The sequence below is a fragment of the Antennarius striatus genome, chromosome 10, assembly GCF_040054535.1.
Source record: "Antennarius striatus isolate MH-2024 chromosome 10, ASM4005453v1, whole genome shotgun sequence".
Lineage (NCBI taxonomy): Eukaryota > Metazoa > Chordata > Actinopteri > Lophiiformes > Antennariidae > Antennarius > Antennarius striatus.
This window is the reverse complement of record NC_090785.1, coordinates 3442002-3499796: the sequence shown is the minus strand read 5'-3', so window position 1 is coordinate 3499796 and position 57795 is coordinate 3442002. Positions and strand designations below refer to the sequence as shown.

Sequence of the window (57795 nt, the reverse complement as noted above, 5' to 3'; positions counted from 1 at the left end):
TTTTGGACTGTGGCTTCCTGGCAAAGCGCCAAGCCCAAGGAATCATAAGTGGACTATTTTCTTCTCATTTTATCCAAACATATTTTGAAGCCATCCAAATAGAACAGAAATGAGCCAAAGGGAAAACACATTTTAACACAGATTCTGTTGAGTTTTATTTTAACTAAGGAACTGATTTTATGGAAGAGTAAAGTGTTGAGGGACTAACTTTCAGTTGTATTCAGCTCTTGTAGGAATAAAAAAAAAAGAAAAGAAAAGGGGGCTTAATGAATTTTACTGAACTCCTCAGGCTTATCCAGATAAAACATTTACCAGCTGCACTCCACAAGGCTACATTTGGACTTTCACAGATCATAAGGTTTGCTTTCAGTTTCATTTAAACAGCCACTCAACGTGTTCCTCGCCATTGCAAACCATAAAGGAAATTGCAACTGATGTCATCACACTTTCAAACGTTAATGTAAATTTACAGTGAAATTTGAACAGTGTAATGAAATGCTGTAAACCTCAGAGCAGCATGAGAGAAATAACATGTGATTACAGCACTTTAGGGAGAAAAAGGCGCTGTAAATGTAGATAACAGTAGAGAATCATGGGCAGATGAAGAAAAGGGGGACAACAGTACTGGAGAATTAAGAGCAGATTAGTAGGGTGGGGATGTAACTCTAAACAGTGTTACTAATAATAATGAAAATAATAAGAAGAACAAAAATGATTATTTTACTTTATTCGCAATAGTAGTAGTAGTAGCTGGTCTCGAGTTATGTGAAGGTCAGTGGCTTGACCTGCAGTCAAAGTGTCCGTGATCAAGATACCGAGTCCAGGAATGGTCCAAATGCCTGTTCTGTTGGTTCCATTCCATTGGTTCTATTGGTGCGTGAGTGACTGCATGGCTGGTTATCACTCCTGATGAGGTGACACACAGGGCGCCACGTCTCTGCCACCACTGTGTAAATGTTAATGGGTGAATGGGTGAAAACTGACTTGTGCTGTGAAGACGGTCTGTTGAGAAAGTTTTTTCCTGCGGCATCACAATAAGATTCTTCAATTATAATTCTTCTGTAGCAAGGAACTATTTATCCATTTCTCTATAAATATACAGCAATTATTAAACATGTAAAAAAGCATTGTGCAGGTGAGTATCTTGCCAGTTTTTTAAATCTTTTTGTGTGTTATTGCAGCCATCATTCGGCCCATTGAGATAAAGTGTATTTGTCTCATCAGTACTGGACTAGAGTGGCCTAGAGTTCATCGGATTCCATTGACACTAATTATTCTTGAGCCCACTGTTTGTTCCATCACCGCCTCCGTCATTGAACTCCTTTCTGCACCAACCTTTTTATTTTTTTATTTTTACTCTAACAGCAAAGGTAGACGTCTCGTTACCATGCAATTACTGAAGACTTAGTCTAGTCACTGATTATCCAGCTCGGTAAATGTTCACACGTACAAACAAAACTTTCATCCGTAGAGATGCTTGCTCCCACATCCGGTGTTCCAATTAGCATTGACATCAGTAGCAGAAGCTCAGCATCATGTGCTTGATCTCCGTCAGTTTACTTTTGTAAGGAGTTCTGCCACACGTCGTCTGACTTACACGGGGTTTGTTGGTTTAAATTTGCGGTAAATGTTTGCAACACTAAAAGTGAACCTGATTTTTTGTTCTTATATCATCCATAGCAGCCGTACTGATTCTTTCAAATCTTCTTAGTCCTTCTAATTAGCTGCTGTGAGCATCTGACAAGAACAACAACATCTTTGTTGCTCTGTGGGGGGTAGAAAAGAGTCAGACGGCACCGCACTGGAAACAGCACAACACAACGGAAACACACCCCAGAGCAACAACAAATTTAGTTTAACTGCTAACTGCGAATCTGACAGACAACGGTATTTGTAATTTAAAAATGCACCTGCACCTCCCTGGTTTGGTGGAACCATAAGGCGCCTCCTGTTACTGGGACAGACACGCAGCAACCTAACTAGAATGTGTTGTTGAATAATGAAGAGTTGAAGACAATTTTGAATATAGAACAGTGGGGGGGGGGGGCGTGAGGCGTATTAGCCTTTTGATTCTTGCCCTGCTTTTGGGGGAAGAGATGTTCAAAGCTCTTTCATGGTAAAATGCAAACCCGATTTCAAAGACCCCCTGCTGTTCATGTCAGAGCACCAGTTCTCTCTGTGCTCCATAAATTAAAGTTACCCCAAATGTCTTGTGGCATAAATGGAAGCTTCAATCGTTTGCATGCTTTAATTAGACCTTTAACATCACCTTGCTGTGTACTCGTAAACAGTGAGTGGTTTCGCAACGACTTCGGTGTCCTTTTCTCAAAGAAAAATCACCGATGTATGTTCAAAGGTCTATTATTGTGTTAAAACCATACACTCAGTATCTCTGTCTGATATTCTTTATTGTTATTTTGCTCATTATTAATGGTAATAATTGTAAAAACCCACATAATTGGACAATTTTACAAATTCCCAAAAAAGTAAAAAAAGCAAATTTGAGCAACTTTTAAAATTGTAATCGCAAATATTTCCGTCGACAATAGAAATGTTTTGTGAAGTCTAATATGAATGGGAATGCCATCCCATGAGAATATACATTATTGCGTATTCCCAGTACAGAAACCCCAGAGGTGAGAGGATTGATTACATTTTCTTGTCTTCTCTCGCCCTAATTAAAGATCTAAAGGACGGACCCTTGAGGGAGGATGAACTCAACGGTTTTAACAGATTTATGAAACCTCATTCTGCTTAAACCACAATTGGCACGTCACCTCTTCCACCAGTGGAAATAATCAACTTCAGATTTCATCCTAGCATTCATTGAGGTTGTTGCACAGAGGGGTTAATGGACGAGTATTCCTGTTGTGTCTAAATGAATGGAGATTCAAAAATTTACATGAGAACCAGGAATGTCAAAGATGAACACAGTAAAATGTGTTCCATTAGTCTCCTGGAACTGTCAAGAAAAAAAAAAATGACAGGAGCAGGAAAATCTTTTTTTTTTTTTGTCCCTTCCTGCTCAATCATACTGCACGAAAATAAAACGTATGACCAGGAGTTAACGCTCAGTTCGATTGATTTGGCGACGGGTGCCAATCAAAGTCCTGTCACCGATGACTTTGATGATGACAGAACGTAGAGTTAACACGCTTCATTAGACTTCCTCATTATCTGGGAAGATGCGCGCCAGCGAGTTTCGACAAATGGACCTCTCGCTTCACAACAGCTTCATTTGAATCCAAATCAATAATTCTCTCTCCAACCTGAGAGAAAACAATGATCAAAACAGGGACTCTCAGCACTCCGGAGGACCTTTTATTCCTCTTGGCAAGAAATTGGCCTTAAATTAAATTTGGAAATCAGCACGACCAACAAAAATCTTTACTAAGCAAATGAGGGTACATTCTTTTCTTTTTTTTTCTTGGTGTCTGAAGTCAACAGGGAGAGAAGTGTCTAACTCTGATTGGAAGCTCCGTCGGCGACGAAACAATTCATTTGCTCTGCACAGATTAGTTATTTGTCTCAATCGTCCAAATACTTCCCCCTACATTCATTATAATTAACTTCAATTGAGCTGCTGCTGTTCAGGAAGTAGACGTAACAGTGGTCAATGCTCAGAAGACACTCAGGTTGGTTTGATTCCGTAAATTGCGACTGTTTTTTATGCACCTGGCGGTGTGAGAGTTGGCTCTGAAACACAGCAGCTGAGCCACAGTGTCATCTGTGGAGATAAAGACTCATCAGACACTCGTCAGGAAGAAGGAATTAAATTCAATACTTCAGTAGCATGTGCTTAAACGCTGAGATCTTTATTTTGTTCACTTATTATCCCGATTATAGCAATGTTCAGAGGAAATTTAGAGTCACCTGTTTTACAAGTTTTTGAACAGTCAGAGGTAACGGAAAAACAACTGCATGCAGAAACTGAAACTACAAGCTATCAGATATATCAGGAAGCAATTACAATCCCAACCTACTATGACAAAAATGTATGAAACCAGTTTATGAAAAGTTGTGAGCTGAAAGTTTTTAGATTTGAAAAACTGGAATCAGACAAAGTTTAGCATCTTTGACCTATAAATGAATCAAGAGATTGATTTAAAAAAGACAAAGTTGGATATTAAATGGTGTGTACCACACAGACACACACACATGCACACACACACCCCTCCAAAAAGAGAAATCTCCCTAGACGTCTATCGCTCGTGTTTCAGCTTAGAGCAAAACAATCTCACACCCACAGGACCTTCACAATGGGTCAGAAATTCGCTCCGTCTTCAGCACCGCATCTCCACTCATCTCGCCGCTTGTCTTCAGTAAAAAGCTTTGACTGACACTCACATTTCTCCGTTGCAGAATTTCGAATCTAAGTTGTCAGGACTCTTGACAAATTGCTTCATAACCAGACAGTCAAAAAACAGCTGTTGTCATAGCTGTTAGGCATCAGCATGAGCATCAGCAGAGGAGCTCCAGCTCCGGTTTAGAACCATCCACAGACAGACTGTCGCTTGTTTCCAGCCTTCCTGTTGAATCATCATCACTCCCCGTGTGTTGGTTAAATGTTGACAGGGTCACACACACAACACTTCCCGAGAAGACCTCGTCATGGTCGATCGAAAAACCCACGTCGGTTTCCTTTTTCTTGGCGTGAATATTTAAGCCTGGATGGTAATTCAGTTTGACACCAGAAAGAACTGAATGCCCAGTTATTCAGAAATTGTGTTTATCTAACCTGTCAAATTTAATGCTGAATGCATGTTGAAATATTCCTGAACTGGTAGGTGGTGTATTTTAAATTTCCTCATCATTTCAACATCTGAATTCCATTCAGGAGAAGAAAAGGTGTATGTAGCGGATGTAAAACCCACTGGTGATGCCTGCTTCGACCCTGAATCATGTTTTTTTGTTTACTGGACACTATTATCTGCATGCTGCACAGCATGAACGCATACTTATAAACTACTGTCAGCTGCAGTCAGGCACCAACAATAGAGAAATAAGTCCCTAACCCTTACAGAGCTGGAGAAGAGACCCAGAACTATTAAAGACGAGCATTTAGCTTTAGAGGACAAGGATAACATGGTTTAAGTCTGCCAGTGTGAGCATTGTTCTTGTTAATTAGCACATTTTGCAGCATAATTTCCTCTAAGTAGGTTATTTACAATCCCATTGACAGTCATTAGTTTTGTCAACCAAATGAAGTGCGGAATTTGTAAGGTGAGAGGATGATTGAAACAGATCCTCTCCCGATCATTTACAGGCTTTTTTTTTTTTTTTTTAACTTTATTTAGGTCTCATCATTAGTCAGAATTAGACAAATCAGTAAATTAGGCATATTTGACATCTTTATTTGTTTGTTAACTGGTGTTTGGTTACATCAGAATAATAACCCCACCCGCAGACATTATGCTTCATTACTCAAAATAACTGCTGCCATGAAAAATCTTACTTACCTGATAATAGGCTATTTTGTCCAATTTGATATTAATAATGTGATGATTATTCACTTATAGCGGCAATACTTAAATACATCAAGGCTAATGTGAGAAACGCGTTTTAGCTTTTGTTAAAAAAAAATAAAAAAAACTTTGCTAACTGAAACCGAGAGACCTCTTGGTGACCTCGGATTGCAAAAGCAATCCATGTCACCATGCAGTCAGTACGTTGCATAAAAATACTAACATGAAACAGTAATAAAGACACTGCACTGGTGCAGTACAGAGATATTAACTTCATAAAAACCCACATTGATCTGTAATGCATCAATCACATGTTGGCTATAGACTGAGACAGGTTATTGATTGTCAGCTGAGAGAGAAATGGCTTTTAGTTGCTTAGCAAAGGAAAAAAAAAGAAAAAGAAAAGAGTCACCAGAGCCTTTGCTATTATTTCTAAAGGAGGTAAAGTGAGTCGCTAGAATCACGTCTTTTTCTCTAATGCTTGTTTGTCTAATTCTACCTCAGGACTGATAAAATATATTTTTAACATTGTGACTCATTGTGATTTTCATTGTCATTACTGTTAGTTCGAGAAGAATTAAATGAATGCAAAATAATGAAGTACTCCACAGCGTCGGAGTTTGTGTGAACATTGGGTGCAGCGCAACGGCCAACAACTGAAAGGCAACCAAAGTTTTCATTTATCTGTTTGAACAAGTTGTGGAATGACATTAAAATTTTGACGTACTTTTCCAATTATTTGATAATAATCCCTTGTCAAACAGTCTTTCGACAATTCTTGTACTCCTTAAGGAATCAAATCAGAATTTATCTTATTTTGGAACCAATCCACCAAGATTTATGGCCCAAAGACGGATCTTTGGGCCAAATTCTTCCTGCTCCAAATTCTATTTGGCACTCCGAGGGTTGAAGAGTAATTTTAAGATAACTTCTCATATAATAAAAGACATGATGACATAAGACCCAAGAAGCAATTATTTACTCATTAAATGGGTTAGCAGGTTGGCCTAAAGCTGCAAAGGCTAATTAATAAGGTAGTTGGCTCAATCCCTAATGGGAGGCTGTATTCCCTCCGTGAGCCAGTGACTGAGGGCTGTCAGGTGTCCCTTCTTTAGGAAAGTGCTGATACAAAGTCATAGACTAAGGCCTTGACCCCAAATTCATTCAAACATAAAGTATAAAAATGGAAAGTAGTTTTACTGATTGTGCAAATTCAGCTATCAAGGTCAAGGTTTGCGCCATAAAACTTGGTAAAGTGAAGATTTCGATGGTACGTTCCCCGTTAGGCATTCAAAATTAAAAATTCCAACATCAAAAATGGTCCGATCCACGTGTGTTCATTTTCTTTCTTTTCTCAGGGTCTTGGGGGCATCAGTCTCAGCAGAGACGCTCAAAACCTCCTTCTTGCTATCCAGGCGTTCCCAAGGCAACAGAGCAATATAATCCCTCCGTGTAGCGTCCTGGGTCTACCCTGGGGTTGCCTCCCCAGTGGGACATGCCCAGAATACCTCCACAGGGAAGCGTGGACAAAGGCGTAGGTCTTTCCAGACCAAGCTTCAGCTGCCAAACCGATCTACCAGGCGTCCTTGCATGTGCCATAAAGTTCCAGAACTATTAAAGGCATCAATAATAAAAACTGGGCTGCCTTGGAGACACTCATGGACCATTGATTTTTATCCCACATACTCCGTTCTGGTGACTCAAATACAAACGCATCAAATTTTCCGAACAAATACACTGCTTGATAATCATTTGCCAGAAACTACGACGTGCGGCTGTTGATGATGTCAAACAATAAATGTACATATTTGACTGTTTCTCAATGCTTGCGCCTTCAGCGGGAACCGATGAGCGCGGGGCAGGCAAGAGAGAGGACAAGGAAGTGTTAGAAGATTGATGAACACATTGGCGGGTGGCACTTCTATGCAATATAACCAAATTGATTACTCCAGACTGCCAATAGGTGCAAATGCGAGTGTGAACGGTTGTTTGTCTCCGTTTGTGTCAGCCCTGTGTCAAACAGATGACCTGTCCACCCGGCGTGGGCGGCGGATAGATGAACACATTGTCGGATTTACTTTTTTTCAAAAGCTTCCCAGACAGCAAGAGAAATTCAGAACGCTGGAGACGGATTCCTTCAATTGAGATTGCAGGTTTTGTTGCTCGATTATGGTTTAAACCTTGGAGTTGAAAGATACTTACCTTCCATGGGTGTCCCATCCTCACATAAGCTCAAAGGTGAAGGTATCTAACTTTTGTCTATTCAGCTGCATCATGTACAATAACTGAATTCTATGGTCTTATTATGCTACTCAGCTCCTTTTGTTTCGATATATTTGTTCGTGAGTTGCTCGTTGTAGAAACAGTTCCTTCAAGTGCATTAGCATTCAGTCTTTTATTTAAAAATTTTCTCTCTAATGGAATCCCCCCCCCCCACTTCTAGCGCTGAGAATGAAATGAAAATGAGCACGTAAATTGTACTTAATGCCGTTTCATGTTTTTGCTACAGTCAAGTATTCTGGGTTGTAATCTTTATGCAGATATAAAATTCACAAATTCAAGTGGATTTTTTTAGCAACAGAAAGCCATTCAGAGGGTCATCGCTCTGCCACTACAGTCCGGGAAATGATCATACGGTAACTGTGCTTGAGAGCCAATTACATGTCCGCCGGTGATGCGATAACACACACACAACACACACATTTTACATTGGCACTGACGGCACTTCACATGCCAGTGTCCTGTAATGACACCAGGGAGATGAGAAATAAATAAACATTAATCAGCCTCTCCATCAAACAATTTCAATTCTACCTCACCTGAGATGACTCCTCTCTACTCACTGATGCATCTTATCAGGCCTTCTCAGGCGGCAGGAAATAGAGAGATAGAAATAGAGAGAGGTGAGGTAGGGAGGGGAGAGGAGCTCCTCTCTAGTTGCTGGAAAGACTCTGTCTTCTTCTTCTCTTATGCATGAAGAGGAATCGAAACCTCCAGAGTTATACCTGTGGCTTTTTTTTGCGATATATTTACCGAGATGCTTTTTGGCCTTAAGACATCCAAGAATCCCCTTAAAACATCTTTTGAAGATGTTCAGGGATCAGATTCTCACAACCCCGGAGTATTCCATGTGGCAAGACCATTTTCAGTCGATTACTCCAACATCCGCCACATATTGGTCATATTTTATCCATTTATAACGGCTCCGCTATTACTCATACAGTTCATTGACATCAGTAGACCTTAGCCACTTGGAAATCTGATTTAAAGTAACTGGAGCCTTGATGTGAGCTGCAATCCAATTTACAATCAGCCTTGTCATGCAATATATCAAACGCACCGTCATAAGAGGAGCAGAAGAGCACTGTGTGGTTGATGTTTCAGCCCCATCCTCTGGATCACAGGCACAATTACATTGTGATTGACTTCGATGGATCACTAAAGCGAGTGATAAGCAGTGTTTGGTCGCTTCCCTTTGTCTAAACAGCATTTCACCCTCTCCGCAGAGTGGGTTTAATAGACCCAGAGCATATGGAGTGCATCTAAATCCTTTCCAGAGTTGTTTGAATTGATGACTTGTGACAGCAGAAGCAGCGAGGAGGGATTCCAATAAATGGAAAAACCATTACAGAAATGTGTACACTAACATTGATGAATGTTGTCCAATGTTTAGTTTTACGGGGGGGGGGGGGGGGGGTTAATGTATTATCATATCTAATATTTTCTAAAATCTTATAAAGCGAATGTCGATGTCTGTTTCTGGCCATATTTGGTTGGCGGAGATGAACTTCCCTAAAGAGGAACAGTGAAGAAATAAAAATAATGCTTAATTTCCTGTTGCAATTTTTCACGTTCAGCAAACACGCTACGACATATTGCATCATTTATCAGCAAACGGCGGCACATGAAAAAGTCCATTATTTCCAACCACATATAGCAGAGAGCTCTGTGTAAAATGGACATACACATTGATTGGTAGAGATTACGCTTTTTTTTTTTTGCATTTGCCTTCAGACAGATTGTGCAAATATTTTGCTAAATAAATCGTGACTTGACACTTTTTGTACACAAATACAGTTCAGACAGTGAAAAATACTCTCCACCGTATGCCATTAAAGCAGGCCATTACTCAAACATGACCGATTATTGAAGACGTGATGCAAAAGAAAAACATCTGCTGATAGGTGTGCTGTAAAATGAGAAAAAGGAAGCAATCTAATAAGGAAAAATAATAAAAGCGCTAATTTATGATCAGGAATTTTTTAACATATTTCACTCTACTGTTATCTTCAATCAAAAGTAGAAGCAACAGAGAAGACTGTCGCAAAAACAGCTTCTTTATTTAGCAAGTATTCAGTTTTTGCAAAACAAGACTAAATGCACAGCGAGTTTTCAAAAAAACGATCATTCATCCACCCACAGACCAGACTGGATCAGTGTGATATGGTCCACACTGTACGGTGTTCCCTGAAATGAAACATGCCCATTTTCCCTCTGGTGCTGCAAGCGTACATGACATCTAACCGGTCACTGTCTTCCTTGCTTGTTAAAAGTACAACTGTTAGTGCAACATGTATGGATCGTCTGTAATCCAGTTTGTCTGACAGTCTGCTCAGCAGGCTTTGAGTAAATGAAAATGTAAACACCAAAATACCTCAAATCCTTGTTTGTAGGAGACTCAAACATTCAATCGCAAATAATGCAGCTGTATCTAAGCTCCTGAAGCCTCTATATATATGTCTGACTGAATGTATGCAGATTTGCTGACATGATCTGGATGTTTAGCAAAAAGAATTTATAGGTTTATATGTTGGATTCCCTCAAACGACATCTTACATTGTAGAACATTTGTATTTTGTCGCATATGTGCGTTGCATGTCGGCAAGTGGGGTTTTACATGCAATAAAATGCACATCTGTGACTTATTTCAAAGCCGACTGAAAGCACGCATGGACTGAAAAGCAACACTGCAGCTCTAAGCATCAACGGGGGGGATTCTTTCCCTCAACATATACCAGATCTATGGGAAATTACCTCAACCACGGAGACAATATTTTCACTGGTGTCCATTTATTTGCTTGCCTGCACAAAACCTGTTATTTATACAATATGTATATGTTCTGAAAAGTCTTTTTGTGGGTGCAGGATGGCTGAAGAGCCCAAGTCAAATTTCCTGCTCTGTGTGTACAATAAAGTTCATCTTGATCTCCATGGAACTTGGGGCACAGCTGGAAAGAACCCATTAAAATTTGTTGTGGATCCAGATAAAGGGACAGATCCAGGATGTTGTTGTTTTTTTGTTTTTCATTTTCTGTAACAATTTTTCATTCCCCAATGTTTTCCTTTTTATTACACAAAAAAAAACCCCAAACAAACTTCTGAAGCAACTGTGCTGATTTCTACAAAAGTTTTGCCGGTGTTGTTCAATCAAGATAAACAAATGTGTAGGATTTAGGGGTCATTTTAAAGGGATGCATTCCTGTAAATGTGCCAGAATACTTAATGGAAGGAAGTGTGATTACGATAGTACCAAAGTCACTGTACGACAAAAATGAATGTAATTAATACAAACAGTCCAAATCCAGATTGGAGCAGGGTAGTTTCTTCATTGGGGTGTATTTTTCCTCTCACAGTATGGTCTAGTTTCACTCCATCAAAATCATGCATGTAGAATAGGGATCTAGAATGGGTCTAACGCTCCCAGTGGGTTAAAAGCAGGTGTCATGTTTCACCGTTTGAATGTAAAACTACTTGACGAACATCATAATATATAATAATATCAACTTAAATAAATTCACTTACATAAAGTGTTTTCTCACTGACAAAATTTCAGTCATTCTAACAAGTGTTTAATGCATGAATATAGTGAAAAGAAGAAGTTGTGTAAAATAAAATAGCAATTAGCTCGGTAACTGGGACATCTTGGCTAAACTTTAAAGGAAAGAAATTAGATAATTTACTGGAACTTCATGATAAAAACAAACTTTGCAGGGGGGGGGGCACTTATTAACTAATGCCGTTTGATAGATTTAGATTATGTTTCCTCTGAACACAGATCTGTTCCACAGGAATGCTTCGTCCCGTGCCAGTCATCTCTGGCTGACAGCTGGTATCGCGCTTTACCTGGCGGACACCTTACCTCATTTTAATGCCTGTGGAACTTAACTTGCGTTCCAACAGTCCTGTCTTCGTTTTCAACTGTGTTACAAAGTCAAGTGTGTGGACAGACATTCCTACCATCTGTTTTGGACACCATGGAAAATGTGTCAAAACTTCTATCCAAGAAAACTTTAAATACCTATAGGAATTTCAGATCTTAAAAAAAAAAATCTGACTTCATTTCCTGTGCTCAGATATTGTAATTTAAAAAAACAAACCCTGTCACCTGTCATCCCCTCCCATCCCCCTCCACTGTAATTGTCTACTTGGTCTCACCTGTGTCTCATTATCTCTTCTCCACTGTGTATTTAATCGGGGTTTCCCATCCTTCTCTGCCAATCCATTGTTGAACCTTACTTCATGCTGCGCTAGCTTTTTTTCCCTCCCTCCGTAAATCACTGTCATAATTTTCTGAAACACTACACACTTCTTGGTAACTGGCTCTGGATTGGTTGTCTGTTCTCTCCTCATTCTGAACTCTGTCCATCACGTTGGATTGTTTGCTTGGTTTATTGACAAATGCTTCCCCTCTTTCTGGCATATGTTCAAGACATATCATGTGTCGACATTGTTTGTATGGACTCTTGTCAAGTATTGAGTGTTACTTGTTAGTTTGATTGAGAAATGATATTAAATCCCTGATCTGTGCATTCTGTTGGGTCCCTTTATGATTGGTCCCCTTACTCTGGGCTGCAAATAAATTAATACATAAGTAAAACCACAGCATGGCCAGGTTCTGTTGGATTTCTGTCAAAATACGGAACAAACCAATATTTTAACAATCCTTTCATTCGTGAAGGATTTAATTGCCTCTTTCATTTTTTCCCCAATACAGCTATTGATTCCATCAGGCTTGACAACTTGATATCTCTTGGTAACATCAGATACTCAAAAACCCCCCATGAATATCGAGCTGTCACCAGATAATGATGCATCACAAAGGGTAATGACCTCCATGCTGTTGTCAGATACTTCTACATATCTTCCAAATGTCACTGAAAACTCATGTTGACTTGCAATATTTTTGCAATTTTGGAATTCATCCATTTGTTAATCCTGTTAAAAACATCCCATGGAATCCCTTCCACCAAAATATATTTTTTTTATATATAGATGTCATGTAATGAGAAAAACTGTTTGGCTGACAAAAAAATTATCTCAATTTTTTTTTCATATACAATAAATCAGGGTCACTAAATTTCACATAACCTACTTATAATAACATTTTGTCAACCACAAGGCAGATAACAGTCCACATACAGTATACAGCAGTGCAGTAGATCGGATATTCACACATGCATTTTTCAGGACGCCTTTGCACTCACCTGAACTGACATTGCATGAAGGTCATTATGGAACAACTTGAAAGGACCCCCCCCAATAAGTTTTTATTAACATGCCGTTCCTTTACCAGCTGGTCTTTAATTCAATCAACAACACAGCGAAAGTAATAATACTCTTTCTCTTTTGTGCATTTTCTCTCCATCAGATATCCCTGTCAAAATCATGCCAAGACTTCCAATTGTTTAAGGAAAAGCCAATGAATAAAATATAAGTGAAAATTGCATTTTTTCACATGAATAATGTAAAAGAGGCAACGCTGTTGGCATCCACGTCTCAAGGTTAGACTATATTGTTAGTTTCTCAGCGCGGCCCATGCTTTGTTCTTGTTTGGTACAAAATGAGAGGATCCATTCCTGTCATGTTATCTGTTCTAAGGGACTCCTCTGTTAGAATATGTTACACTACAAAGTTGAAAGACAAATTCCACACCCAGCAGGAGGTGTACACTGTAGGTATGTGCCATATAATTGCCAAAACTTTTTACCACAGATTGTTTCCTGCACTCAACAATCGAGTGCCTCAAGTGAGGAGGTGTATTTGAAGGAAATGAGGAAAATAAAATGGAACACTGGGGGAAAGTTAGAAGTGCATAAACGATTTGATAATGCTTCTGGCTTTTTGTCTTAACATATCAATCAAAATGTTGATATTTGTCATTTGATCTTTCCTCGATAGACCAACAATCACTCCAATAAGCAGCAGATTAGATGTTCCTTTTGAAGTGAACGTTCCGATACAAGGGCTGTATGGTCAACATGTTGATATTTGCCTGTCACAACAACACTGACCTGAGCCAAGGCATTTTCTGAAGCACAAGGAAAATACTTACCTTGGTTTCCAAGCATCCCCACAGTGAATAAGCAAAGAGCATAGCTACTAAAAATTGGAGCATTTTTCATCTGCCTTAAAGAGGGCAAGAATGAGCACTCTGGTCTGAATATTAAGGGTAACATATCAGGATACTGTCCAGCTGACTTAAGAAATAAAAATAAAAATCCCTTCCATACTTTTATTTGCACACACTCAAGCCATAACATTACTATTAATGCATGTGCAAAATAATTGCACATGTTGAAAGTGTGATAATGCACTGTGAAGAGACATGCTTGTCACACATATAAACCTCATAGGATCGTCACCTGTAAGACCTGCATTGCTGACCTCAGCACTGGCAACCCAAAATTGGGACTCATGGGAAATGTGACATCATCATGACCGGTTTATACAGAATTTGTAATGGCGACAGTTTACGTTTCTTATTCATTAGATTTTAGTTGTAATGACATTGTCAGTGTTCACACTGCTCTTGAACTCCGATTCGGAGTTTCGTTTTCTCAGTCTGATGATTTCATATTTGTCTGTATTGTTCATATTGTCTATCAATATTTTAGGCTGAAGCCAAGGCAAGAACAGGATTTGATTGAAGCCTTTTTTTCCCCCCTACTACCTTTAAAATTTACTAGCTCTTGTTTTTGACTTGACTTGCCGTGTCAAAATATGGACATAAACGTGCTCTGTGTGAGAAAACCCACATCGTTCCCTTCCGTCTGGTCCCATTGTTGTACTGTCCCTTTAATGAAGGACACGCCCACAGAGCATGTGACACAACAAGGAAGTGCAGGAAGTGTTTAACAAGAAAGAACAAATTAAAGGCTGCAACAACCGTCTTGGCTTGTTAGTTTGTTGGAATTAATAAATATTTTTTCATGGCAGCGAACAGGAGGTGACGTCAGTCTCCCTCCTTGTTTTAAAGTTACTTCTTACTGTGTGTAAACATGACGCTGCTGTTCGTCTCTACCCTCATGCTGCTGTTCCCCCTGGTAGAGGCGGCCCGACCCGTCGTTATCAACACCTGGCCGTTCAAGAACGCGGCAGCTGTAGGTAGGTGACGTCATGCTGTCGTTCACTGAGAAAGTTCAGTCTGAGTACAGGTTGGGAATTCGCCAAAATCTTTAAACAAGCAAATAAAACCACCCCTGAAAGTAAAGGTCAGAGGAGATTTTAACGTTGGTCATAACATTTACTGCAAGTCCTGATTTCAAAATGTCATCATTATCAATAAAATTTATCAAAAATATTTGGATTGAACACTTGCGATTTCCAGGAAAATACTCCCTGGTCGTGTTTAAGGACTGTGAAGTATTTAGTTTATGGTTTGCTATAATAGAAACTTTTGTCAATTCTTAAACATGGAAAAATATACAGGATTTAAATGTATTTAATCTTAGCTAAAGAATTCTTTATCAAATAAGCCAAAGCAGAAGTGCAAAACAGCTACAAAATATCTGCAAAAGTTTAGAAATCACATTTTGTGGAGTATCAACAAAAGATATTTGTTAGCTGTGTGAATAATAATTTCTTTTATAAATATTCTTTTTTTAAACTTCCCTGAGTAATAGTTAAACTTCAGATCAGTCTATAACAAATGCAATAATACATAATAAACAGCAAGTAATATTGTCTGACAAATTTTTGAAAATTTCAAATCTTCACCTGAAAACAACATAATTGATCGTGTGAAGAGAGGCCGTAATCACCTGGCTGGTTTCTGATTGGATGGTTTCAAATTCACAGTCCTCAGGTTACATTACATGTGTCAGCTGCTGGAGCCTTACATCAGTAATGTAACGCACCACAACCACACGCTGACAGTCCCGCAGACAGTGTGCATTGCACTGAGGTTTTTTGCCACAGTTAATATATTTCTTAGTGATGTTCGTAATTATTATGATGTCCTTAAATCCATCGTTGGACGGGTTACAAGCAAGCCACAGATAAAATGCCATTAATCAATGATTTGTTTAAGTAAATCATGGATTGATTCATTCATTCATAGGTACTTTTATGTATTCTTTTGGCGATGCTGAAAACCTCGGGAAGAACACAGTACATAGAGCTGTTCATAAAGTCGCGGGGGCTACAATCACATGCCATAACGAAAAATGTGGTACACACATACATTTATGGAACACACAAATGTTACTGTAGTCAGATATACAAGTGGCAGTCATAGTAGGGAAGTAATATTATATCTGCATTGACACATTCGGCGATTTTGTGCCAGCGATCCTTGCGCCGTTTGGCAGCTGCAACTGTGTTGCTTTTTGCCTGGATTATTGATTTGTATTGCTCGTATTTATTAATTATTATTGTTTGCTCCTCCGTTGTGAAATATGCGGCTCGGGCCGGTTTGTTGCATGTTTGCGATTGGTCGCATGCAGCAACCTCTGCCCTTTTTATGTGAGCGCGCACAGATCTAGACTGGACAAGCCTGAATTGAATTAGTGAGTTTGGTAGCCGGCTTTATGGTACCGAAAATCCGGACGGTGGATGTCTCGGTAAGTGAAGCCAGATAAGTAAGAGGTTAATCAAGCTTTATGGTACAGGCCTCAAATCTCCTTTTTACTGACTGATGTGGTTTTTCGTTATGAAAAACTGTTCCTTGCACTTCACGCTATTTATTGGGGTAAGTAAATCAGGGAGTCATCCTTTGGGATAAATTCACACAATCAACCAAAGCTTCTATTTCGAGAAATATTACAAAAACCTGCCTTCTACATAAGTTGTACAAACAATTTATTATATATATATATATATATATATATATATATATATATATATATATATATATATATATATATATAAAAGATTTTCTTGCATTTCCTTTGAGCGTACATCCCATGTTTATTCTAGATTAGATATTTAAGTGTAGTCTGTGAGCGACTACTATTGATTCACCCGTGCGGATCTCTTCTCTTTAGGGGTTTACTGAAGCAGCTGCCAATGACAGACTAATCTCTTCTCCCATCCTGCTGCATTTTCTAAGTGACAAAGATCGTAATGCTGAGTCTGATATAAAAACACCATTACATCCGGAGACGAGCGTTTACAGAAGGTGGCAGACGAACATTTATAAATGGCTAAATCACAAATGGTAGGAGGAGGAATTTGTGGTAGCATCAGGCTGAACACAGTGCAATGGTCTGAGAATTTAGTGGCAAGCTGGTGACAGCGCTACCAGTTGGTGCATTGATCCCCCTTGGGTGCTTTGGGGGATCAGTGACCAAATGTTTATCGGCTCACACTCCCAGTTCAGGAGGAATCCATCACGTTGGTCATCTTCTGCCTCATCTGAACCTTTTGCTCATGTCCTCATGAGGTAAACTGGACAAATAGATTCAATTATTTACTTATTTGATACAGTCTGCGAGTAGGGAGATTGTTTAGCATTAATGGAAGAATGTAAGATTACAGTTTTAACCTTAATTGCGTCCAGATTTATTGCACATTACAAATTAAACTGACCTGAAACGATCTTGAAGCTTCAGAATGTTGTTGTGCTGTCGGATACTTTACATTTATAGTCAAAAATGTTAGACTCACAAGAGGCCGGGACACAAACTTTCTTTGTGTGGTTGTAAAGATTGGTAGAGACCTCCAGGATGAGGTGAAAAATGTAATATTATCTGACTCTTGCAGGATGTTCACTACCTATATCTGTTTTTTATTTTTTATTATTACATTCTACACTGAATGTTTGGCTGCTTTGTTTCCTACCATAGCGTGGGACACCCTGCAGTCGGGCGGCTCAGTATTGGATGCGGTTGAAAAAGGGTGCGCCCTCTGCGAGGTGGAGCAGTGCGGCGGCTCGGTCGGCTACGGTGGGAGCCCCGATGAGACCGGAGAGACCACGCTGGACGCCATGATAATGAACGGGTAGAGTAGCAAAATGGAAAATAAATTTGTCTCGGCTACTGGAACCGTACTGGACATTTTATTCCATTCCAGCTCCGATTCCTCCTTGAAGCATGTGTCAGGAAGAAAAAGTCCAGATGTATTTTAGCAAATGTTATTTTCCCGTGTTATTTTTGCAAAACCTTGAACATGAAATGATGCTCCTATTCAACATTCCTTAAGCTGAAGAAACTACATGCAAAATTTAGATGTAAATTTTTGCACAGTAATGACTTAAATTTCATTAGAAATGACCTAGATCTTTATGACTCTAATTAGGCACCTGTAGCTGTCAACAAATTGTTTGAATGCCTTACAGTTTAGTGTTGTAGTGCTGTATGTGCATCTTTAACATTTACAGGCACAACTGGTTGACCTTTTCAGACAGCCTATCCTCAAAAAAAGGACTAATTAAGATTTGTCCTGTGATATAAAAGCTTGCCAGTTTTTTAAGTCCTTAAGTGCAAACACTTACACACTCTGAAGTTGTCTTGGGAGTAAAATGTCAGCTTATAATGACAGACAAAAAGCAAGCAGCAAGCTGTTTTTTGTTTTTTTTTGTTGGTATTATTCTGCTTTCCTGCCTCCATTTTGCAAGAAAATCAACTTTTTTGATCACAGTCATGAATACATTGTGAGGACAGGATAGTCCGCCTCGAAGAACGATATATAGCTGCACGGGTGACTCGTGACGTTCCACCACTATGAGCAACTGGATCCGGATCTAGATAACAATGCAGATCTGGGAGATTGAAATACATATTTGGAGCAGGGCATTATGTATTGGATCACAGTATGGTGATGGAAAAGTGTAGAGACACAGCACTGCCTCCAATATGGAGCTGAGATAATGCAGTTTCTGGAGTCATGCATTTCACGCATCTGTGGAAGATAAGAAATAAATCTGTCCTGGACATTATGGAGAATCAACTTTTTGTAGATAAATTATAAATTACTGATGGTGGACACAGGGAAAGGGGTTTCCAGGGTCATGCATCCAATAATCTTTCATGAGGGAGACCCGAGTAAAGCAACTTTGTGTGTGCCATGCAATGTAATTGCATAGGGTTTCACAGTTAACATAATGCAAAACTTGTGGGTTTGTTTTTTGCCCCCAATTTTTCACACAGATTAGAGGAGTCACATGACAGTTTGCAGGGATGCGTATCTGCAGTAACATTATTTTTCTCTGCAATTTGGTGTGTCCAGAGATACGATGGAGGTGGGAGCAGTCGCAAATCTAAGAAGAATCAAGAATGCCATCGGGGTCGCTAGAGCCGTGATGGAGAGAACCGAACAGACGATGCTAGTAGGAGAGTCGGGTAGGAGCACGGATGTCTGCTAATGCAGCTCAATATCCCCTTTGGCTTTTGCACCTAAAACAACTACCCAATGACAGATTGAAAGCTCATAATACAACTCCAACCCCAAGAATTTGGAATGACTTTGCTACCATTATTTGTTTGATAGTCAAGAAAAACAAGTTTCCATCATGACCTATTTTAGTCTTCTCCTTAAAATTCAGCTCATGAAATCAAATTCTACTCTGTACCCAGCCATCGTTCTTAAAGGAATGATGAGGTCACCGCTGTTCAGAGCAGAAATGATTGTGAGGCTTATCCTAAATTACGACCCTTTATTAGATATAACCTTATTTATTTATGACCCTTTGTTTTCTTAAAACCCAAGGTCATCATGGCCTGAGATGTACCAATGATCTTCTGAGAATTATTTCTGCTTTTACAGCCACTATGTTTGCAGAGAACATGGGCTTCATTGCAGAAGACCTGACAACCACCAAATCTATGAATATTTTCTCCCAGTGGCTGAAGGGCAACTGCCAACCTAATTATCGAAAGGTTTGTGTGTGTGTGTGTGTGTGTGTGTGTGTGTGTGTGTGTGTGTGTGTGTGTGTGTGTGTGTGTGTGTGTGTGTTTTAGAATGTGTGTTTTTTTCTCACTTGTGTTAGCTATGGGCATGTTGTTTCTAAAAGACTGATATTTAAGTACGGGAATTGACAAGCATACTAAAGTAGTTCACAAAAAGTCGGCCCTGCAGTAGGTGATGCCTCACAGCGCCAACTCTCTTATTTTTTAAGACGAACCAGTTCACGTCCCCGATGGCGGCTCTAGGATAAGGTTGATTTGTGCTTTTTAAGCCAACGCCAGAGTTCCCGATAGAGTTTGCAGTGTGCTATTGATCGAACTTCCATTTTACACTTGGGGCTGTCTAGTTCAATGACAGTCCTCCACAGACGTCCACTGAACTGCTTCACTGTAAAGCACAGGAGAGAAGTACCTTCTTCAAGGTGACATCGACTTATTTAAGAGACGAGCAGCTTTTCTCCAGAGTTTCCTTGAACTACTCATGATGTTAAATCACATTATTTAGTCCGATAAAACCAAACAGGCGGACAAAACATTCAGCAGCAAATAGTGACAAATGGTACAAAGCAGAAAACGGTTGAGAGAACAAAATAGAGAATCCGTCTCCTTACTCGTAGGCATTCAACACGTCCATAAATTACTTGACAGTCCCATATACTTTTAGAAATTGTAAGAATGCCAAAGTCACAGAAGAACTGTATGTGAACTTTTTTAATCACTAACCAGAATATTTTCCTGGGGTTTTCCCCTCACCTTCATGAGATGTAATATAATTGACTTTGCTTCATAAATAATGCAAAGACTCTTTCACAAAGCCGACCAGTTGATCTCAACGTTCCTTTATCGATGGCCTTTTAGGTATAATTCTGATACAGGTACACATTTTGTGGTTAAAAAAAAAAAGGCCTTTGATTTAACATTTCACTTCACCTTTAATGGTTCTCAATTCAATTTGAGTGACCGTTTAATTCCACTCAGAATATCACCTTTTTTTAAAGCAGTTTTTCTTTCTCACACACCTTCCGGTCAGACGCAGGTCATGCTATACTTGAAGACAGTGATAAATGTATTATTTTATTACATCATTTTATGTCATGGATAAAGGTGTGTCATAAATCAATAATGTTTTCTTCCCTGTCCAAAGAACGTGGTTCCTGACTCTTCCAAGTCCTGTGGACCATACAAGCCGAGCGCAACACTGAAGCAGAGCAACAGGACACAGCATGCTAACCCAAACTCCCACGACACCATCGGTAGGTTTTTACTTGTGAAGTCTGTCATTTTGACACAATTTAGTATTTTAGCATTGAACCCAGACGGTGATAAGAGACCTGTGAACATGAGACAGACTCATTGAAATAGAAGTCAGCAGGGAAAAGGGAAGCTTTGAAGTCTTGACTGAGTTGAAAAGAATCACATCTAACAAAAAAAGTGATTAATGATGTACCTGGCCTCTTTTTAATGAAATCTGAACTCGACTCGACGTTCAGGTTGGGGTACCTGCAGCCGCTAGGAATGTGATGTATAAGTACTGCCTCCAACAAGGGTTTGAAATAATTTTATCTAGCCATGTGTAGCTGCTGGGATACCCCACTGATGACCGACGTTTGATACGATTTCTTTTGTTTCTGTACCAGGGATTATTGCTCTTGATCAAGACGGTCATGTGGCTGCTGGTACATCCACTAATGGGCTAACTCACAAAGTTCCAGGGTATGTTCTCGAGATTATACGGATTTTTAATGTGTCAAAATTGAGTTAAAAAATGGCCACTGGAAATAATGCTAACCTTACAGTTTTTACTTTGTTTTATAGGTAGTTAAAAATTGAGGATATGTGCTTGCAGTATTGTTTTGTTTAAACCCTGGTTGACTCCTCACTAGTCGTGTTGGAGACTCTCCCATCATTGGAGCTGGGGCCTATGCAGACAGTTCGGCTGGTGCCGCCGCCGCCACCGGAGATGGAGACGTCATGATGCGATTTCTGCCAAGGTAAACAACCATATTCCTTCTTTTATATATATATATATATATATATATATATTTTTTTTTTTTTTTTGCTACGACCCCGGGTCAGTGTCTGCTTCACGGCACAGAAGAAAAACATAAATCCATCAAACAGGACATTATGAAAGGAATTCCAATCTTCTCAACTACATATTTTCTCTTATTTGTTTATTCCCACTGAAGTATAGAAATCATATTAAAGAGGATTTGCTCTGGTGTCGTCCTCAGTTCAAAGAAAATATGAAAATAATTTCCCATTACAAAGATTCAGCCATCAGAACTTCCTGTTGTGCGGCGAGAGACATGTTGCTTGAATCTCAACTGCACAATATCTCAAATGCACAATAACCAGGGTTTATTTCCTGGCCACCGTTTTGAGTAATAGGACTGTTACACTGCTTTTTTTTTTTCCTTGACAGAGAAATGATGTTTCAGAAAATTGACATCTCTGACACGTGTAGTTTTTAAACAGCCAATTTATGGCGTGAACTTCGTGTTGCAATTGGAACAACAGCATTATAAAGAGTGGAAGCATGACTACATTGCCCCAAATCTGTCATTTGGACATTCCCCAGAAGAGACGAGATTTTACTTAAAATGCTGTTGGTGTCTACGTTATAATATGGCGGTCTCTGAGAGGGTTATTTTTTTGTAGATTTATTTATTCAGGATAGTTAGGTGAGTACACAATGCTTTTGTTATTTTTTAAGCTGTACTCCACTTTGCAATCACAGTTTTGCACCCAGCTACACCTCAGATGCCTGTTTCAATCAGACTTTTCTGAGTCACTTCCTTGAACCAGTGGGTGTTGCATTTTTTCCACCAAGACCTCGCTGCAAGCGTACTAACAAGTGTTTATCCTTCATTTTCCACATCCACAATTTTCCTCGCAGTTCTAAATGATGAAGATAAATCTGTCTTGTTTGTCTGAACGTTACCACAACGACCGATCTTGATGTTCGCTTGCGTTATGTGATGCATTCAGATGTAAAGTACCTAAAGGGGATAATTTTATACAAATTGATATGATTGCTGTCTTATGCACAGAATAATTCCCATGATAAATGTCTTGTCAGAGATGTTTTTCGACAAGAATTCAATAACCTTCCACTTTAAAATCTAAAACTTGCATTGTTGTTTTCTACATTTGAAGACTGACATTGAGAGTTGTCCACATAATATTCAGCCCACGGCAGAAATCTCAAGTACATCCATATCCTCATCCTGGTTCGTGGCCCTGACAGGACTTGTTAGTTTGGCTCATGTGCGCCACGTGTAATCCTGCCAACAGTTACTTGGCTGTGGAGCTGATGAGAGCCGGGGCAGATCCCTCGACAGCCTGCGAGACGGCCATATCCAGAATCAAGAGGCATTACCCACAATTCTTTGGAGCAATCATCTGTGCTAACACAACAGGCCATTATGGTGAGTGTAAAGTTCACAATTATAGACCGTTTAGCTACAGCCAAAGGCGCACAATCACTGACCTTTAAAGACCACTATTAATGTAAACTGATATCTGTGTCGGAAATGTATTGACAATTAAAAAAGGGGTGAACACCTAACCCTGACTGGAGGCTGCTAACTGGAGTGCTAGGTGTGAACTATGTCAGTGAGGAGTGCTCCACACTCTGGCCAGACTGGGGGGAATCATCCTGAAAGACATATTATTGCATTACGACAGATTTGCAGGTGATTTTGAAGCTCACGCTTGTAGAAGTAGCTTTTTTTAATTTTGCGTCACTACATTAGCTAAATGTGCCCCTTCAGCTAGGTTCCTGGTTGCATTTAATTTTGTTACAGCTGCATCAATATACTTTTTCCCAAACCAAATTTAAAAAAAAGAATGTATTGCAACTAATTAAAAAAAAATTTCAAACCATTTTAAAACCTTTTGTTTATATATTTGAATTTGTACAATTCTAAAAATGCACCCCAAGGACAGATGAAAGGGAAGATGTAGGCTTTTGCAAAAGTCTTTTTGTTGCCCATTTCACACTAAAGAAGCGTGACTCACAGCTGGAATATACAAACCATGGCGGGGGCACGGCCTCACAAATATAGCCTTTTGACAAAAGCACAAGTTTATTCATTCAATTAGTCTCTAATGGAGACATGAGAGCAAATAGAAATGGTGCCATGCTGCCAGCCACACTGGATCGCCACTCAGCCTTCATTTTCTTGAGAGGAACCAATCTAAATGTAGATGATGTCATTACTCTGCAGCCATTACACTGTGCAATCAACATTTACTAAATAATGATACATTTAAGCAAAAAAACAACAACAAAAAAACAAAACCTGCCCATTGCCAGTTTAAATAAATGTTTACCTTAAGACTCATACAATAAAAGAGATGCTCAAGTCAAATTGCCCAGGGAAACATGAAAGGGACTAAATGGACTTTGCTTCATTGGCTGCCTGATGTAGCAAAACAACAGCAGACTGAGAAATGAGACGAGTGGATCGACTGTGATGACAGGCCTTTGGACAAAGTGCTTAAAAGCATGTTTAACGTTAAAAAGGACTAGAAGTAATTTGAAGTTAGCGTTTTTTCCAAACAACCTAAAGATCACTTCAAATGTTGAGATCAAAGGATGACGTAAATGAATGTCAATTTGTCAACGTTTTGTTCATAATTTCACATTTCTTAACCTGCCTCCTCGATCTGACGCCTGACATCTCCACTTGAACTCCAGCACAATCTGCTCCACGATACCTACTGACCAATAATCACTTTGTTCTCATGGCAACATGGCGGCAGCTTAAGTGGCGTGACATTTCCCTTTCTGCCTTCAGAAAACACATGAAGGTCTTTTGTGTAGTTTCCCTGTGATCAACAGTTGGGTGTGCAATCATACCGAAACGACGTTGCGTGTCCTTGAAATCTGACAAACGGGTTGGGTCGAATTTGTTTTTCTCAAAGACATTTGAAAACCTAATGTTCCAGGCATTTATTCTTACATTATTTAAAGCCATGTTTACTAAATATGAAAATATTTGTTGTCTGCCTTGTCATTTTTACCTGTTAATACCAGCATGAAATAGATGAAAAGATTTTGAAAAAGTGTTTCACCTGTAACATTGATATTCTTTTGTCTTTTAAAGGTGCAGCTTGTAACAAAGTCCCTGCCCTCTCACAATTCCACTATATGGTGTCGACCTCTGAGATGGACACCCCCCTCCTAAAATCTGTCGACTGCTTTTAAAGAGTGTGTGATTGTTCCAATCTGACAGGTGTAAAATAGCCTTTCACCGCTTGCCACAGAGTGGTGCTCATTGATTTTCATATTATGAGTCTCCTTGTTTGAACTTTACCCCAGCAGGGGTGCATTGTCTTTTCTTGACATGTGATGATTATTAGATACCCACAAGTAAGACTTCGAAATAATAACACATATACAAATGTTTGAATTAAAAAGCATTACAAATGTATTGATTTCTGAAAGACGCCACCTTCAGGATGGTTCAACTGTAGGCCTCCTGTCCTCAGACACCAGTTCAGCTGAGTGAAAGAAGATTTTTTATGGTTGTGACAATATGGGCCACTTTATCTTCCCACAAGAATCTCATTAATGTCTCTAAGGAGGCTGGAAGGCGTTGACATGTATGCTCACACTCTGTGGTGAAGTTACATCATTCCTTTCCCATCGTTTGCTGAAGCTTTATCAGAGGACTGTCTTTGTTACAGAACACCCATATTTAGGTGTATATTTGGAAGATGTAAGCTTCTCAGGGTTTAGCAATAAAATAATACCATTTAGCAGCTGTTTGTCATAACCACATTAGACAACAGCAGTTTAAATAGCTCAATACGTCTGCAGACAACCTAAAATGTTTCGATTATAATGTTATGAACTGCAACAGACATGATGCAGCTTCTGGCATTCCTTAGGGATCTCATCCCTTTCCTCCTGGACCAGGGGCACCAGTTTTAAAATATTCCCGATTTGAGGTGCCACAAACCACCACCTTCAAATCCCAACAGGTTTTAAATCGGGTAGCTGTGACGGCTACTCCATATTGTTCAGGGAATTGTTCTGAGACCAAGCCTTGGTTTTGCATCATTCTGCTTGTAGAATGTCCAATGAAGGCAGGTATTTTACTTCCTCTTCCACACATGCAGCTGATCTATGAACCAGAGGTTCCGGTTTGGTTTCATATCTGTCTGGTTTGGTTTGCTATTCATGGAGTTGTCTAATTCTGAGACAGCACAAGTCAAAGTTACTTTTGTGTTGAAGGTGGGAAAACCTGTTGCAGTGCAGTATTTAAAGTATAATGTTGATTGGATTATTGCAAACAGCTGAAAATAGTGTAGCTGCCAATGAAGTAAATATAAAATTAGGGTTGAATAACTTTCTAACTGAACAAGATGAAGTGTAATGTGGAAATGCGTGTTGATGCATCACACCGTACTCTCGCTCCTTCAGTTTCTTTATTCAAGTATTTTTCTCATAATTTGATTAAAAAACAGACAAGACAGAATACAAATAAAATGCTAAGAGACTCTTTTTAATAATTCTCTCATACGTGACTTGCAGTCTGACAGCTGGCAGATGCTCATTAAATGTATGCTTCAGAGCCAGGTCTGTATTTAATGAACATAATGATGAGTTCCTGCTTTGCTTTCTCTAATCATTTTTTTTCCTAAATGAAAATGCAGTAAGCATCAGGTTTTACTCAGAAGTCAAGTCAGAAATCAACATCCAGGGAGGATGGACTCCCCTGGTTTGCTGTCTGCCCACTGGAAAAAGTCACACTGTTTACCCTTTTGATGGCTGCATGTGAAGAACTGGCGACCGTTGTTAGGTCCTAGTTTGAGAACTGTCCTCATTAAACAGCGTTTCCCATGGTGACACAAAGGGAAGTGTAAGTCAGCCCACTGTGAAAGACGTAATAAGGTTATATTAAAAAGTTATCCCACAATAAAAATGTTTCGCGTACTGACTTCAAAAACTTTTGCCTAAAATACGTGCATATTTTTATTATTTTGTATTATTTGTCAGACTCTCCATGTTTTGTTTTTGCCTTCATGCAAGTACGAAGATGATCTTTAACGTCAGTGTCTGCCATGGTCAGTCAATGGAAACATTTTAATGTTTGTGGACAGGTCAAAACTAAATGTGTCTGAAATAAAGTGTAGTTTGCTGTTGAGACGTGATAATGTTTACCTCAAAGAAGTTACACTTGGTGTTTGTAGGAAGCGAGCAGGTGTAGAACTGTCGTCCTTTATTCTCCCCCTCCTTGTGGACGACTCTGAGGACCGCTGGACGGCGGTGGGAAGCACAACAAGGGACGCTGGGAATGGGAAGAAATGGAAGAGCTGCGTCTTACTGTATCTACTTTACACATACTGACAGTAGTGAGGAAAGAGTCTTATTAGTTTGAAATAAATTGAAAATAAAACATGTATACCTGTCACATCAACCCTTATTAGCTAGTAAACAACCTCTCTTCAGCTGTGTGTGGTGATATATAACACACATTTGCATGGTATTCCACAACGGTTATGTGTCAATCTAAGCTTTTTTTTCCTTTCTTTTTCTTAACAATGTGGCATTAAAAATTCCACAGTCAGACATTTTTTTTATCCCACTTATCTCCCTGAAGTTGCAAAAAACTTCGCCTATTATAAACTTATTCATGAAAACCCAAGCGAGAGATTCACTCACCATGAGTTGGGGGTTCCATTTTGAGCATTGTTACTAGAAAAGGGGCTGTGATCAATTCTCATTTTCTTGGATGGGTGACTGTAGGAGGCCACTGATTCCCCATTGGAGATCTCGGCACTTTGCCTCTGCCAGCCACCAGAGGCATAATTGGGGCTTGTTGTCCCTTGGCAGACGTTGTATTTATATAAACCTCGCTCTGCCGCCAAGGAATTCAAATGACTGCTGGCTGTGGTGAGTGGGGAGTTTACAGGCTTTGGCTTCTTGCTCAAGTCAGAGAAAACAAGGGTGGAAGTCCCAAAGGCAGATCTCCAGTTGACTTTGAGCTCCTCTTGTGGTTTCTTGAAGGCAGTGCAGGGGTATTTAATCAAATGAGGACTGAAGGGTGACAGTTCTGCACTGACGCTGTCTTTGTACGCTGTGAAGATGGAGCCGGGGTGAGAAAACTCATTTCGTGTGCAGCAGCTGCACTCATAAAATTCAGCTTGTTGTTGGCTATAAGTGGTTATCTCGCAATAAAATTTACCAGTAAGCACCAGACTGCTGTGTTCTGCCGTCAGATAAAATGTCAAACAATCTGCTGTGCTGAAGATGCCCCGATGCACAAAATCCTGCGAAACGAGCCCTCGTGCGATACAACTTTGAAAATAAGTCGATGTGTTCAGTAATGGTGAACTGCGTGACAGTCATTAACTGCTGCTTCCATCCCTCAGAAACGACCGTTAGTGTACAGCACCCTTGAGCAAGGAAGGCGCTTAACCCCCAGCTGTTTTAGGAGAGCAGTTCAGCGGTCAACAGTAAAAGATGTAAATACATAACCGAAAGACACAAAGTCTAGAAGTTGGGGAAGTGTGCTTAGTCAACTTTCCCCGGAGATATAAATGTCCATTATTAATGTCCACGTATTTTTAAAGGGATAGTTTTAAGGCACTGCTATCATCATTATTTACTCACACCTCTGCTGGCGTACTTTTCCTATTTGCACATTTGAGGATCCCATTAAAATTCAGGTGGTTACAAGAACAGGCACTTTAAGGGGTATTCACTGCCTTCATTTTTCTCTTTACTCCGATTAGCAGGAAAAGATAGTGTCAAAGAGAAAAATGATCTGTACACACCGGGTAAGACAATATGCTTTCTATAAGCACTATAAATGTAGCAGGATGGCAAAAGATGCAGGTTTCTGTCCTGATTATGTGAACCAGCAACAAATCAACACACCGTCACACATGTGATAGGAATTCACCCGTCCTGAGAAAGATCATTACAAATTGAATCATAGGGACAGAAAGTAGTCAGGAGGCGTTTTTATGCAGCCGATCAATAGTCCTGTCATTTGATGAAAGTACTCCATTTGAAATCTGTGAGCCTAAAAAAAAAAAAGCCTAAAAGAAACAAATTTTAAAAAAGCATTTTATTGTTGTATGATGGTTGCATGAGAGGGATGGCAAGGACATTTCATCCAAGCACTAATTCACTTCTTCCATGTCTTTAGATGGAGAAAAAAAATGGCTGACAGACACGCTCATTACTTGTTCAGTAACACACACACACACACACACACACACACACACACACACACACACACACACACACACACACACACACACACACACACACACACACACCTACTACGTCAGCCTGCTTGACTGCAGACTTAAACACTAAAGCCAGACGGTACACGAGATCATTCAGCTTGACAGAAAAACCAAAGCCACTGTTTTATCTCTCGCTAACAAGGACATTCTGATGGCTCGCTGCATTCAGAGACTGTAAAAAGCATTTTGCTCACCCTCTGGTCTCGAAGTGAGGCAGGCATCACAGGATTTTGCTGCCGGCTGGTTGATGAGTGTACAGAGTGGACAGGCCCAGTCCTCTTCATCCTTCTTAGCCACATTATCATCGGTCCTCTCATTGTAGGCCCATCCAATCAAGCTGTTCCTGACAGGCAGTTTACTGCACAAAGGAAATAGAATAGCAGCTGTTGGCCAAAGATGTTTACTTAGTAATAATAGAAAAGGAATAATGTTGTATAAAACCATGAAAACGAGGTTCTGGTTTAGTCGAGTTGTAAAACTTAAAGTAAACGTTCTCCCTTTAAAATGAATTCACTCATTTCACATCAGTTGATCACATGTCTCTAATTCCAGAACTTGACTGTAGTATCTTGCAGTAAAATTTTTGTATCTAGAAGCATTATCAGAGTTTAAAAAATGATTATTGCTCAAACCGCATTGCTTTATGGTTTCTGCGTACAGCTGCAGATTCTTGATTACTTCAATTCGAAGCATGTCATCCTTGGAAATATATAATCAACATGTGCCACAGATATTAATTATTGAAGAGCTATTATTCTGACTAAAGTAGAAAAATACAAGCTATGAGAAACAAACCAGACAAGTATTTGTGCAACAGACGAAGATGTGTGAAAGTGTGTTCCAAACACACACAAAAAATGCTCTAAGCATGCATGTTAGGGTTCTGACATGAATCCTGACTATGTTTGACAAGAGGGTAAATCTGCCAACAGTCATGGAGGGGCAAAGTAGCTATGGCTGTCCTCACAGATGTCTTTATCAGCTGTGTAATGCAATGTAAGGGCTTTAGACTCTAACCCCTTGCAAAGCTTTGCTCAAACACAACCCAGGAGGTGTTGAGCCTGTGCCCTGTCTGGCAAACAGGGCCTTAAATACGCATTAATTTCCCCTCATAACACTTCCCACTCCCTGCCAAGCCCATCTGCCTGCAAAAGATGGCTTCTTCAAATGTGAATGTATTATCTGAAAGGCTCTGGAACTTTCTGCAAAGACTATGCTCTGAAAATACATATAAAATATATTATCTATATATTTTATTAAATTCTAATGTTATTGCTGTGATTTTCATTTATACATTTTGTATGAGCACTACAGGAAGGAGTCTGAGAAGTGGGAGTTTTAGTGGTAATGACTGCTGCACCGTGTCTGTTGAGCACATAACAGTAAAGAACTTACACTCATTAAAATGCATTTGGAGGAATTACAATCCAACAAAAAAAACACATTTTACCCGATAATGAAATGTTTTATTGTGAAAAATTAATCAAGCATCATCCAGCTGACTGCTCAAAATTAATTTGCAGGCCAAACAATACTTACCTCTCATATAAAACTGTCAGTCTACACAGAAAGAAATCCTGTGACTGAAAAGTGGGCCTGGTGAAAAGAATCATTTCAATACTGTTGCCAGTAATTAATATCTTTGATAAAACTATGTACCTGATGTTAATTGTACTGGGATCGCCGTTCTGGCAGCGTTCGCAGAAGTAAGTCATCCTGCCGTTGTCTCCTAGACGACACACCGTGATGACATGAGAGCACTGGCCACACTGGGGACGCTTGTAGACTTTGTAATGTTTGTGGAGAGCAGAGCCGGATTTGCGGCACTGATTGAGACGAGGAAGGCAGAGAGGAGTGAATCCAAAGATATGGAGGAAGAGAACAATACAGGAATATTTGCTCTGTCAATTTATTATGCAGTGTGTTTTGGGATTATGGCTTAATCTACTATTGCAAATCAGCCCAAATCAGCTGTCGCAAAAGGACACACAAACCGGCACACGCATGCACACCCAAACGAAGAGGGGAATGCAAACAGATGGTTTATCGTTGCTTGTTTTTCAAAGTGTTCTCAAACCTGTGTCGTAACACCTTATCATGTGTTTTACAGAATGGTACCACTCATCCGATCGTTGCCTATGAATGGCTGAGCTCTCTGGAGATGTCCTCCTCAAACCCAGTTATATAATTATTACCTGTTATATATGAACTTGTGTACCAAACACGATTTCACAACTTTGACCTCGTACCAAAAGTTGCTGGCCTCAAATTCAAAATAAGTGTATGTAGTTGTTGAGCTAAGTACATTAACTTCAGTTATTAATGTCCTTTATTTTTTCATCATATTGATTGGAAAATTGACACAAATTGTCACTTTTTTTTTACAAGGTACAGTAATCCAAAATGTTTAGAGAACTAAATTATTTATGATATGATTTACAGATTTTATGAAATCTTTTTTGAAATGTCTCACCTTGTAAAACAGAAGTGTAAAATCACGGGTCATTTTCACCAAGTGGTGGATCTGCTCATCTGTCAGCTGTTGAACCTAAGAAAGAGGGAGTGAATAAACCTCTGTACAGCTCTTCATTTCAAAACAGAATAATCAGTAATGCAACCAAAAAAAAATCACACTGGAAGTAAGAAAAAAAAGATAAAAATTATGCAATGGAGAATATTTATTTACATGTATATGCAACACTTGCTGCCTCCACATACAGTAGCTCCTACAGTATACATAATGACCTGTAGTACACAAACACACCAATTGCAGCTCTTTCAAGACACCTCAGGGTTTTATAATGGAGGAGAGGCTTATAGAGATTCAGTGGTCCCAGAAGAAAGAAGGCAAAAAACTCATAGATTAATGTTTTGGTCTGGTATGCTACATTCTTATAAGTCATCTAATATTTTCTAAGGGGAGCAGAGCAGAGCCCCTGGTAATATTCTGCAAAATGTCTCTCACTGGCAGTGAAGAAGGTCACTCTCGAATCACATTTGTCTTTTGTAGTTAGTGTAATGAAAATATTCCCCAAAGAGCAATGTGAAGTACCGGTTCTTCACGATTCATGAAATACATCTCCCCGGTAAGGATTAGAAAGTATTTAAGTGATATGTCACATAATACATCATATATTATAAATCAGAGCAAAACCCTTATCCGTGTCTCAAGAAAGAAAGAAAGCATCTTGGTCTCTAAACTTCATCAAGGGGGGTGGCGTGCGCAGCATGCACCGCAATGCACTTTTTTAAAAATTATTTTCAGTAGCATCCTCCTCTTTCCAATGCAATGACTTAAACTTTATCTGTGACAGTTGTCTTGCATTTCCCCCCTCTTTTTTTCCCCTCTGCTGAACACAATCCATCATCTTTTTCATACCTTCACGGTTGGGTGGAGGCCCGAGTCAAACAGGGCTTCATTTTTAATGATGTTGCCAACTCCTGGCATGACGGCCTGGTCTAGGAGAACGTCACAGAGCATCCTGCTACTCTGGCTCCTCACTGCTTCCTCAGAGCGGGAGAAGCTGAATGCGGAGGAGCAAACATCCAAAGCCTCCATCGCCTTCATCCGTTGTTCGCAGTCCTCTGTCAACCTTGCCAGAAGTTGTTTTTTTTTTAAAAATCTCTAGGAATACTTGGAAATGTACGACCCTGTCAAGAGGTCAACTGGTGTACTCTTGAGATTATATGTTCCAAAAGTCTTTTCATATATATTCTGTTTGTTTGTTATGAGATAAGGTAGCACAGGTGAAATTTTCAGACAGGGGAATTAAATGTCTATCTGGCCACTGAACAGAACACCAAGACCTAACAATCAATGAGCAGGACAAATGTCAAGTCACAGAGACTGTTTTCATGCAACAACACCAATGCTTCAGACACAGCCTAATGTAGGGCATACTATCTGAATGAGACCAATACCCCCAGGTGATCTTCTGTCACCTCAATCTATAGCGGCTATGCTGCCGTACCCGTTACCTTATTTCCACAGTACTGTCATAGAAACACACGGTATCTTTTGTCAGGCGTATTTCCAGCACTGGTGTGGAACCAGTCGTAGCCTTTCTTTCAACAGGGTTGATACGCATCGATCCGTTCATTCCAAAGTGGATTCTGAAAGATGCAAGCATGAAAGAAAGAAAGCGCAAAAGAAAAGGAGTTATAGACCGTGTGTCTGAAATACAAGATTTCACAGCAAAATGACAAGACGGTAGGGGTGGCAGTTGGCCATGTAATAGAAATGTCACAGGCAACTTAACAGTGGCTTGTGGGTCAATCAAAATGTATATAAACTGCAGAGGTGCTAAAGCAAGGTGCTAACACCTCTAGCTGCTTGTTCACTCTACATGAGCTGTATAGCAAATCTGCTACATTTCCTTTAATACAGTTGTATGATTGATATTATAGTCTTGTTATAAATGCATATAAATTCAATTTCCTATGCATTTGTACTTATTTCTGCCCCACAACAGCCAAATTGCCCCCCTTTGTGGGATCCACAGAGGATTATTAGCTTAATAAGAACTGGCCACCCTGTCATTCAGCCAAGCTTCATCATGACATACAAACCAATAGATCTGACAGGTCAAGTGTGTATGGTTAAGGGTTTTCAGGAATTTAATCAAATTATGAGACCATTTTCAGAGTTTCAGCTTTATTGCCACTGCTATTTTTTATTCTATATCTCTTCTTTTAAGTGTTTTATATTTAATTTTGATTGCAACTGTTTCTTTTTACACTTTTTACTAATGATACATACAATACGTAAAATCTAGACAACATAGAAAAATTAAAAATAATTTAAATCCCCATCGTCACTTTTATTAACTGTTTCTATTAGATGTTTTTAACCTTTATGCATAAAGCAATGAAGCCGCCCCATTTCCAACTTGAACAAGCTGTAAGAAAGAAGTTTCATTAAAAGTTAAAATACAACATGTAAAAGTAACATGTCAGTCTTTAACTGGAAGGCCAAGTACCATATAGGATGAACTTAATCATACTCCGTGCACAGCTTGAGTCGACCAATTTTTCTGTAAATGCATTTCTAGCTGCTGTCCCCAATCAATTTTGCTTTTGGCAACAGTCACTATCAAAAGACATGGATCGCCAATAATTATTGGACACAAGAGATTTCTGAAGAGGTTTTAGAGTCAGAAGGTCTTAAAAAGCTGCTGGTTAGCGGGCAGAAAAGGGCAAGAATACACTACAACTTGGCACACAAATGTAAAAATTATATAATATATATATATATATATATATATATATATATATATATATATATATATATATATATATATATAAGCAGGAAGTAGCCAGATGGAAGTCTGAAGATGAACTAGACTGATTGCCACTGATTGCAGTGACAAAAATGCTGAATCTAAGTCATCAGGAAAATTGTACGGTTACACCTCATCCATCAATTTCTAACCCTTTGGCCTTTTATATGGAGTAATTACGTACAATAAGATGCAATATATCGGGAATCCATTATATGATGGATATATATGATAACTAAGCCCAGATTCCACAATCGTATGACAGACATTACTTGGAGCTAGGATTTTATTGATTGCAATTAGCGTGAAGTGTGTGGTAAACATTACCTCAAAGCTCTGACACCGAAGTACACGAAGAGCTCCTTGCCCAGAGTTTTAACACAAGTGTACTGACGACCACACAAACTATGGAAGTTGGTTTTCTGGAAACAAACCAAAAAAATGTTACCATGAAGACGCAAAACGAAACGGGTCGAATTAGCAAGCAGAAGTAGCTAGTTGTATATTGCATATACTACTGTATAAAACAGTGTGGGCACTTATATAAAGCTAAACATATAAAAAATATATAATGTAAGGTCATTCGTGCTAGCTAGGTTTAGCTTATGTTGCTACGTGTTTAAACACGATATACCGTCGAAGTTAACAAGCTGCCTCTCATTTCTTTCACTTCCTGTCCTCCCTGAACTTTTGCACGGATCTTCTCCCCGTTTAATGTGCAACCTGGGCCTTCAACCATCTTCTATTTTTTTATTTATAAACCTATTCCACGGCAAACTGTGTCCCAGCAGTAATCTAACAGCGTCACAGACAGGTCGTTGTCATTCCCCGCCACGAAATTCAATATGGCGCATGCGTGTTGTGGTTTGTATCCGGAAATGGGCGTCACCCTTGGATGTCGAGAGATGTACAGTATAAGGTTCATACATACAGTATCATACAGTATAACAATATTTTAGATGACTTTACACAGATTTTGAATTTTCCTGGGGTATTGATGTGTCAATAAGTCAATTTAATTAATGTTTGACTGTAATAATTAAGTGGGTGTTCGTTTAATTTTTTTTTAGTAATTATTTTTAGTATGGAATGCAGATCAGCATAAAGCAGTAATAGTTGAATACCTCCTGTCACATTATTATTATTATTATTATTATTATTATTATTATTATTATTATTATTATTATTATTATTATTATTATTATTATTATTATTATTATTATTATTATTATCATTATTATTATTATTATTAATTTTATGGCAAAGATTATAAATTACGTTTTAATGTTAACTGCAGGTTGTTGTTGTTTTTGTATCAGCAGCAAAAGTGTTGTATGACGGTGGCAGTGATGAAAAGGACAAGCAATGATGTAACATTGATTTTCCGCACTTTTTTCACATAGTACGCAATCAGGAGAAAAAAAGCAGCAACAAAAAGCATCTGATTGGAGTAACCAGGGGAATTTTTTTCTGTAGTGGTTTCTGTATGGCTAATAAGTGCTACTTTAGAAATTAAGCACTTATTCACAGTAATCCATCACTTAAAGTGGCTAAGACATTATTTAGGTAGCATTAATTATTTCCTCACTAATTTACTTTTACTTACTTACATTGTTCATTTTAATATGTACATGTCTATTTCAGATATAGGTCACATATTTCACATCTGAGATTGTGTTTGCCATTTATTTAGTCAGGTATGGCCAGAGACAGCAATTTTTATGGGATAAACTGTATTATTCCAAAAAAAAAATTGTAATGGGAATATGTAATTTTTAAATGCCATAAAGCATTTATAACAACTAATGACTCACTGAGTAAAACAAATTTGGAAATTCCTATATTGTCCACTTGATGGCGCCAGAGTACCACGCTGGAACCTGCCACTCTCAGACGAGACTATGATGGAACTTGTGATAGATAGATGGATAGATAGTGCTTTATGGCCTAATCATGCTACTTTCACTGCCTCAATCATGTTCACAAAGCTTTATCTGCATGAAGAAAATGGAATGGAATTAAATGAATTATAATTTGCATTATTGTCAAAAGATTTTCTGCTTGGCTTGCTTCCGTAATTGCAACAACTTGTTTGCTCTGCAGTTTCACCATCCAGAAACTCTTCTGCAGGCCCAGATAAAAATAGATAGGCTTCATTCTCCATCCAAGTGTACAACCATGCTCCCCTTACAAAGGCAGTGCTCAGCAATAATGTGCATTAAAATCTGGAGCTGCACTCTCAAACTGGCTCAAAGTAAAGTGGAACACTTTTAGCGTGGTCTCACCCAAGGAATTATAATGTAATTCAATCCAAGTTGCTAAAAACTGGACTGTGCCCTGTGGGAGTCCTGCCTGTGAACCTACAGTATCCCAGGATAGAAGCAAAAATGTTGCTCTGTGTGTCTGCAGAGGTCTGTTGCTTAACAGCTTTAGACATATGAGATGTGGAAACACCACAACATGTCATCTGGTGAGGCCAAAATAATGTACATTCTGTTTGCTCAGCTTTTTGAACGTAGTATGTCGTAATTTGGATTCACCATGACATAAATACTTCACACAACAGCTTAGAAATAAAAAGACAAAAAACACCATTAGAGGAACTGTGGGTGTAGTTAATGTTAAACTTGTTTAGTGGAATGAACTCATTAAATCTAGTCTGGAACTGCAATGATACATCATGCATTTTGTATGTTTTCCTAGGGTAAACAATGCCTGATAGCTCATTTGTTCAGTGATATTTTTATCCTCAGCCTAATTTAGATCCTTCTGCTGTTGTCTCCGCTCTGCTTTGTGCACAGCTTTGAAGAATGAGACTTTAAGTTCTTGACATTCCCTCACATCAACCCTGACCACAATAAACCCCTTGTTTATTTCGGTTTACTGCAAGATCAAGACAAAGCCGAACAAATAAAGAAAGAGCATCGTGTCGGCCCTCAAATGTCCTTAAAGCTTTTTATGTTCAGTGAAATCATGATGGCAACACAGGACCTGTTGTTTGTCAGCTGAAATACAAAAAAATGTACAAGCACAGAAGCAGAGTATTCCAATATTTTGATCATTATTCAAACACTGCCAGGAAAGTGATGAGCAGTTGGGGGTTGAAGTGTCAAAGTGTGTCAAGATAAAGCACTGCTCTCTCAGGTGTGGCACGCAAGCTAGAGTGGATCCTCAGAATGCGGACTTGGACAACTTTACTTACTGCGTGTACAAACACAGTCGTGTGCAACAGCGAGTGGATTTGTGTATCTGTGCATGAGTGCTGACTTGTGAGTGCATCTGGAATCACACAATCTGACACGTCTGCTGCCCCAAGTTTAAGGTATGTTACCATCAATGTAATGTATGCTCTCTTCTTAATGCACTATAACACTTACTGAGGAAATTGTGAAGAAACTATATTAAAAAAAAACTTAATTCATGTAAAATATATTAAATCTTAACAGCATATAATGCAGTGTTGCTCATTTCCAAGTAAGATGTGATTTTTTTTGTGTGTATTCAAGTGCAATTTCATTCAACATCTATTTGGCTGTCTGTTTCTGTGAAACACAAGCTTATTGACAAAAAAAAAAAAAAATCACACCTGGAGGTCATTCAGAGAGACCATTGCAATATCTTCACTACTCCTGACCTTTAAATTTGAAAATGATCTGCCAAAACAAAATGCTTGTGTCCTAATATAAATCCATATAGGCCCAAGTTTCCAACCTGTAATCCAAGCCACAAATCCCACTTACCCACTGAGAGACTCCCTGTGAATGAAGGAAGCTTTTGCGAGAGTTCCAAGCATCTCCTCATCCTCCTTGACATCCTCGTAACTGAAGCTGTGCAGCTGCTCTCTTTATGCGCTGCACATACATCAATGCGCAGATCTTTCTGTGCATCCATCTGTCGACACACATGCATGTCCTTGTGCTTTTCTAAAAGCATGAACACATGGCGACATCGTCGATGTGTGTGTTTAATTGTATGTATGCGTAGATTGTGTAGAAGTACATAAAAACAAACTGACTTCTTAAGCACCGTTCTGTCTGTCAAGGTGACAGTTTGATGAATACTTCATGACGTCTAAGGCGGAATAAAGACCTGGTTCATTAAATGAACAGATTTCACTGCTGCAACGTGGAGCCGAGCCAAAGATGTAGCTGATTTGCAATGCATAATTAATTTGCTTAAAACTGGGAGACATTTGGTCAAAATATGCAATTTGTTTTATTGTCAAAAATATAGATTTCCATAGAGCAAGGGTTTTATAATAAAGAAGAAATCTTATTTTAAAAAATGGAGAGGAAAAAAATTAACTTTCCAGACTGGACAATCCTTTTTTTCTCTGGGAAATGTTGATGCATAAAACTGCCTGTGAAGCAAAAATGACAGTTGTTTCTTTAGTGGAGAGAAGCTTAACTGCAGATGGAGATGTGTTGCCATGCAACTGGGATTTCAAAAGCATTTGCTATGCCAGGGTCACATTTCAACGGTGTCTCTCTACCATCTTGGCAGGAACTGATGACTGCTAATGATACTAGATTTTTTTGAAGAATACAATTTTCCACCTTCCAAATGAGAACATTGTATAGTTTAATAAAACATGGTATGAATCTGCACCGCTTAAACACATAATTCACATCCCTTTAATGAATGGTACCGATTTGAAATTAAATGTTGAACCAATACTTTCACTGTCAGTAGAACAAGAGACATGAATAATGAAGACATAAAAATGTAAAATGAGATTGACACAGAGGGTCTTAAATAATCCTGTTACACTGGAGTCTGTTCCTTATCTTTCACAATGTTGGGTTATTGTGTTTTCTACAGATCCCATCTTCAATATCATCCAAAAATGAAATGCATGTTGTCTGTAACTTGTTCCTCTTCTTGCCGAGAGTATTGAGAAGATTCATGTGTTTTATTTTATCGGTCAAATTTTTTTGTTAGGCATAGCAGCTCCTGAAAAAAACCGCGTGATCCCGTTGTAACAAAGTCTTTTTCTGAGCGGAAACATCCCTAAAACCTCTACGCCGTGTGTCAAAGGTCACGGTAATCAAAGGAACTTTTTTCTTATGTCTCGTTTTGTCTGTTGTTATTCTTGTTTTAGGAGTAGCGTGAACTTATTTTACCCGCCACTGATGCTACTTTTTGATGCTGTCTTGTCATTGCGATGCAAAAATTTTAAAAAATGTTTTGAGAAAATGAAGTAAAATTGTTGTGGAATCAAACCTAGTGATCTCAGTCTTTCATTATCTGGCTTTGTGAAGCATTCTAAGAAACTTCAAGTCTCATGATGTTCCTTGAGGTGCGGATGGCACCTCTCATACTGTACATGGAGGCCTGTGGGATGGTGGGGTCAGCTGGAAAGGGTGGGGAATGCATCTGAGATGATGACTCCTCCGTTTAGTGTCCTGGGAAACGACTAACCCGGTTTCTTTAAGGGAATCTCTGCACAACCAGTGAAGCGCTGAAACGTAAAAACCAAGAAACATTCAACACTGACACCGTCCGGAGCTCTGTCGACTGTGATTCATGCGAACTGAATTAGCTGCAGGCATTTGACAAGATAGTGATGAATTCATTCAGGAAACAAAATGGCTGCGAGAAGACAAGAGTTGGGCGTTGACACATTTCCCCTCTCGGTGGCAGTGTTCCCCTCTGCATCCGTGACGCTCTCTTCTTGGAAGGATTTCAGACAAAACCTCCAGTTTCTTCCCCCTCCCTTCTCATCAGGCTGCACTTGTCATTTAGAGAATTGGTGCATCATCAAGCTTCAAAATAAATGCTTTAGTTGAAGTCAGACATCCAGCTCTTTGAAATGAGGGAAACCCAATTTGCACGTGACGTCAATATTGCAATCTCTATTACCCACATGCAGTGCACAGCCCGCTCTCAGGCTAATTCGATAATGGTGCTTTTAATTATAATAGAATTGATGGCACTAGCAGCGATGGGCAAGAAGCTATGTCAGAGATGATGTCTCCACACCACTCTTTTGTGGACTCTTAAATACAGATCTTTTCTTTAAGCGGAATTTCTCCATGGCGTTATGACATTAATAATAAGTAATGCACTCCTGGCAGCGGTCCTGTGTTTCCTGTTTAAGTAGACATATTGCTTTGCCAGTAGCTTGGTGATAATAAGTGGTTGCATGGGGATGAAAATATAATTTTCCTCAGATCAATGATGGTTCTGATGTGTTGAGAGTGACAGCAGACATTGGATTAAGAACACGAACAAAGGGCAAAAATACCATTAAAAGAAATACATTTTTAAAAAACACGACACAAATGAAATTTGTAAGCAGCATATTGAGCTGCCTTTTAAATGTCAGCAACGATCCAAAGGGAGATTTCTTGGAGTCATAAACAACATTTTCCCTCAGTTTTAACCAGTCAGCTCCAGATCAGAGGATCAGGCCTCCCCAGCGACGAATGGCTCCAGCAGTTCTTTAAAGTGCAGGGCTCTGCAAGTGATCACAAGAACTAATAATTGAATTCTGAATATGACGAGGATCCGGAAGCTGTTGGCGCTATACACTCTGTGCCTGTGACCCAAAGGTCCTTGTCATTTCACAAAGGTCAAGAAGGAACATCCATGTTCAAATATTAGTCTTTATTTCTCAAGTGCACTCCAACAAGAACAAGCGGTCCATTTTTTTATTCCTGTGCCCCGTTTGTCTAAGAGTAACAGTAAGGTTATGTCTGTAGCATATTTTAGCACTTAATTTAGCCACGTCAAATTTCTTATTACAATATGCAAATAGAATAATTACAATCCTGCTGACTGACAGTAAATGTAAATACCTCCAAAGATGAGCTTGTCCGATTTTTTTTCTTCTTCAATCAATCATTTCAGGGTTTGTGTGAGATGCATAATGAAATATTAGTAAGGGAAAATAACCCCAAAAACATCTGAAAATGCCTGCTTCTTGATTTTTTGGGCAATATTTGATTCGTAATCTTGTTTTACAGACACGTTTGCAGAGTTCCTGTGTTATTCCAAACAAAACGAATCTCTGCCAAATGACGCAAAATGATTAACATAACATTTCCTACAAGGCAGGAGAGATGATTTAAGAATTTAATATAAAAGTCATGACAGTTACAAGCCATCTGAGTCTAGGATTAAATATTAAATTGATAAATGAAAGAGAATACTTTCTGGAGCCTTACTTGGAGCTCATTAAGAGGGAGCTTATAATGAAAGCAAAAAAAGGTCTTTTACCTTGGTCTTACATATATTCCATAACTACAATGAAACCAGACTATAGAACAGTCTGGAAGCCACATTTATATTCTCAAAAGATGAAGTTTCAACCTGCACATCCCTTATAAAGATCGACTCCAGAATCACCATGACCATTCAGTGACAGATAATCCCCTGCATTGTGTTTTCATTATTCTTATATATCCCAGAAGGTTAGCGCTGTCGCAAAAATATAACAAGCACAACTTAATATTTCATATTTACATATTAATTTTCTTGTTGATTGAATTTTAAACTCGGATGACAAAATCTGTTTACTGTCACTTACTCCACAGAATTGGAAGAAATTTTTTTTTTGCAAAACACAAAGATGCAAATGATTGAGCCTGAACTTGTTTACAACTTTATTAATCAAAGAATTGACACGCAAGAGCAAAAGCTTTGGTTTCAATTAAAGTGTTTTTTCTTGGGACTTGCAGGTTTTTAAGAACCATCTTGCTCTACATTCAGACATTCAACCAAGCCGGTTCTTTAAAGAACAGCAGAACAGTTTACAGTACATTTCCTGCTGTAAACTGAACCGCACGAGTCTAGGGCTGAAAAAAACCACCCACGAACTGCCTGAGGCTTGAAACCTATAAGGTAAAGTAATCCTCAAGTGCAGACTTCAATCCAAACACGGTTTTATTCTAACAAAGTGCAAATGGAAGGTGGGGAAGTCAGGGGCTTCAGGTAACCTACTGAAATTGTAACCTTTTAATAAAAGGATGGCAGCAAAGTGTGCCCAGAAGTGTCTCAGAGTGGGGAGGGGCCACAATTGAATCAGAAGAACGTCATGTTTTTCTTTATATGTCTTTATTTCATCTGTAGCAGCTGTGTTTATCTCACAGTCCACCAAGCATTGAGGCTCTGGGGGTTTCTTACTGTTATTTAGAGATTTATGATGACATTGTCTTCCTACTTCCTGTTTTGCTCATTAGGTTCTGAGTTTCTATTTTTTTTTACTTGTGGACTGATGTTCTGAATCTGGGTCTTCCTTACTGTAGAACTTTAGAGATGTAAGACCTGCAACCTGGTGTCAAGTCATTTTGAGCGTTGTGTTATTACAGCTTGCTCCCTGCTCAGAGGAATCGATCTATTTCACATTTGACTGTCTGTTGTTACCGCAATGAACGACCGCAGTGTCAGCGGTAATCAATAATGAGGCTTCAGCATGAAACACAACACAGCAGTACATCTCCAATCTCAAGTAACTCATGAAGCTCCTGGCTTTGCTTCCTGGACTCTTTTGTTCATTGAATATTTAAATAACTGAACATTTGATGTAGAAAAATGGATAAATATGTAAATAAGTAGATTAAAATGTACTATATTAAAAAGTTGAACAAGAATTTTTTGAAACACATTTGCACCGGAATCTGACTTTGTCTGACGAAATCCATCAGACGTAATTGGTAGTCTTCAGGGTCTCCAAATCCTAAGGACTTCAGACCACCGACCTTTCCTCTGGTATCAGTAACAAATTGAAATTGAAACCGTTGGATGGTTCGTTTGGACATTCATGTTCCCCTCGAAGCGAATTTGGAATCATTTTTGTGCCATTCTTAGATATTGTAAAATGCACTCAATGTCTTGGTTGACAATGACAAACCTGCAAAACTAATGACAATGCCTTCCACTTCAGAGACTCTTGCTGGCCTTAGTGCAAATTTGCAAGTGTTGGCATGCTAACACTAAAGATGATGAACATGGTACTCTCTGATCTTAGTTAGCATTTGGCTCAAATCACTGCTTTATGCACGAATAGCCATACAGAGTCTCTAAACACCATCAAATTGCTCTCCATGACTGTTTAGCAGTTGTGAATGTGAGCCGACTAGCGTTAATGCCTGCAAATGCCTTTCTAAATCAGTGTTGTAACTAAAGCATTCATTACACTGTACTTTCAAACAATTGGGCAGCTATTGCCGAGCGAACATGGGGATAAATGTGCATAGAGCAAATTTCCATGAAAACATGAGATCAGGGGTCAGTGATTCCTCAGCCACAGCTGCCACCATCCCAGCGCGTAGATGACTGTCATGCATGATTTTTATCCGCCTGCATCTCATTTCAGTGAAACCTCATAATAGACTGACAGCAGCAACACAATGAAGTCGGTTCCGACTGGATTGCTCCGACAGATACTAGCTGCCGTTTGCCATCTTTCTGATTATCTTTGTTTCTCTGCCTCTCTCTAGATCTCCCTTTTAAACAAACGCCTGCTGTACTCAAGCACAAGATCATTACTTTGTCTGGTGGATATATTTCCACAGGTGAAGTGTGATGTGAGAGCTTGATTTTTTTGGGGGGGGAGCTGCTTTGTTCTCAGCTGCCTCAGGGCTGCATTTGAGTTCTATTATTTATCGCCGGGCCCCTGAAGGGAATGGAATACCTGGGTAAACAATTCTCATCTTCTGGTGTTCTTTGATACACATCCTCACCCACCAGACGAGAAACCAGTGCGCTCAGAGTCAGCGTGAATTTTAATTGGCTCGTCTGTGTGAGCATTATTGATTTTTGTACATTATATAAAATATGTGAAGAAAGTTTGAGTCGATAAGTTTTAGGTGCAATAACCATTGTTTCGTCAAACTGTTATTAATGATGCCATGTAATACCATGAAAGGACTGTGATTGGTTGTTTGATATTCACACATATAAACTTAAATTTATCCACATGTCTGTTTTTCTTTTTCTTTTATTCAATTTTTTTCTTCTTCATTTTTTCAATTTATTTAATTTATTTATCATTTATAACAATTGATTTATATAATTCTTACATTTTATTTCACTAAGGGAATCACTACAGTACATTAAAATTTAAAAACAAATAAAAGAAAATACCATTTTGGTTACAATTTGGAATTTTTCTGTAAGTTTGACAAACATTAATTTTAAGTGTGATAACTACCCAAACTTACTACTTAATATAGCTGGACATCAAGAGAGAAGCGTTACTGTCACATGACAGAAGGATATGTAAATGATTTGTCCTGTCAACTTCAACTTTAATCAGAATAGTATATAAAATTAAAAAAAATAAAAAAATTAAATACTATGTCAATCTTGTTACAAATGCGTCTCTACTGCCCCCTAGTGGCCAAAAATTTATTGTCCCTGCTAAAAGTGTCGAATCAAATGTTGTTTCACCTCTTCACCCCTTTTTCTTCAGACACTAAATTTACACATGCTGCAAAATAAGTTAAGGATCAGATATTTTTAAATGAGAACAACCAAGACATGCCTGTTTTCAGGCACGTTGAACAGGCCCTCACTCTGTGCCACCCCTGCCATGAGCTGCAATGGTAATGAGATCCTAAACCCTACTCAAATGCACTTATTTGTTCAAAGAAATAAAGTATTTTACATATTTATATCATACATTTTATCATAATTTTAAATTGTGATCTGTCACTTGTTGCAATTTATAAATAAGTTCTATTACGATTTGAATCATGAAGATTTGGAACCAATGTGTTAAAAACACAATGTCTAGGTGTTTTAATGAAAGAGTAACAAAAATAAATACCTTTAATCGGCAAGAAATACTTTTTTCTAGTAAATATTTAAACTAAATTGGGGACATAAAGGGGGCAGTAACAAATTAAACCTATGTTGCATGGAAACATTTCCAGCAGAGCCCCTGTTCATCTATTTTAGGCACCTTCTAAATGGATATAGAAATATTTACAGTTTGGCGGGTTTCATTTGGTTATGCAAGGATAGCAGTACTTACACTATGTTTACTAAATATCAAATCAGTAATCCATTATTGCACTTCTTGTTGATGAAATCCATGTCCACAACTCCATCATTCCACCCCACTCAGATCCATCCAGGCATAATTATTCTCCAGTCTGCAGTAGTAATGATGTGGGCAAAGAGTGTAAGCAAGGGCTTTGGTGTACTGACAAAGACAAACGATATACAACGTCTCCCTAATGTTGTTCCCGTGAACCCAGCTGAGTCTACAGCAGAGACGGTTCTAGTTTCTCTTGCTGGAATTTAAAGTTTCAGTTCGGAGCTACTGAGGGGAAGACGTAGTGGGGGAGATATGGAGGAAAAGGATGCTCTAATTATCTAATAGGCCACTTGTGTTCTTCCCTCTGTGGAAATGGCATTGTAACAGCTTTATAATGGGTTTCGCCTCACACAGGTGCTTTCCCACCACGATTCCAGCCACCAACACAGATGGCAGCACGTCATCTTAGTCTTCCTCACAATCACTTGCCATTTTTCCCCCTCTACTCTATTTAAAGTGCCCATTCACGACAGGCTTTCATATTCAATTAGGAACCAGTATGTATTGAAAATAACACATTTTCCTTATTTGATCATTTAATGAGACATTTCATGCTCATTTAAAAATTTTAAGTCCTTTAAAAATGAATTCAGCTTCTAAGGCTTTAAATAGTGTTTCGTCCTGTATATATGAGGTTTAAATGATTTAACTTTTGGGGTTAAATCAATAATACCAGTATTAACAAGAAATAATTTCAGCACATGCGTACATTATAGCTATTTTTCTTTCCTTGTTGCACTGAATTTAGAGATTTTCACGGGTTGTTTTTGCTCCTTCACTAATTTCAATATCCTGGTTCACTTATTACCGTGGGAAAGATTTAAAAAATGATGAGATAACAGGATTCTGTGGCTCTGTGAAAGCAGAAGCCTTGGCAAAGACGCTGAAGATAAGACATCTCTGGATGGATTAAAAAAAAAAAAATCATCAGCAAGTGATGATGTTAAAATTAAAATTTGTTGCTTAAACGCTTTTGGGGGAATCTGTATGGGAACGAGATCTTCACTGAGTAGAAGCAAAATGAGTGTCTGTGTGGAGTCCAAACGCTGGCGGTGGTGGCTGATGACTCTGCTGGGACTGACGCTGTGATAGAATTGGTACGGTGTAATTGCTGCATGAGACAACATGAACGATTTTTAAGTAGCTGTTAAGTAGAAAATAATGACATCTAACAGACAATATTCATTTAGCTTTCCTTAGTGATGATTGGTCTCTGCCAGCCAGAATGATTTCTATAACAACATGTTCTTCAACAGAGAGGCAGGCATTAGACAGTACTTTGTAACTATGACAACCATTTCATCAATGATGAGGAAACCTTTAGAAATTAGAAATGCACCTAAGCATAATCTGCAGCTTTTTATCTGCTGCAGTCTAGATGAATGAATCTAGAGTGACAATACCCCTAAATCTTCATGCAGCGCTTCTCATGACTAAGTAGGCCGTTCCTACTATTTTCCTGTGAAACCAGGACACATGTGGACACAGAATGGCCAGAGCGCCAGTGGTCAGAGGTGTGGCCGACAGCATGCGGGAGTTTGTTTTAATATGTCCACTTGGAACGTCCTCAGGGGAAATATCATGGATTCTGGTGCAGATGTTTCACTGTGTTTGCATGCTTGGAATTGGGGTTGGGCCCTTTGATCTAAATGAAAATGCACCGCAGAGGTTTGCAGCATGGGCGAGTCAATGTTCTGCTCATAGAGCAAATCAGAAACCATTCCCACCATCGGACTTTCCCATGTTCCCCTGCAGAGTCTATCTTTTGCGATCAGAGAAAGAGGAATACCGCGACCCGACGGCTTGATCCATCTCTTGGCATTGCTTGCGACCACTTGGCATCTCCAGTAGGAAGACTTCCAGCAGTGCAGACCACCAAGACCTGGTCCTCGTGCAAAGTTCATTTTAATATCAGCTCTGTTCCACCTCCAGTCTGATTCCACCATATAGATCATTCATTCTGTTTGCAAACCCATTAAATAATCAGTGAAACAACACTTTAAATACCAGGAACATGTGGAATCATTTACGTGCAGATTTGACAACAATTATAACAAAGATGAGGATATATTTTGAGCTTTAGCCCTATAGCTTGTAATTTCCCACAAGAGGAGTCCATACCTTGCCTCCTGCTTACAGCTATATACACTGTGCTACAAACCATTTGTTAACTAAAGACAGCCCTTAAATGAATGCGTGACCTTGTTTATTTGAGACCTTGGCTGTACCCGACTGACCTGAGCGATGCTTGGAGAGACTTTTCCCCCGGCAATCGACTGTGACCTGTCTGGCTTCGCCGTCTCTGCATAAGCTCTACTTGGCTGCTCCCACACACCGCTGTCTCTCCCGTGTCACCAAGGAGACGGTCAGAAACTGTCTTTTAGAGGATTATCTTTAGAAAGCCATTATTTGCAACACTTTTCAGGTTCATATTGTCACAGCGGAGTCCCCCTCAAAGGCACAAAATGGTCCCGTAATCCAGTTTCAACCCATCTTAAACTACGCTCCTCTTTGTCCTCATTTTTCTCTGCTCTAGATATTGGTGTATTTATTTATTTATTGAAGTGCTTTCTGGTTGTCAGTGTCCTGAGGGTGCATATCTTTCCCGACTGCAGCTACAGACTTATATTTGTTTTGTAAGATAAACCCACGATTAAGTAAATAAACACAAAAAGTCAAAAAGAATGGTTTGGCCACTGACAAACTTATGAGTAAGAAATATATCACAAATTTTTAAGGCAAAAGCTCTGTTTCCACAGAAGGTATAGGTTAAACTTTAATAAGACGACATTAGCGGGGAGTCTAATCCTGGTCCATGATGAACACAATTTTCAAATGAGTGAGTGTTAGCACGGACGTAACGATGGCGATGGGTCCAGGGTGTACCCTTCTTTTCGCCGGATAATCGGCTGAACACAAGATGATTATGGTCATCTCATCTTCAAGCAAATGGATGGATGGATTTGTGGTATTCAGATTTTAAGATTTGTCTGTTTGTCAAAACTGGCATTTAATCAACAGGTTTTATTTACGAGAAAAGCTGTATGCATAGATTATTTCCTTTTATTTCTCATGTTGATAGTTGTTTTCTTTATTGTTTCCCATTCCTTACGTAATCCTTTAAAGGAAAATGGTAAAATGTGCTCGATTATTTATCTAAATTTGAATAAACTAGAAAAAAATCCAGAATATATCAATTGACGAAATAGAAAAAAATCATCTCATTTTCGGTATATTTGTGTTTCTCTCTACGGATTATTGAATTATCAGTAACTCAAACTCATCTGAGTTAGTCCCATGACAAAAAAAATTTCAAATTTACTTTTTCACATTTTTTTACTTCAAAGTGACACAACCCATCAGCTCTATAGCAGTGACGCTCGTGACGCTCACGCTGAAGAACATCAGTAAAGAAGCCAGGCTGATGGTTCTGCAATGCAAACGTCCCTCAGCTAAAATGCTATGAATATGCTGTGAGCTTGCAGAGACTTATTGAATCTTCATCCCTAATCATCATCACGTAGGTATATTTTCATGAGTTGACAAGGCGAGCAGGTTTGATGTTTTTGCCTTTGGGCAACTTGACTGTAGAAACCTCCACAAGGAATGATCTTAAAGGCCTTCCTACGGTGTTGAGAGTTCAAAGAGAAGCACACAGTTCACGTCTTTTACACCAAACGAAAAGCTAACTACCTCAGGCAAATAATTGCGCTAGCTGAGTTCGGCTGATTAATAAAACATTTGAAATAATACCAGAAATTCCTTTGTTGCTCTTTAGGTCGACATTTGGGTACAAATCCAAATACTTAGGGGTCCCAAAATTATGCAAATTACACACCTTTATGCTTTTACAACACAAATATTTTTTTCTGCAGAAAAACATCATAGTCATATCATATTGGTCCTTTAATATTAATTTAGAATGACGTGGAACAGGTTGATCTTGTTTTCCCAAGTTATCATAAAAGTCCAGTATGAACTACTAAAACTGTGCATCATAAATTGTTGTTAAATACCCCCCCCAAAAAAAACCAACAACATATCAATTGGAAGTTTTTAAGACAAATGTAATTAATGTTTTCCCATAAAGTAACTCGTTTACAGGACCTCACCAGCTGTATCAGACACTGTGGGTTGTGCGTGCTTTAGCTAAACTCTGCATAAACCAAGTATTAAGGAGCCAATAAAAACAGCCTCGGCAGTTATTTGGCACCGTGTGCATCCTCCATAACCCTTCTATTTCACGTAATCCTGTGCATGACCAGTATGCAAGCTGGGCAAATTCAGACGTGGGTGTAAAGCGAATTCAGTATTTGAATAGCCATTATGTTTCTAATGAAATACTGATGACTCAGTGCAAAGACAATATAATGTCAGCACAGATTTGAACACATTGCCTCTTTGTTTTTCTGTGAGATTCAATAACCTCTGGCTGAATAACTTCACTGCCTTTAAAGAGAAGCTCTCTCTGTTAGTGAAAGGTTTAGTTTTTTTGGAGACGCGTGCAGTGGTGCATCAATAATACGCAAGTTCTATCATGCTACTTTAACCGAGTCAAGCCAATACCTGGGGGAGTCAGAAGGCTTTGATACCCTTTCAGGCGGAGTGGGTGGATTTCTTCTCCTACCTTCTGTGTTTAATAATTCTGCCGTAGTTTATATGAGAATGTTTGATCTTATCTGAGTCTAAAGACATTTTTTATGAAAACAGCGTCAGCAGTTGATGTCGAATGAAAACAGGAAGTGTATTAAATGCCAGATAGACTTAACTGAAAAGAGAAGGCCAAAACCTTAAAGTTATGTGTTTTATCCCCCTGACTGCAAACTCTGCTGTATAAAGACTTTGCAGTTTGCCGACCTTGTGTCAGGTTGTGACTAATGCCTTCATTGAAGACCACATACATCGGGTTTACTGGAATGATCATCCCCTCTCCATAAGAACCACACGCGCGCCACGCTGCTGACACAAACATGATGCAATTGTTTCAGTATTTGCAACATTTATTGCCGTAACTGTGGGCAGTCTTCTTTTTAATTTATATTTTAGTAGTTTTCAGAGAAATACGGTGGCAAGGGTATTTTTCGCAATTATTTCTTTCAAAATTCAACCTGCTTGACCTACCTGCCGAGTCAAAAAAAATGGAGCATCTTTATTGACTGTAAAAGCTTATAAAAAAGTGTTTCTTTCTTGATTGTTTTTTTCTCTCTGTCCACAAAATAATCTGATGATGAACTTTATTTCAAAGGTCAAAAACAGATCTGTATCCATCATTATCGAAAATCAGACTTCTGATAAGAGAAAGTTTCCAGGGTCACAGAATTAGGTAATATGTCTTAATTTGGCACAAGGCAGATGCAAATAAATCACCAACGTTAGAGCGTGTGTGTTCACTCTGGTGTGATGACACTCCAACTGATGATTTCCTCTCTGTTATGAAAATGGAATGCACCTTTTGTGCACGAACATGCCCGGTTCTACTTTCCCACATGATGGAAGTTGATGCGTGGGTCTCTGTTCTGGATTTGCCGTTCCACGCCTTCATTACATCTTGCCTTGGCCAATGGAACAGAATCCGCAGTACTGTACAGAATAACCTCTAGTACATTCAGAACGCTTGCCCAACTCCTCACACACACACTCCTCTGATCACATTACCCCTGGAATGTCTCCCAAAACCTCAACCTGCCTCCCCGTCCCACAAAGTATTCAGTTTAAACTCTCTCTACTCAACCACAAAGCCGACCATGACCAGGCCCCATCCTGCATCACAGACCTCCACACACCCCCTCCAGTAACCTCTGGTCCTCTGATGCCAACATCCTCTCTAAAAAAACTCAAGCACCAAACCTGGGATTAGACTGTAATGAAAATTTCTCTATAATTAAAAACATTATCCTATTATTCATTTTCTTGCAGATGAGACTATTGCAATCATCTCATCTACAGCTTTTCCGTCTGCTGGAGACTAACCGGATATGGGCAAAGGATGGGGTACACCCTGGATGAGACGCCAGCTAATCTTGGGACCACATGACAGACACACGCTTAAACTCATTATGGGCAATTTAGTGTCACCATTTCACCTGAGTTGCATGTTTTTAGGTGGGAGGTAGCTCGACAGTCCAGACAGAATCTACGCAGACATGGGGAGAACATATCATTTGTTAAAATTGAAATGAGACAAACGGTCGCAAATAGATGGTAAGTCAAATGAAGTGAAGTAGTGTCCGACAACATATGAGTCAAAGCTCCTGCAAAATTTTTAAATATTTTACATTACAGGAAGAATGAATGTCAGGTTTCAGGATGAGGATATGCACCAAAAAGCTGCGTCGTCTGAAAACTCATCTCCTCCGGTATTTTGCTCAGAGGTACACAGCTGGTAATGACATTCAAACGCACTCCTTAGGTTTAGTCTGAACATTTATGGAAGTAAAAAGAGAACAAACACTGAGTGGATTGATAATATGAAAAGAAAGAACAGTAGTTTTAGCTAAGAGCAACAAAACACTTGACATCTGATATTGTCCCTAAAGTACATGTTGCCCGGCTTTACGTCTCAGAAATGGTGGTATGTTCAAACAGTGTTCTTTCTTCCTTACTAGGAAAGCAGCCGGTCTTATGTTTACAAGGATATGTGATGGGAACGTTTATTTTAGCTTCACTCAGGACTTAATTTGAAATACTTGTCCATATTGTTAACAGTGAGAAGAGACACGGAAAGGCTGACTCCTCCAGAGCTCTCCTTTGGTGTCAGTGGCACAAAATAAAACTAGGATGTCCACGGGCTGCTCGTGCTTTGGGTCAAGCATGTGCTTCAGATTGGGACTTTGCTGCTGAACACACTGGTATATTGTGTTGTATAACTATAAGAGATGTTATGTTGAGATTTTCCAGAAGTTGAATGACCGCAAGGCTTTAGAGAAGTCACCCCGTGTCATCAAACGAACCCGGTTTCCTCAATCTCTACACCTTTGCTGCTAAAGCGTAAACTGACCTCCGTCCGTTGTGTTGTTGTTTTTTTTGTTTTTTTTTCCATTGACCACATCAGACGAGTAGATTTTTAAGAACTGGCTCAGCAGCTCCTTAACATGAATGGGACATTTAGAGAACTTCTGACTGGGACCTGTGTTGCGCCTCACATGTGGTCTGCGACACACTCTTTTCAAAAAGAGTTGCAAAAAAGAAAAACAGGACGTGTATACCATTTGACTTGGCCCATTTGAGGCAACGGGGCAAGTCCGGACATTCAGAAAAGAAAAATAATTCACCGACGGTCACCGTCTTCTGATGCTCGACCCCTGACATGCAAAGCAAAACTGGAAAGCAAAACCTGTCGCACAATCCTGCTTGTATCTTTTACCCTCGCCAAAAAAACTTATGTCTTTGCTCCGACACCCAAATGCATCTTATAATAACACGACCTGGAAAAGGCGTAGTTGACATAGGATACTATGTCACTTTCTCTCTCAGAGAGGAACATAAAGTGGCATTAGAAACCATCAATCTCTGTCCGGCGTGTGAAAGAGCCCCTGTTCTGAGTTAATGCTTTGATTTAAAAGTAGCAGTGAGTCTCTTTCTAAGGATTAATGTCTTAAATAGCTGCGTAAAAGAGCCAGTCAGTGAGGAAACCTTCAAAAAAGGAATAGATGACATTGTTTTGACAGGACTTTGATACAGTTTTTGATTTATCTGAAGCTTACCACCATTTTAGTCGACTCCAGAGAATTATGCAGTGCATTTTATGAACGCAGGAGGACAATTTTTTAAAGAAATGAAAAAAATCCTGTTTTTGCATAAATTAATATTTACTCTACATGTGTGCTTAATTGAGATTAAGAATTTATTAAAAGTAAATGTAGAAACGCCGTCAGTGTTTTTCATATATCAGATGTACAGTATGTGGATCTATAACATCACTAAAGCATTAATACTGTATAATATATATACTGTATAATATATATACTGTATAATATATATACTGTATATATATATATATATATATATATATATATATATATATATATATACATGCACACACACATATATACACATACAGTATATATAGTGTATATATATAGTACAGGAGTTTTAAATACTTAATTTCATTCAAGAAGATGAAGAATTTTCTCAGCCCATTACAGAAAATGACATCCAGTTTATCACAAACATGCAAAAACACAATGTTTGAAGAATTTAGGGTTTCAATGCATGGGACAGTTGGTGGGAAAATGATCAGCTGTGTCTCACGATTTCATTTGGACAACAAACAAATCAAATACAAAACCTATTCAGTCTGAACCTACTTCACCTTTGCTGCAGAAAATGATTGTAACATGAGGTCGGTCGTTTCTATGAATGCTGAACGATGGGAAAATGAGGCCGCCCCATCCTGAACACATCTCCAACATCCCTAATTGGTTAACAGTATACTGTATGGCTGGAAAGGCCAAATTGACGGGTGCATGTTATGTTTTGATAATTACAGGGTACCGCAGTTAGTGGCTTTCAGAGAACTGGCTGTTGTTGCTGGGAATGTACAACTTTAGCGTAGTATTAATCATGGGTTGGGAAATCATTTACAAAGAGGCACCGCGGACCGGAGCGCCACATAAAATATACTGTAGGCTGATTCATATGACAGAAGACTCCTATTTCAGCCCTTCATCTCCTCATTACATCTAACATGTAACCGCTTCACCTTACCACAACGTGATGAAAGATTTTTACATTTACTCTGAACTCTATATCACTTACACATTCTGCTATAAATCAAAAACTAAAAGTATAATGTATGCATTAGTACTAAATCATGTATAATAATTTAACACAAAGTACCTGCTTTTCATTGTAGCGCCTTTAAAAGTAAAAATAATAATCGATACTGATCTTTTCGGCTCTGTAATATAAACATTTTGTACATCTAAGATTTTGCAAATGTGTTCCTTGGAGAAGAGACAAATAATCATGTCTTCTTTGTCTTACACTCCAATTAGATGGCGTAAAATATTCACAAACGTCAAGGTGTAGCTTTAGAATTCAAGTCAATTAAAACACGTGGTTTAGAAGCCAAGGAAAAAGAAAATGGTTGGGGTTGTCTTTGGGTCAACTTGTGGGACAGACAGTGTCGTCAGTCTCGGAGAAGTTGGAAAGATATTCAGAAGCTGTAAGAGTAAAACTTCCCAGATCAATAACTCATTAGCGAAATGTTGACCAAAGACAAACAGCGTCTCTTTCGTACTCTAGTGAGGTAAACAAGACAGTACAATCTGTTTTTCATCAATACAGCCATCCTCTGAGAAAGAACAGACTCAATAATCATCTAATAACCAACGGGTGACTGTCGGGTCAAATCCAGAACAGAAAACCTTTATCTTCATGCAAGGTCTCCATGCATTCTTAGTTTGGTCAACAGATCACCTAAAACCCTTTCATTTTCTCAAAAACCGACAGAGCGCCTTGTACATGAAAACTGTTTAGAAATAGGCCATTCATTGAAGGCGCGCCTTATAATCAGATGTGCATTATAATCCAGTGCGCCTTATATGATTTTTTTAATATATGTCATTCATTGAAGGCGCGCCTTATAATCCATTGCGCCTTATAGTGTGGAAAATACTGTACCTATTTTTTCCTGATAAGTTTGATCTCATAGGAAGTGATATTTCTTTTTCACCATCATGCTACGGCATTCAGAAAGTGGGACTTCCATAATCGCAGCCACTAAATATTTCAAAGTTGTTGATTTCAGATCATCAGCACTGAACAGTTTGCTTTTTTTGTCCACGTGCACACACCGGAATGACGGCTTGATTTGTCATCAGTGTTTTAGCACCTCTTGCCTCCATTATATCAAGACCCTTACAAATTACTTACAAATAAGATTCCGTGAGACAGAACACCTTTCTTTATCCCCAAACGTATCTGAGCCGAAGACCCTGAGCTCCATTCGTGTTGCAGCACATCTTGTGCGACACACGCAGCAAACATGGTCTGTTGTAGACCTTTGAAGGATCTGGGACTGATGAGCACCGACAAGACTCCCATAATCAAGGCCCTTATTCAAATACACCCAGCCCCGCCAAAGGCTATAAGGGAAGTGCATCCTTAATAGAGAGCAAAGTCAAAAGTCTCTGATTCCTGTGTCATCCAGTTAATTGGTAGTGTGCTTTTCTAAGCCTGGAGGAACACTAAGTCTCTAACGATGAATTCAAACTACAGGGGCGATGCAGTCCTCTCTTCCCCTAGCCTTAGATAAAAAAAAACAAAAAATATTAAATCATATTCCATTAAATAAAATATTTCTTTGAGTAAAGTCTAGGACAGGTTGATAGTCAAATAAATTTTATCATGATGAGCACAAATTCTCGAACGCAGACATATTTTTGTGTTCTGAGAAATACGATAGTAGCATAGATTAATATGTTTAATCTGAATTGCGATCTTTCTGCCAATGAATGTAAGCACACAAAATTGGATGTGTGATAGCAGATGACTGATGATTGTGGGCACATTAGTGACACACGCATGCTTTATATGACCACAGCTGGTAAAGGTCAAGTAATCTCTAGGGTCACCGGCTAATCTTTCACTTGGATCCCAGTGCTGACGGTGAAGCTGACAGATATCCAAGCAAACACTTTGTGACGCCAGTTTTCAGCTAACGCAACAAAGGGAAAAGGCTTACTGAAAAAATATGAGGCTGAGAGTGAAAGAGTAGGTAATTATTCTTTATTGATCAATGTATTTTCCCTTTTGTGATCTTAAATATTAAGAGCAGTGGAGAAACAGTTCAGCTGCTTTAAGGAAAGCATTCAAACCTCACAGAAAGTGAAAAAGATAAAGCATAACGCAAATATCTTTAGTTTGGATTTATTATTTACACAAATTATGCGCTTATAGGTGGAAGGAGGCCCAATCCATTCAGTCTTTTAGACATACAGATGTAAGGTCAACCTTGTAAATTATTTCATGAATGATTTTTCGTGGGAGGAGACGTTTGGAGTTGAGCGTGCTGCGCCTGTTGCAGAGATGACTCATGTGCAGAGGAGGCAGAACTGCATCTAAACCTTTGATCAGAGCTTTTGTGGAACTCCAAAAAAAATGCAGTTGGTGAGATTGTGTGTTTTATTTGTAATTACGGTCTGTGCTGTTTAGCATCCACTGGTTTGCATAGTTGTGATTTCTATTTACACAGCTCTGTTATTTGCTCAGCCCACTGTTAACATTCATACTTAGGTTTTTTGGTTTTTTTTTGTGGTGGGTTAAGAGGTTATAATTCCTCGCAGACAAAATGAATTAAAATTTAGTTTCTCGCATTAAGTAGAGACACTGAAATGACACCATAAATCTGCGGTCTAGCCTCACTGAGGCTACTTTGGTTTCACAGAGAGGAGGCAATGTGCAGACGAGTTTGCAAGTCAACAGTTGAAGCGTCCAGTAGCTGCACACACCCACACACACACATACATGCCCTAACGCATATACAAACACGCTAAGCGGCCATGCTTTGTCATATCTTGTGCCAGCACAGTGAGGTTTCTTCTGCACCAGCTAAGTAAGGCAATCTGTTTAATATTATAAAAACCACACCGGGAGCTGGCGGTTTTATGCAGTAGCATCTGGCGTCCCCGCAAATGCCTGCCAGGGTGCATTTTAAATCAGAATAATTGGCTAGGACGTCAGCATGAGATGGACAAACGAGGATCTCCTCCTGTGAGGCCCGATGGCCGAGCGCGGGAGTGAACACTGTCCATGGTCTGACAAGCAGCTTGTGAAAACAGGAAAAAAGTTTCGGTGGAGAAGTGCTTTATATGTACTTTTATTTAAAATAATGCTTATAATTTCATATTACAAAAAAAAACTTGTAAAATCCTACTAGATTACTAAGGTTGGGTTGTTTTCTTGTTTTGAACCAGTTTAAAGTCAATTTATTTTTGAATTCCTGGAATGGAACTGGAATTTTGTCAGGGTTTGATGGAACCATGCTGGAATCAGACAGACTAAAGCCTCATTGTGATCCGGTCCTGCTTTTCTCTGACTCCATGCAATAAAGTGTTAATAAAACACTTCCCATGACATACAGGACCCGGAGCTGAATATTATTTACAATCTGATGAATGCCGAGCACAGAAATATTAGACCTGGTGAGGAGTTGCAAGCCTCAACAACAGGGATTTCAGTCTAAGTATTACGCAATTTACTAGTTATTTCAACAAAACTGTGTCTTACCTGTGATGTGATTCCTTGAGGAGGTGGAGGGAAAGCATGTGTGTCCATCGTCCTTCTGAATCCATTTGTAAAATACTGATTTTGTGCTGATTGAACCAGCATGGGTATTCCATCTGTTATGTAACCTTAAAATCTGCTCACTGTTAAAATGATGTATGAGATATATCTAGGGCTGTGTTTGAGGTTTGGTAAAACATGGAGGAAAGAATAAAGATAACTGACATGATCAAAATAGTAGCCCATGAACTTTTGAAATTATTTCAGTAATAATAAGCATAAATGGGATCAGAAATCATACAATAAAGGATTATGTCGCTCAAAACCCTTAATAAAGGGGCGACAGTGGCTCAGTGGTAGGGGCGGGTGGTAGAGCAGTC

The 57795-nt window shown here is 39.0% G+C and overlaps 2 protein-coding genes across 3 annotated transcripts; one reads left to right on the top strand and one right to left on the bottom strand.

The window, feature by feature from the left end:
- Positions 1-14583: 14583 nt before the first annotated feature.
- aga (aspartylglucosaminidase) lies at positions 14584-25868 on the top strand. 2 transcript variants are annotated; one of them, XM_068326108.1, is made up of 9 exons: positions 14584-14849; positions 17531-17684; positions 18912-19024; positions 19449-19561; positions 20733-20841; positions 21226-21301; positions 21472-21579; positions 22886-23019; positions 24703-25868. In XM_068326108.1, exons 1-9 carry the CDS (start codon positions 14744-14746, stop codon positions 24801-24803), a joined length of 1014 nt encoding a protein of 337 aa, XP_068182209.1. In that variant the 5' UTR covers positions 14584-14743; the 3' UTR covers positions 24804-25868. The 2 variants fall into 2 exon arrangements, with proteins under 2 accessions (XP_068182209.1, XP_068182211.1); XM_068326110.1 differs by lacking the exons at positions 22886-23019; positions 24703-25868 and adding an exon at positions 22748-22885.
- A 142-nt stretch (positions 25869-26010) lies between these two features.
- neil3 (nei-like DNA glycosylase 3) lies at positions 26011-34965 on the bottom strand. Its single transcript, XM_068326107.1, has 10 exons — positions 34775-34965; positions 34468-34562; positions 32840-32974; positions 32241-32454; positions 31335-31409; positions 30521-30687; positions 29056-29219; positions 27267-27681; positions 26766-26892; positions 26011-26476 (listed from the first exon to the last, which is right to left on the bottom strand). The coding sequence occupies exons 1-10, from the start codon at positions 34877-34879 to the stop codon at positions 26294-26296; spliced, it is 1680 nt and encodes a 559-aa protein (XP_068182208.1). The 5' UTR covers positions 34880-34965; the 3' UTR covers positions 26011-26293.
- Between the last annotated feature and the right edge of the window lie 22830 nt (positions 34966-57795).

What these genes read in the sequence shown, in the direction of transcription:
- aga (XM_068326108.1), top strand. Translation starts at nt 14,744, where the DNA reads ATGACGCTGCTGTTCGTCTCTACCCTCATGCTGCTGTTCCCCCTGGTA. An exon ending in CAAGAACGCGGCAGCTGTAG is followed by an intron (nt 14,850 to 17,530) that starts GTAGGTGACGTC and finishes TTCCTACCATAG; the next exon opens with CGTGGGACACCCTGCAGTCG. An exon ending in TAACACAACAGGCCATTATG is followed by an intron (nt 23,020 to 24,702) that starts GTGAGTGTAAAG and finishes TGTCTTTTAAAG; the next exon opens with GTGCAGCTTGTAACAAAGTC.
- neil3 (XM_068326107.1), bottom strand. Translation starts at nt 34,879, where the DNA reads ATGGTTGAAGGCCCAGGTTGCACATTAAACGGGGAGAAGATCCGTGCA. An exon ending in AATGGAACCCCCAACTCATG is followed by an intron (nt 26,893 to 27,266) that starts GTGAGTGAATCT and finishes TCCCATTCCCAG; the next exon opens with CGTCCCTTGTTGTGCTTCCC. An exon ending in CCAAGTGTAACTTCTTTGAG is followed by an intron (nt 26,477 to 26,765) that starts GTAAACATTATC and finishes CGTCTTTCACAG; the next exon opens with TGGGCTGACTTACACTTCCC.